The sequence below is a fragment of the Hydractinia symbiolongicarpus genome, chromosome 11 (assembly GCF_029227915.1).
Source record: "Hydractinia symbiolongicarpus strain clone_291-10 chromosome 11, HSymV2.1, whole genome shotgun sequence".
Taxonomy (NCBI): domain Eukaryota; kingdom Metazoa; phylum Cnidaria; class Hydrozoa; order Anthoathecata; family Hydractiniidae; genus Hydractinia; species Hydractinia symbiolongicarpus.
The window spans coordinates 25,163,833-25,235,921 of NC_079885.1; the positions used below are offsets into that span (position 1 = coordinate 25,163,833).

The following is a 72,089-nucleotide window of genomic DNA, read 5'->3' on the forward strand; positions in this document are numbered from 1 at the left end:
GAAGGTTAAGTTTTTTAAAAAGAACCACGTATCAAATTTGAACGATTAACGATGGAAGGTTAAGTCAGTAACAAGTCATCAAATCATGGTAATGTGAACTAAGGACAATTGAATAGTTCATTAGTACCTCCGTAGCGCTTTTTTAATACCAACAACATCATTCGTTCTGATACGCCGTGGTATAGTTGGCATATGGCTTCATTTTGTGAGAATTGCAAGGCGTTTTTATGTTCGAATCGATATTCAGGAGTGCTAACGGTCCAACGTGCAAGAATGTTATGCTTCTTTTCAAGACTTTTGAGAGTGATATCAATCCTAAAAATCGCAGATGTGGTTATCTTTTATTTCTTATATATATGTAATATTACTTCTTATATAATATAACTGCGCAAACTTTAAACCTTGCTGCTTTAGAAATATGGCAAGCTCGATCTGATAGCTTTTCACTCATCAGTGACAGGCGCTTTTCTTTCCAAAAATTCTTTGAGCTTTTGATAGTAGCACTGAGTCCATTCAATATCTAGATCAATTTGAAATCAATAGTGACTCTCGCTTATTCTCGCCTACGCGCGCCCGTTTAAATTACTAAAAATTACCTTTCGCATTTGAAGGCTGTTTTGTTACCGCTTCATCCTCCTCGCTTTTCCAAGCATTCAACACGTCTGATGTGATACTAACTAAGAATACCATTGACAAACAAATTATATATAGGCTTTAAAAAGTACTTTTTCTAATTAAAATTCTCTGCCCTCGATGTTTTAACAAAAAAAGGTTTTTTAATATCTTTCTGCGTTCGCAAGTTTGACGCAGAAGTATTCTTAAAGATAACGATTTAAAATATGCACATGCGTAAAAAAAAACTCTGAGAAAAGAATAGTTTTCTTAGCATTCCCTGTCTTAAGGTTGTAGAACATCTTCACTAAGTAACATACCTTGAAGTTTTGAGCATATTGCATCAAGTTCATCACAGCACGACTTCATCGTTTTATTGGCTTTTTCATAAAGATTTACCAATGTATTTCCTAAATTAATAAACCTTTTATAAATACTACATTACTTAATCATTATTACCTCTTATGCTTATTCTACCTATGTATACCTATATTGCCCATTTTGATTGATCCAAAATGCATTAAAGCGTCACCCAGTAAATCCATGCGATGAGCGGGGGTCATCTCTTTAGTAATTTTGGAAAACGAGCGCAAGTATGACCAAAGTCTTTCCATTAATTCTTCGTCCATGAGACAAAATGACTCTAGTCTTCGAATGGAGTTCTTTATCTAGGTATACATTACATTGAAGTAACAATATTATGATCTTAAGCACTTAAACAAGTGATAATAATTACCTACCTGGCAATTACCGTTGTGACCATACGAATGAAACAAAGGTATACCAAAATTGAAATGTTTGTACTTCGTCATGGTGTGTTTTTTCTGTATAGAAATTGTATTATAAAACATTGTTTTATCACTCTTCTGTTAAAGAACCGCTTTCTCATACACTTGATATTTGAACGTTTTTGTAACTAACCTCTAAGTGTCGCTTTAAAACACATGCTATATCGTATACTATATGCACATCTAATTCTTTTCCATTAGATTCTTGCAAAATCTTATCTAACAGCATAACAGCATAACCCAACTTAAAAAATGTCAGTTTTTTCCTTATATGAAAAAAACAAAATTTTCCATCATATAAAAATCATGAACATATCTACACAATTTAACCAAAAATAAGTATATGCTTAACCCACCTTTCCCCATGGGAATTTTGGATATTCATGTCGACACGATATGCCAAACACACCAGTAACACTGAGCTTATTTGTCTTCCGCTTAGAACGGATGTTGTTGCCAGCTTAAAAATTACTGCAATCCTAAAAAATATATCACATATATATACATATATATATGCACAGAATGTCACATGCATAAATAACATTTTTGTTGATTAAAGTTAAGTGTTTTTGTACAAATATTTTAAATATATATATTATATACTCACTTTCTTTGTTTCCCCTGATGAATCGTCGTATTTCTCCATAAAATTAACAACTTCAGTATCTGCAACAAACAACTGCTCTGACCGTATTAGCATCTTTTTTGATTTAGAAGAAGATTTTTTCAAGACCAACCCAAAATTGGCATCCATACAAAAAAACAAGCTTCCATTTTTCTAGATTTATTCACAATTAGATATATATAAACTATTCTAACAAGATCCTAAAGTTGGTAGTAAAGTTTATAATTGCTACATAAGCTTATTCCTACCTTTGGGCAAGCTGCACATTTCCTAAATCCAGAATAATTCGGACTTACTGTCTTTAAATTAAGTAAGCCGTAGCGAAATTGTCTAAATTGGTCAATTGCATCTGCTTTCAAAAAGCGATAAAGACATTTTTTCTAGAAAAATGATTAAAATTACACAAGCTCTGATTATTATAAATGTTCCTTTGACTCACATTTAACTCACACACAATATTGCAACCGACTAACCAACTGGTGATCAAGAATTCCACTTTTCCAAGAAAGTGCATCACAAAAAGATAATAGTGATATTTTCCCTTCTAATTGCAAAGCTATGAAGGTGAAAAGTAGTTCCATAGATACAGATGTTAGTGGTTTTGTAGGAGTTGCAGGCCACACATTGTACTGCACAAGAGAATTCAGTTCTTCATCGCATGAACAAAAATACACACAACATTCATGCAAATACCCTAAATGAGAAAATTTATGTTTTAATTTAATAACATATATATATACTACAAATACGGTTGCTTAATCCTGTATATATATACTAATTGTTGTAAATATATGTATATATATAATAACCACTTTTACCAATAATTGTCATATTACGAGTATATCTTGACGAACACATTTGTACATGTTTGCTGCACAACGTTCGGGAGTATTTGTACTCTTTTACTTCAAAATGATTCTAAAGCCCAATGAAAAGAATCAGTAGATATTTTTTGTTACACACAAAGCCACAAAGTTGCATCCATACCAAAAATATAAACCTATTATATCAGTCCTAAAATAAAGTTTTAGTTTTGCATGTAAAAGGCTGAGGGTAAACACTGTGTAATAAATCATAGAAATAACTCACAGTAATTTCTTTCATGCAATGAAATGGAATACTGCTATGAAATTCTTTGCAACAACTGCTGCAATAAGTAACATCTGGACCACATGATTGACACCGTACACAAGCTGTATTTGAAAAATCTACACCACAAATTACACAATTGGATGAAAGCATAAGATGATACTTATTTCCATATGCCAATATAGTATCTTCAGTTTTTAATTTCCATTCTTCAATTTCCTTTTCTTTGGTCTTTTCGTACAGTCCAGTTTTAACAACAGCTTCGCCACTTCTTAGAAACTCACAAGCATTGTGAAGTTCTGCATCAAAAATATTGTTGCTAGATGATGAAGGTTGACTTATTGTGGTATCATTGTTGGTAGATGGCTGATGTGGTGCACTCTTATAAACTTTTTTAACTCTGCCATTATGCAACCGACTGCTAACTATTCTAGCACCCTTACGTTTGGTTTTTGCAAATGGCATTGTTAATAATGTATATATATTATATTTAACATAGATCGCTAGGAAAAAAAAGGTATTTTTTATTCATAATGTCAGCCAACATCAATTTTTTATACTGCACACTATTAAAGAATATGTTTTTAGCCAAGTTCCCAATCATAATTATACTCTCCTCATGTATAACCTCCTTTGCTTTGAATAAACTTTCACTTTAGGAGTCGGTGACAAAAAACTTTCATAATGATTACGAGGGTGCTGATAAGCCCCAAATGCCCGCATAAGAGAGAGTTTGGGCAACTTTTTGACTAAAATTTATGATTTTCACCCAAAATTCTCCAAACATTTCCACACATTCCTAAATTATTCCCGAAATGCAAAATGGCGCTTTTAATCCTGTTGGGCTGGCCACAATAAAAGACAACCCTTGAAGTAAACAGAGTTCCTTTTTTATATAATTTTTGCTGATAAATCTAGCTAGCTAGCTAGCTAGCTGCTAGCTAAAATATGCCACTCATTTTCCGAAAGTTTCTTGTTTCCATTTTCAAAAATTTAATGCCAATCCGCTGCTGAGAATTGAGCATCACAGTACTAGACCTAAAGAAATGGTAATTTAGAACTTGCCTAAGCACATTAGTAAACATCCACTTCACATTAGATAAGAAGTAATTAGCACCTAATATGTTGTAGCAGAGAGGGAGGAGGGAGAATCCAAACCAAACCTACTAAACCAACTTTGCAAAACCTGTGAAAAACCTATGGAAAGAGGTTCTTAAAGAGTTATAGTCTAACTAGCTAGCTAGCATCGAACTATTCTATAGTTGTGAGGATAAAGCGAATCCCTAAAGTAAATTAAGGCAGATAAATGTAGAAAATAAAACTGAACACGCTCGTTGGGAGTGGGTTCGTTCGTAGCATCGCTGTCATCTTTTTTTACTTTAGTTTTCTTAGATGTATAATTTCCGGAATCAAGCTTGTTCGGTAAACTTGGTTCAACTGTAAAGCGATGGGGAGCGGTATTAGTTGTCTCCAGAGATACAGACATACAGCTGTAAGCGATGACAATCGTATCACAGTACGCAACTGTTACCGATGTCTATAGATCACAGTTAACAGAAACGGGTGACGAAACGTGACTCTGTTTAAATCGAAATAAAAGTAAAAAGAATCTTGTAAATTTTAAATTAAATAAATCTTCACCTTTCTCTATATTTGTAATTGCATCCATGTAGACAAGATAAGTTTTGAAAAATCTGTTTGGGAAAGACCATATAGTAAGCATAACCTTTCTCCTAAAATATCACTTTCATTCCTGTGGAAAGGATTTCTCTAGTTTGGAAAATTTCATTATAACAGATTTATCTTTTAAACAACCATGACCGTCTTCTTCTTTGATGAAAAATAGATTTTTGATCAATATAATGTTACCAATAAAAATTTCGGCCAAGATTCTTTGGCCCATGACATCGATTTTAACTACTTCATCACTAGTTAGGTCACGAAGCTTTATCATCCCCAAGCCCTGGCACTCTTCTTGAAAAGATTCTGTTTCTGAATGAATTTCTTTTGTAGTTATCTTGTCTACCACTACACCCAAAATGTTACATTTTGCATATTGTCCTTTTAAAAGCCTTCTCTAAAGGGACCATAATGGAACGTTTTCCTTTTTTAACATTGACACCCTGTAAGATATAATACATGTGAAAACACATAATATAATCTTTAACGTTTTTGACCATTCACATAAAGTAATAAAAAATAAATATTATGAAATAAATTTCTTTAATATATAGACCATCACTTACGTCAATTTCTTTTTCCTCGTTGGCAGAATCTTTCACGTTTTTTGCAGCTATTAAAACCAATTCTTTAAATGTAGTTGCACTATCGTCTTAAACATAAGAGACAAATTAGATCGTAATATGGCATCAAGCGTTTATGTCAGCAGTTTGAAAAGAGAGAAAATAACAATATATTATATATAGCATATTAGTACACACCAATTTCCTCTAAATCCTAAAGAATAAAAATAAAAATAGCAAAAAGGAAAACATACTTTTAAGCTTTTACAAAGCGGTCAATCCAACCTATGATTCTGATAAGTTTATCGAATGAAGAGTAATTTTCGTAACTGACTGTCATTTCTTTGCTGTCAGCCGCATTAATTAAAACTGTTTTCCCCTTGATTTCTTTATCATCAGGATCCAATGGTAGTGTTTCTATGGATGGCCAAAGGTTTTCGTTGCCCTGCAAAATTCGGGATGGACTTCCAAGATCTTTTGCCTTCTGCAAGTTCTAGCTCGTGCATATCGTAGACCCATCTTGTGATGACATCAGCTGGGTTTTTATCGCCAGGTACGTGATACCACTGTGAATCGGATTTCGGAGACTCGATTTGCAATAAAGGTTTTATATCGACTTCTCTCATTTTTGTGTGTCAATGTCGAATCACTCCAGAAATAAACTTCTTAAATTGGTATATCGTTTTCTTTTATAATAAATCCGTACAGCCTTACTGCACGTGTGGCGGCATTAAGTTCAAGTCTTGGAACGGTTTGTGGCTTCGTTGGTGCAACTCTTCCCTTTGACATTACGGGGTTTATTTTGGCAGGTTTAGCCCCAATTCTCAAATAGGCAACTGCGCCATAGGCCCTTTCTGATGCGTCTCCAAACAGGTGCAACTGCAATTTGGTTGTGAAAACGGTCTTGTAGCACCTTTCGATTTTGAATTTCTTCCAGGATTGCAGACCCTGTTGCCATTTTTCCATGCAATTTGTATAGTGTTGCTTATGTTCCTAATGTCCGCGTCAATTCCAAGTACTCAAAATTTATTAAACAGGTGTACAACGGCTCTTGATTGGGTAGGCATGTCGTTTAGGCCTTCTAAATCACGCAGCATTGTGATTGATAAGGGAAAAGTCGTCCAAAGTTCACCGTTTACAGTTGGCAACGAAAAAATTCCATCCATTCATTCTAATCCAATTAGGTTTTTAGGCAGAACAATAAACTCATCCTTGTCTGATTCTGCTGCAATACAAGAATTTCTAAATAATGCCGAAGACAAACTTATAGCTATAGACAGGTCCTTTCATAAAGGGGTCCATAAGGTTTGGTTTTTACACCATCTGTTAATTCCCAGAATCCGCTGGCCATTATTAATTTATGAAGTTTCTCTATCTACTATCACAAAACTAGAGCAAGGATTTTCTGTTTTCATTAGGAAATGGTTAAAACTACTTCATTCAATTTCCAACATTTCCTTATATTCCTCGACATCGCCTTGTCCTCTTCCCCTGAAAATTCTGTCGACCCTTGTGTGTCTAAGTGTTAAAATCTGGAAATTGGAAAGTTAGTGAGGAAGTTCTTTCGGCGGATAGTCAGCTTAATTTCAAAAGGATTTTAGGTTTGCATCAGACTGGTCGAGCTGGCTTACGGCTCTTAGACCACAAAAATATACCACCAAAAGGCACTTATCCTTACCGAAAGCTTGTTTCCAATATCATTGAAGAAAATGAAGAAGATATTTACCATGCCAGAGCTGTACAGTTGCATTTGCAAAGCAATTGGACGAAATGGTGCTCTTATGTGAAAAATGATTTATCTTGGAGAACAATTCTTTCACTGTCACAATGTGTAACTTCCTTTTGTATAGGGGCAACCTACGACACCCTTCCCTCTCCAACCAATCTTGTGAGATGGGGAATTGAGAAAGACAAAAGTTGCATTCTGTGCAAGAAACCATCCTCAAATGTCTCTCACATATTGGGTGCCGGTAGGACCTCCCTTACGCAGGGTAGATACACATACCGTCATGACTCGGTTTTAATAGTTTTGGTTAAGGCATTAAAAGAGTTTTTGGTATCATATGAACCTCTTCAGGTTTCCAAGTGCAACAAAATTAATTTCATTCCGGCCGGTCAATCACCATCTAAGAAGAGGCATACAAAGTGTCCAGGCCTTCTTCACCTTGCTTCCCATTGAAAAATACTGTCAGATGTAGATTCCGTTTTAGTTGTTCCACCATGCATTGCAATAACGCAACTACGCCCAGATGTGTTATTAATATACAGTTCTTCCAAAACTGTAATTATGTTAGAACTGACTTGTCCATGTGAAGAGAATACGGAATATTGGCACAAACGAAAGCTTAACAAATATTCTTCACTTTGTTATGCTATGAAAAACAATGGATGGATCGTGCATTTCTTTGCCATTGAGGTGGGTGCAAGGGGTTTCTGTTCAAAATCAGTAAGGACCTGTTTTCGTCGCCTTGGTTTCCCTAACAAGCCTCTACGTTCCCTATTAAAATTCCTAACTTTTACCTCCATGAGTGCTTCTTTTTACATCTGGATGTCTCGAAATTCTACCACTTGGGTTGAGCCTGAAAAGGCTCCAATCATTCCTGAAGTTTCTTCTGTTACAAATATGGAATGTAAGAAATCAAAAACCCTTGAGAAATCTTCCGCAAGTCACACAAAATCTTTTAAAATCAAAAAACCCGAAAAACTTGCTACAAGGTCTTCCAAAACAACAGTCGCATTGACATCTAACCCTGATTTTAGGAATAGCGGTCTAAAAAACTTGGGAAACACATGTTATGCAAACTCTATCTTACAATGTTTTTATAACCTTTCAAAAGTTAAAGAAGCCATTTCTGTCAGCAAAACAACCTCAAAGTTAGGCGAAGCATTTGTAGGTGTTCTTCAAAGTTTGGCTGTTTCTAGAAGTCCAGTTGATCCCTCCCATTTTTTGCGTCCTATGAAACATCATATCTCAGCTGCGAAGGGAAGTGCATTTAATATCTTTACTCAGCACGACGACCCCGAGGTTCTTAAATATCTCCTACCTGGTCTGTCATTAGACTCCATTTCTTGAAAGTCTTTTTAGTATTGGAATCAAGACATCAACCACTTGCAATTCATGTCATATTGCCAGCTCCTCAGAAGTTATAACACCATGCATCCAACATTCTCTCCACCCTACGTTACAATCTTCCTTAGATAATTTCTTCGAAAGCGAGGAGTTGTCAGACACCAATGCCTACTTCTGCCATGTTTGCAACGCTCATCAAACTGCTCTAGTTGAAAAGAGGTAGTGTCGTGCGCTTCCCATCTCATTTTACAGCTAAAACGTTTTGCCAGTGCCAACGGCCTTGTGTCAAAAATTGCCTCTCGTATTGCTGCTTACCCTGGTACCCTTTCCATACCTTTTTTTGTAGATGGAGAAGTGAAAGTTCGTAAAAATTTTCAATTAAGGGCTATTATCATCCATTGCGGCAACTTAAATAATGCTCACTACACAACCATAGCGTTTGACCAAATGGTTCACAGGTGGATACATTGCAACGATAGAGCAGTAATTTTCTGTGATGCCCGCCTTATTAACAGTCACGAGTCACGAGTCATATGTTTTCTTTTTAGAAGAGCTGAGGTAAGAATATTTTAACAAGAATGAGTCAGCAAGGGGGCTTGAATACACTCAGTCTTGTCTTTGGAGAGTAACGACTCCACTTATTACCTGAGTTAAAAACAAAGAATAGCACAGTTGAACAGAAAGTTGTCAAAGTTTATTTTAGGAAGATAGGGATGTCTAGTTTCTGCTGATGACCGTCCGCGGACCTCTTCGAGGTAACCCAGCTAGACATCCAGGGTACTTAGGTTCAGAAATATGGGTCGAAACCTACCTGCCTTTGGTTAAAGTTCTGTTCATCTTTTCAAATGTGTTGTGTCCTTTTTATTTTTTTATATATTGTTTTTAATTAATTCCTTGTAAAAAGGGAGAATTGTGCTTTTAGAGTCATGTTCTCTAGAGGAGTACAACCTCTAGCTTATTTCCAAAGTCCTAACAAGTTAAGTTCATCATTGCGGTGGCTTGTAGAATCATCTTCCCCTTGGAATTTTAAGGCGGTATGAACCGCAATAAATCCAATATTGAACTGACAACACTCAGGATTCCTCTCTTTGTTTTTAAGTCGTTATGAATACTTGATGTAAAGATAAAGGTATCCGATTTGATTTCCCTCTTTACTCCAAGTGCTCTTACAATCTCGTCTGTGGTAACTTTTACGTCTTTTACTGGTGATACTATTTCCTGTGTCAGTCAGGGAAAATATTAGAACAATAGTCCAAAAAAACCAACGAGTAAAAAATAAGACTATCGAAAAAAGGGGATGTTTCATTTCGAAACAGGTTTGAACTCTTTAAAGTATTCCGCCTGATGACAAGGTCTTTTTTACTACCCTTCCTATGAAAATATCAAGGCTTACTAAACACAATTTTATATTAAAAATGTTACACTGACTGGCTGTTTTTAATTTGCAGTTATTGTACCCTGTATGATCGTGCTCTATCTCACTTCTGCCTTCTGCTTAATCTATGTCACTTCTGCCTTCTGCGTGATGATCCGCTGTCAAAAAATATATGATTTGTTAGTAAAAGTAGATAGACAAACTAACAAAAAAGTATAACAACTAACAAATAAAATAAACCAAATAAATATGGTTCCCTTGAATATCTATTTTTATATTTTCGTGTGTATGTAGTAGTTTCTCCGTCGTAGCTACATTTAAACATAAAGTTACATTATATATAATAATTACAAGAAGTGGATACGCAATGAAAATATATAAACTCTAGTTTAGTCTCAAAGACCACACAGGTCGAGTTCAGACTAGGCGGTGGGGAATATAGTTTAATTTTTTTCCAAAACAATTTTAAGAGGGATATAGATCATCATCAGTGATAGCCAAGTTGATTTTGGTCACATCGCAACAACAAATCGGTTATTTTGTCGAATTTAGTTCCTCTAATGATTTCAAAGGTGATCAATAACATATTACATTTTTGCTGTTACTTGTTGTACTTTCTTATTTTTTTTCGACAAACCTTCTCTCTGTCGTTACGGAATTTTTGCAACTAGTCATCTGGAAACTTCACTGGAACCTTTTTAACTTTCCTAATTGCAGTCTTGAAGTACTCCTCATCACTTCCTGTAGTGTCTGTTAACAAAGCATCAGATTCTATTTTATATTCTTCAAAATAGGATACCTCTCTCAAAAGTCGCTTATTTATTTTTTGGTCGTCAACGTGATGGGTTTGGCGGAGATAGTTTTCGAGCCTCACCACAACCTTTGCACAACCAGTAACGGGGTATACTCTTTTGCGGTAGTGTCTTTTTTCCCTTTTTCTCTTGCATTCGGGTCTGAGTTCGGAGAGCTGTGGCATGTTCCTCTGTTAGGCTATGATCTATTATCGCTTGTGTTTTCAATTTACTTCTTCTCTCTCCATAAAAGGACATACTACTTTTTTAGTTATTGAAACTTTCCGACCATTGTTTTTTGATCCTATTGATCGAAGATTTATAATTAGAGAAACTTAAATAACGATGACAAAAAAACTTTTTTTTATATAGTTGCTCAGGAAGAATTAGATATGCGTTTCTTCGTCACATCTAACAGATAAAATTGGTAACATACTTTTTACAATCTCATTTCTATGCACAACGTTCTTAACAAACATTCAGCCTAGAAGAAACTGCATTATATAAACACATAATTTTACAAAAACAAGGTACTTGCTCCTTTAATAAATATAACTATAAACATAAAAAATGGTATGCAGGCAAACAATCAATAAAACATAATACGTCCGTTGAATAAGATGTTGGTAATCTTGACCGTGTTGGAAATGGCAAGTCGGGTAGAGGATTTGCCTAAAAATATATTTAAAGATATGTGTAGTACTGACCGATATTGTTAGAAAGTTATAAATATACTAAAACGCTTTTAGATATTAAATTTGCAAATTAGTTCTTTTAGCAAAAAATATTTACAAATGTTTTAAAATTTTCAAGTCATTAAAAAAAAGCAGATGATGTTTTGCATTTTTTAAACTAAAATTACGCAGATGTACCTTCAAATAGCGTATTTCCTGGTGCAGCTCATTACCACCAGCATCCTCTGCCTTTATAATACCAGAATCATAGGGTAACTGAATTTCTTAAGTTTCGTTTTTATTCTCTGAAACAAGATTATATTACCTCACTATTAGTTTTATATGTCCAATTAATCTGATATTCTACACTGGTCACATCAAGTTCTAAAAAATAGAATATAAGATGATTGTTTGATGTTGGTAAAACTTATCCTGGACTATGAGAAATTATTCGGTAAAGCAAATGGACGCGATAGATTTAAAAAAACTTTGATTAATGTTCATTACATGCTCTGCTTATAACGTCTTATTGTTGTTAAACAATAAGAACATTCCGCCAAACTTTTTTTATATAAATGAAACTCTTTGATTGCTATAGTATATTGCATTATTTTAAGTGTGTTACAATGCAACAACTACTAGGAAAAGATAACAGGAAAAGAAACCATCGATATCGGCGTCACATTATTTAGATAATAAATCCTTTTTTGTCACTAATATTAAGCAAAATATAAGTGTCAAGGTGAATGGTGCATTGTTTTTTGTCCTGATATGACGAATGTATTTAGCACAACATTTTATTTCCTGGCAAAACAAGTTTGAAATAATAAATGATAAGCGCGTTTCAAAAAAGCATTTAACATTTTACACACAGTGTTAAAGTTGCATAAAGGAGATGGTGGAAAAAAGAGTTATTTTTTACCTTTTTCTTTCTTTTTTACGAGTAGGTAAGTTTATATTTTTCATTCAGACCGAACATCACTTGTTCCTTTGTACAGATTTTTATATACAATATCAGGTTTATTTTATAGTAATGTCGTAAGCATGTCAGTATTAAATTTGTTATATTACATTCATTAGCACGATACATGATTCAATATGCCTTATATTTTTTAGTTCTGATATTTCTCTAGGCAGACATAAAAATTAAAAAATATAGGTTTACATATACGAAAGCTTTGTTTTTAAAATTTTTGTTTTGCTATCATTCAAAATTGTTATCTTATATCTCACATCTAAAATATGACATATTTGATATACGTCTGTCTCACCTTTTAGCCAATCAGGTTGGAGATGTTCGTGCTAATGATAGCAGTATAGGCATATGTAACACGCACAAAATTATATCACAGGTTTAAACTACGCTACTCTAATACAGGTTGTTGTTGGTAATTAATTTAAAAAAACAACACGAACACAGTTAAAATATAGCAATCTGGATCTAATTGAGTCAATACGTCCCTAAATGACTATAATCCCGCACAAAATGTTTTAGAAAATAGCCGTTTTGAATTCTGTAAATCGCAGTTTATACAGATATAATATTTCTAATTGTTTGTGGTTATGATTTCCAAAATTCTTAGTATCAAATGTTTTAAATGTAGTCATTATTATCCACCCTCACAAATTAAAAATGAAGTTGGTTTCTCAAGTATTTTCGTTGTAGGTGATGCATTGAAGTGCTATCAGAATGCAAATGGCAGCAAAATACTAGCACCTTGTGACGCGACAACCAACTATGATAGATGTGTCGCAGGAAAGTTCAGTGTAACCGTCTCAGTTGGTGAACGTGATGTACCGTTTTCAAGGGAAATTTTTACGTGTACTATGAGTGCATTTTGTAATCGATTTTGCGAATTAACCGTAAAAAATATACAGAAAAATGTACCTAAAATAAACTTTAAGAATTGCCAGGTAGAGCTTTATTTACAACTTGACGTGTAATCTTCGTTGTACAATAGAGATGTGTATAGAGATATCCGCTTTAAATTTACATCATTTAATTACCTTCTCAATGTTTTTATTCTAGAGTTATTGTTGTACCGGCGATGGATGCAACAAAGTTTTACAGCAGAAAGAAAGTCATGGTTACATCATTGCCGGTGATTTTTTAATTGTCGTATTTACCCTCATAGTTTCTTTTCTCTGGATATAAAAAGAACTCCTTAACGTTTTAAGCACTATATAATTTAATCTATTTTTTATGGTTTTCTTTAATTTTTAGTTTATTTATGGTACACTTATATTGTATTATATAGCCACTGTTCTACAATTTTTATTCACGTTGCATTTTTTTTACAACGTAAATAGATAACGTAATTCAATATTTATTACTAGCAACAAAAGTTTATGTGGAGTATTATTAATTTTTTTATTAAATGAATTGTAGAAACTACATCCTGAACCAGCTATTTCACAGATATTGTCATTTTCCTTGTGCATAAAATAAAGAAAGGAGGCACAAATAAAATCCTTTCCCTTTTTCTACAATATGTTTTTTTACATATGTTGAAATATGAGTTTATATATTTATCTATTAGATACTTTCCAGAGCTTTCGATATTGGTCATTACTCAAAACCTAAAATGGTGAAATAGTTAACAAGCGTGTTTTGCTATCGTGTATAAAAAAACTTTGAAAGTCGAAAATTGATAAGGCTAAAAAAGCAAAATTGGTTCGAGGGCATTTTTCAAACCTTAAAATAATATTTTTACAAAAGGCGGTTTTTTAGTTGTTTCACGAAATCACCAAACAGCATTACTTTGTGAGCACTCCGCAGCTATGTTGTGCAAAATATTTACTTTGGCTAGGGTGTAGGCCGAATAACCAACGTCAAAAATGCCGAAGCTACGTCCCGAAAATGTCTGAAAAAATATAAATTGTGTCAGAATAGCGCATGGTGTAAGTGTTTGATCTAGCCGAATAGCCTATGTCCGGAGCTTTTTTCATTGCTTTTGGTTACGGGGTTTGATATTTCGCCTTACTTTGAAATTAATTCTCTGTTTGCATCTTTTTATCGCCGTCCTGTTTTGTGGCGGGGTCTTGTGCCTCTTGAGCCGTTGTAAATTTATAAAAAGCCAAATTGTCCTGGAAACGAGGTTGCGCCGCGTTGTGTTAAGAAGAGTAGGGTACGAGGTTGATGAAAAAGCTATATGTTTAAAAATGATGTTTTCATAAGAAATGATTTACTCATTTTATGCTTTTTTTGTGTATTTATCAAACTATAACATATTTATATAATCACATTTAGTCTAATTAAATTGATAAATAAGCCGTTCTTTTCTTTCAAAATAAAAAAAGCCTAGTTCTTTTAAAAAAATAAAAAAGTGTGCGAAGCGTACACTGAGAATGATTAATAGCAGTAGTTGGTCTCTGGCCGTTACATTGCGAATTTAGCTAAGGCAAGCTGTAATAGCGGTCGTTGAAGCTCACTCTTGGGTAATTATGTATTTTTATTTTCAAATATCTGGAGAAATATTAAGAAGCAGGCGAGAGAAAAAAATTTGTCTTTCATCGTTTTATAATATGAACTTATTCACATTTATTTGTTTTTGCATGGAAGGATCCCTTTAAACAATCAAAACACTAAACAAACAAGTTTTCACTGCAAAAAAAATATTTTGTAATTTATGTTGAAATAGCAATGAGTAACAGTTACTTTTATAATTTACGCGCCAGATTTTAAAATTCTTTTTACAGGATTGAATTTAAAAACAATGCAGCAACCTGTCAATCACCAACGAATGGTTTCAACAGAAATAGAATATGAATTAATTTAAACAATCTTGGTGAAATATACGAACCACCACTTGCGCCGTAATAATTTCTATGTTCCTGATACGTGACACATCACAAGATCAATTTATAATTTCCAGGCAAAGTGTTTTAGGATAGCTGATATGTGTTATCTAAACCGGAAGTTCACATTTGAATTAAATTTATGGCGAGCATGACGATTTTTTACACGACAAGTAAAATGCAAATTCAATTTACCGTGATTTTTTGGCCGCTAAATATTTTTTACCGACGGAAATGTTTAGTGATTTTCTGACAATAATAATTTTATAAGGCTTGTATAAGTATGTTGGCTCAAGTTCAATTTGCACAATATATTTCTATTCATACCTACACGAAAATTATAATTACTGACTTTAATACCGAGCGTTGTCAGACTAAATAATTGAGATGTTACTTTCTACTCACTTTTCACTTTTCTTTTGTCTGCTCTAAATTTTGCACAACTTGTCGACCGCAGTGGGGGTGCAGTGTTGCTGCAGTGAACGCAAATTTGTATCTTAAAGTAGTTCAGTATCTAGAAGTCAGCAAGGTTTTCCACGTTTATATTTTTACCACAAAATCGTATAGCCAATTTAACTTAATTTCAGGGTCGTCTAATATTCTATGTCAATAATAGCTAATATTAACATAAACAACAAGAAATTTTTATTTCAAGATAAAAAAATAAACAGAAAGTGAATGACAACTCTCAGAGGAATTCGTGTCCTCACTTTAAAACCACTAATATCAACTACCGCAACAAGAGGTAAAATAAAAGAAGGGAACTTAGAAGTGCAGTGAAAGAAATATAGAGCAGACGTTAATTAAGTCAAGTCCAAAATGTTGCATTTCATGACTTGTTTATGGGAAGAAGTGCATAGGTCAGAAAAGTTACAACTTAATTCACTCATGACTAGTCGCAGCTACCATCTTTGGATCAAAGATAGACAACGATCATTAAATATAGGCTTACCGTTAGCCCGTGGGAAATCAATAGAAGACTCCTGCCGCAGCAAAGTCAATGAAAATTTATCGCATTTTGTTATATGTAGCTTGAAGATTTCGTACGTGATATGACATAACCCGCTTTTGGCCTCCCTTTCAATTTTTTTAACTATCTTAATGGTTTGTCTCGAGTATAACTCTTTCTTTTAGTCATTTTCTTCACTAACTACAGTGACTGTTTTGTCCAGTAATAAAGACAATACACTTTCTTTACACAAAATCTGTTTATTACATATTTAGTTGACAAATTGATCAGCATGAGTTGGTTTTCAGTATGCTGATACTGATAAGTTACCACAGTGGCGAACAAGAGAGTGTCTAAGAAAGGAAACGTAGCGTCCTTTTCGTATTCAATTGTAAATTGAATACGAGATTATTAGAGGTGGTCATCCAATAATACGAGTATTATTGGATGACCACCCATTCGTTTGCTTATCTGAAACATAGCTAAAAAATAATGCTAATTTATTGGAATACGTCCGTATACCTGGTTACTCAATGGAATATGTGAATAGAAACCAAATTCGAGGAGGGGATGTTAGAATTTATGTGAACAGTTTGATCAAATATCGCATTCGAAAGGATATTATTGGTATGTACGAAAATGTGGAGCATATATGGATCGAGGTAGATGGCCGAAACAAGCATAGTAAACTACTTCTTGGGGTCATATACCGCTCGTAAAGAATCATCTCCTTTTCTGACTGGTTAAGTCAATTTGAAGATTTAATAACTTATATCCAAACAACATGGGATGGCTTGCTTCTTATAACAGGGGGCATAAACAGAAATCTTCTCAAACAAGATTGTTGCCAAGTAAGACAGTACAACAATATTTTATCTGCATTCAGCCTTAAACAGATAGCATCAAAGCCAACCAGGACGAGGAGCGCAACATTGATCGTTCATATGATAATTAACAATAATACCAAAATCGCACATACTGATGTATTACCATGCAAAACTATTAGTGACCATGATGGACCTTACGCTATCATCAACATTAAATACGATAAGTTTAAACCCCGATTTAAAATGCTAAGAGATGAAAGGCAGTTTGATAGGGAATCTTTTGTGTCGGATTTCTCGAACCTACCGATATCAGTTATATACGCTATAGATGATCCAAAAGAAAAAGTGAAGATACTTCACAAGTTCATGCAAGATTGCATTGATAGACATGCTCCGTTAAGAAGAACAAAAATAACAAGACCACCATCTCCATGGATTCATACTTTAAACATAAAAAGTGACCAAACGAAGCGAAATAAGCTTCGAAAACTTGCTCATGAAACTAACGATCAAATGATATGGAACGAATTTCAACAACTTAAAAACTCAGTTAAGAAAAAGATCAAGAAAGCTAAAGTTTCCTTTTATAGAAAGGCACTTAGTTCTAAAAACTCAAAAGAAGTGTGGAACACTATCAATCGAATTTTACATCCTCCTTCGAGCCCCCTTCATTTTGACGCTGACAGTGTAAACACTTTCTTTGCCGGAACAGCTGAGCGAGTTACTGGATCAATTCCAAAATCTGAAATTGATTTAAAGGAAGTACTCCAAACATTACCACCATCGACTTCCAAAATGTTTCAACTCAGACGTGTTAAGTATGAGGAGGTACTTAAAGAACTTAAAGGACTACGTAACGATATATCAACTGGGTTTGATGATATACCAGTGAAATATGTTAAAATAGCAAATGAAATTTCTTCTGTTCTAACACATATTATAAATACGTGCATTGAGAAAAAATGCTTCCCGTGTTAATGGAAAGTGGCAAGAGTTGCACCTATTCCAAAAGTGAATGCTCCTACATCAATAAAAGAACTACGACCGATCTCCATCCTTCCTATTTTATCCAAAGTATTTGAAGGTCTTATCCTTACACAAATGATAATTATCGATGAGAAATCTTTATATTCCGAAGCGGTGGCCGGTTACCAAAAAGGACACTCCTCGACTACTTTGTTGATGAAACTTAGAACGGATATCAAAGGAGCAATAAGTAAAAATGAAATCAGTCTTGTAGCATTAGCTTACTTTTCGAAAGGCTTTGATACTGTTTAATATGAAACTAAAATGAAGAAACTCAACCAAATCGGTTTTTCCAAAGAATTTGTTGAACTAATTTTGAGTTACTTCTGTGGCAGAAAGCAAATTGTGTGAATTAATGATAAAACCTCTGAATTATGTAAGGTCACATCTGGTGTGCCGCAAGGGTCAATATTAGGCCCTGTTATTTTCAATTTATACCTCACTGACCTGGAAATGAATTTGACAATGAGTACGTTACAGTATGCTGACGACACCACTTTGTTTACGAAAACAAAATTAAATAATTTTGGGAAGGCAAAGGAACAAACAAAGATATAAGTCAACTTCAAAGATGGTCTACAAATAACAATCTTTTTCTGAACAAGGAAAAAACAAAGTTAATGGTGTTTTCAACATCTCAAATGTCAAAACGACACAATCTCAACGACCTCGATGTACTGATATCAAACTAGAATACTTCCAGATTGAAAGAGTTCCAACATGGTCTGTATTGAGTGTATTGGGTGTTAAATTAGATGATCACCTAAGTTGGAATGATCATGTACAGAGTGTAGTATCGTGTTGTCAAGGAATCTTATCTATATTACGTCAACTAAAACGCATGGCACCATTTAAGTTACGAAAACAATTAGCTGGAATGCTAGTCTTGTCAAAATTAGACTTTAACGACACTGTTTATATTCCATTAACAGCTATCTAAATTCGAAAGCTCTACAAAATGATGATATGTGCAGCGAGCTTTGTATGGAATAAGTACTGCCATACTGAACATATAACACGTTTAGGTTGGTTACCTATTAAACAAAGACGAGAATGGCATTTGATGATCACAGTTCGATTAAAGACATCACTTCGTAAAAACACTTTCAAAGATGTAACAACTACGTCTTTCAATCGACTTCCTAAAGAAATTCGCTCGATTAAAAAGCTGATAACATTTAAAAGAGAGACAAAATTATTTTTACTGAAAGAAATTTAAGTAAATATCCGTGGATCATTATATTGTTATGTGTCAATTGACTTTTCCTTACTCAAAATCGCGCACTTTCTCTTCTGTATTTTTGTTGTTGTTTTTGTTTTCTCGTCCGTCATTTTTATTTTTTTTAATATTTATATTAAAATTTCTTTTAGTGTAAACATAATGTATATATATATATACACACATTTTTAAAATTTTATTAATCTCCTTGTTTAAATATTTCTGGATGAAGAGCTATGTATATTTATATATGGATATGCTGGAATATAGTCTTTTAATAATACTAACATGTTCATCTATTATTATTTTTACCTTTTTTAATTTAAGTGCAAGTGTATGGTCGAAAAAACAAACATGTAGATCCAATAATTTGTTGAAATTTTGATCATCAAGGTATACTCGTACATTTTAAGTATGCTGAGAAAAGATGAGTTCATTAAAAGCTACAAAAAGGTAAATTTTTCAGAAAGAGTAAGTTTTCTTATAACAAATTTTTAATATCACTGAATGTGCCTCTACAAGTCCAAATCACTGTCAACAGAAATGTATAAATACACCTTGAACCTATAGTTGTTATAGTTATTTTTAATAGTAAACAAATGATCTTGCAAGGGTAAGAATAAGGTTTTGAACACAATATTTTATGCAAGATGGGCTCATATGGGCTCATGGGCTCATATACATAGATTTGATTGCACCAACCAAATTATTGAAGATGTTATTTCGGTTTGTCTGTTCAGTATTCATGTTACTGTGGAAAATTTATCATTTCTTGAACATGATAGTTTAGTAGGCGATGTTTCGGGAGATCCTTTTCCCATCATCAGGCAAAGTAAAATGGTGTTGAGCTTGTATTTATATAATTGCAGAGGATCGAAATTCATAAAAATTAACTAATCAGAAACGAGCTTATAATTACGGTTAATTACGGTAATTGACATTTTCGGACCTAGATGTAGGTAACTACTTCTTCTGTAGGGCTGTTTATGTGATTGCTACGTGCTACACTGTTGATGGTTTGTTTAATCTTCCTGGCCGTTGTTCTGGATTCTCTGTCAATGATTTTCTCTTCATCCCAATTGAACTAATGACTTCTGCTCCAGCTGTGGTCCGCAATTTCGTTTTTCTTCACATCTCCGTTTCTCACTGCGTGCATATGTTCTTGTACTCGTTGCTAAAACTTTCTTTTTGTTTCGCCTATGTACACTGCATTACAATCTTTTCACGGGATTTCGTAAACAACATTGCATTGTTCTTCCAGGTTTATTTTTTATTGAACACTTCCTTGTTAATTATATTGCAGAAAAACATTATTAAAGAATCACCGGGTTCAGAAAACAATCCTTGCTTCCAATGAGCGTTTTAAATTAATGCTTATAAATTTTTTCAAATGTTCATACACAGCTGTAAATTAGCAGTTTCTAGAAGTCACAATAATATTTTCTAACGTCTGATAATATACTTCTCGAACTACTGTTTAGGTCGAACGTCGAATGTTAATTTTAGATTGTGTAAAATACTAACATGCTTGTAGGCTGTACTCGGGTGTAAATACAAAAAAATAATAAATCTTTTGTTTTTTTGTAGTGCAGCTTTTTTTTTCTCGCTAGTAGTGTATTTTTTCTCCTCGTTTTATTAATAGGTTTCATTTTGGTGTTTCAATTTCGTGTGTCCGAATACTTCCTTGTTGAACCGTTTTTTCTTTCTATCAAGATATTTTATAAGGTGGGCTTGAACAGGAGGATTCGCAATATTTCAATGCTGACGCAATTCTGATAGCTAACTTTTTTTTTAACTTTTCATTATCTTCATACAATTGATTAGTTACCAAGACAACATTCTCCTTGCATGAGTAATTACATCACATCTTGCTAATTGGTTATTAGGACATGTGTTCAGCAAAGTAATTGTCTAGCAAATTGTTCTTTTATACACTGCTATCATTTCACAATGTATTGTACCCACCGATAGCTCAGTTGGTAGAGCGGAGGACTGTAGTAGAAACAATAGCAGATATCCTTAGGTCGCTGGTTCAAATCCGGCTCGGTGGAGACAAAACTTTTATCTATTAACACCTGTTTCAACTAAATCTTTATTTTAACTATTGTTTAGGTTTTGATGAATGGTTGTCAGTTGCCAAGTGTCATAAAAAGTGCAAAAGCTTTCCATCGATCATAAATAATTTCTTACCTGACTCCATCCATATCAACAAACTACGGAATAGAATTAACCACCAAAAAAATTGCCTGTAAAAATAAATTATAGAATAAGTTCCGTTCACGTTATCACTCAAAATTCTTCCAATTAACCTCGCTTTTAACATCTACTTTCTTCTCTCCCATCTTCAAGTGCGAAAATGTTTTTCAATTTTCAAAATAGCGACAAAAGAAAAAAGTGTCTGGGTGTAGCGAGACTCAACGAAAATCCCAGTTTCCATCGGTGTTCATTTAAAAGAAAATTACGATAAAACATTTAAAAAAAACTTTTTCCTTGCAGAATGAAAATTTACAGCAATAAAGTCTACACTAAAGTATATTCTTACAAAAAAAATGTTTGAAGAAATACTTTCCGGCTCAAGACACAAAAAAACCTAAATGTTTAATCGTGGTTTCCAATAAGTGACGGGCTGTTGTGTAACTGTTTCGATGTTGCACAACAAGTTTTTCCGAGACTGACAGATTTCAATTTTTTTCTGTGTTGCAGCTTGTTGCAGAACTGTTGCTAAGCATTATTTTTGTTCAATATTTATTTTGAAAATTTTGGTTTTGTAAAATAAACCTTGTACTGAACAACAATAACAAAGCAAAAATAAAAATGGCCGCTTCTACTCCGTTTTTAAAAGAAAGATTCATGCAAGAAGTCCAACAATACAAGATTTTATATGACAAATCTGACTCTGAATTTAAAAACCAGGATATAAAAACGAATGTCTGGGAGAAAATTGGTTCGATATTTAACATGAACGCTATGGAGGCGGAGAGCAAATACAAAACTATACGATCTGCCTATGGAAGATTTTTAAGAAAGAGAAAATCCACGCCTTCGGGATCTTCAAGGAATTCTATAAGTCACGAATATGACTATCTCGAATGGTTGAACACTTATATAGAGCACAGAGAAACTTCGACAAACTTTCCCACTGCAACACCTTCATTTTTTTTCCAAGTTTCAACTCCTTCATCGTGTGATGCAACAGAGAACAGTATTACTACAACAACAACAATGTGATGAAGTCGAATATATTAATTTGATCGAAGATTCCATTCTCGATCAATTTTTACATGAGAATTCGAACACTCGACAACAAAAAGAAACTTATGCTTTAATAAAATTGGCGAAAAAACGCAAAGCAGCAGCGACGAGTGTTTAAAGAATTAAATGATGACAGCAAAGTAGATTCTTCTCTTTTAAACACTATGTCTCAAATTAATGAAGTTATACAGAAGGTTACAACATGCGAAAAAGACGGCGATATCATGTCTTTTTGTAAATCTATGAAGCCCTTATGAGGCGACTTAGCCTTGAGAATCAAGCAGTTGCTGTTAAACTTGGAATTTCCGAATATTTCAGGAAATTGAACATTTTATTTTTTTTCAATTACAGTATACTAATTAATAAATATTAATATTTATTGAAACACATCTATAAGTTATTGAAAATGTTCATTCAAATTGTTCAGAAAATAATTAAAAAAATTCTTTTATTGACAGGGTTGTGTCCACATGACGTAACATAATCTTTCTGCTAGATAATTCTCCTTCAGTGTTGGTAAAATATTCAGCAAAAGAAAGACGAATCAAATTAGCATTATTTGTTAAGCGATTACTTCTAGATTTCTGTAAAGGTTGAAAAGGCTGTAAAGGTATCATTTCACCTAAATACGATTCACAATCAACAAAACCAGAAGGAGTATATTTTGGGCCATCTGTCGAACGTATAGCTTTAATTATTCCTTCAATTTTTGTGGGTTTAGCTTTTATTGGTCGTCAAAATATTCTCCATTTTGCTGCAAGAATCCCAAATGTATTTCCAATTGTTGTTCTTGCTCTTGATAGACGATAGTTATATATTCTTTCTTCAAATGATAGATTTTTACCAGGAAATGGTTTCATGAGCCAGGGTTTCAAAGCGAAAATGCCATCTCCAATTACCACTTGTGGAAGTTTCGATTTTAAAGATGTTTTATGTTCAGGAAGATTTAATAAATTATTTTGAAAAGCGTTGTATATTTCAATTTCATTTAATATAGACGCATCGTTATCTCTGCCATAACTTCCTATATCGACCATCGCGAAACAGTTCTTGGCATCGCATATTTCCATAAGAACCATACTAAAAAATTTGTAGGTATAATATGCTAAACCAGAGCTAGCTGGAGCTTTTATGCATACTTGGTTACCATCAATTGCCCCTACACACTTAGGATAGTCCCATTCCATAGTTCCATCTCAAATTCGAAAGCAATGGGTCCTCATTCTTCCATAGTGTCTGGCGACTTTAAGTATATCGGCATCAAGCTATCCCATATAGCTCGAGTAGTTTCACTTATGATATTACATACCGTCGCTCTGCCAATACGAAAGTAAAATGACTGCGTTTGTTGGGATTCGCCTGTGGGCAAATAACGAGGTGTTACTATTACTCGCTCAGTAGGTGTTATCGGTTCTCTACTTGGCCAAAATTGTTTCCGTATTTTTGATCCAATCATCGATGAAAGATGTTCAAATCTTTCAGGTGACATCCGAAGGTAACTATAAAAATATTCTCTATCGTGCAGTTGTAGCTCCAGTAACAGACTGTTAAACGCACCTTTCTTAAATCGATTTTTAAAAATATCTCTAACCCAAAATCTATGACTTCTCTTCTGTTGTTTTTGTTTTCGTCTTCTCGCGAGTATACTGATCAACAGTTTGAGCTGACAAAGAAGGATAAATCGCGCGTTCGCATGTGCCATTTTTACGATGTTTTGGTTTTTGTTTGCTTTTGAAAACATACTGTTGCGCAACGACTTGTTACAGCTGTGTTACGCAACAACTGTTGTGCAACAACCGCGGAACATTAGCGACTTATTGGAAACACGCTTTAAAGGAAAATTAAGCTCTGAAAGTTAAAACGGCTGAAATCTAAACAACACAACTGCTTTTCTTTCGCGTTCTCTGTAGTAAGCTTGCTAGCGTTTTCTGGATTATCGTCCAATCACTTTTTTACTCCGAATAATAAACTTCGCTTTCCTTTTTCAGTTGATAAACAACTTGTTTCTGTGAGATACTGCGCTCACATAATAAACCGGGACTAAAATCAAATTATTCTATCTATAGCGACCCCGTTAGGCTTTTAAAAGAAACAACAAATAAACCCCCGTGTTACAATTTTTTTAACTTAGTAAACTTTACCGTAATACCACGCTTTGGGGACACAATGCATGAGCCATAAGAAAGTGACCCATGATTTTAGTACCGTGAACTCACATAGTAACTCACACAAGCTGATTATAATATAGGATTATAACTTATAAAAGTAACTTTTATGAAAGAAACCATTTCTACATAGTGCCTCATTACCGACTTCGTAATCGGCAAGACAGTGACCACGCGTATTATGATCGACTTTTAAATCTGGATACCCGCAAATTTTAGGTTCTTCTGAGATTAGTAGTACGCCGGTGGATCATGTTTTGATAACTTAATAAATTGATCAACATTATTTTTGGTTATCTCCCTAAAGAGATTTGTGTACCTAAAGTATTTTGAGACTTCCGAGGGCTCCTTTAAAATTTACTCTATTGACATGTAATCTGATCTTATTAAAGGAACGATGGTTGCTTTGACAAATTCTTCAAGATTTCTTACCGAAACCTTTCATTATTTAAGAGTAGGAAAGACGAAATGCCACTCAAGAACAATTGCTTGATTGACAACAACCTAAACACAAATCTGCATCGAAGCCATTTCCTCACTCCAGACAGTGACTTTCTTTTCAGGTAAAACTATTCTTCCATAATTTTTATGATTTTAGTAACACAGGAGAACGCTGCAATTCTAGAGTGATCGCATTTGGGCGCTTAACCGCTTTAACAAATTGAATATATTCTCACTCTATCGGACAGAGAGCTCTTACAATTCAACTCTCTCCCTATTCGAGCCCGAACAAAACTATAATATCAGGACGTTGCTGAATTTTGATGACTACTAAGACTTTACTCAGATTCTCAGCTTTAAGAATCCGTTCTCAATCAAAACTTATACAATCTTAATATCTGCAACACAGTAAGTATTCAGAAATTACGAAAAAATTACAAAAATGTACTTCAACTTCAATTTTTTGCAAGAACTTTAAACCATGGCGTTGACTAAGTTACCAACCTTAACACTACTAAGTTGCTGGAAAATGAAACATTTTGTAACTAGAACTGTTAAAAACGGTAAGATGTTTTAAAATTTCGCTTACTGTTTTCTGTTCCTGGTCCTAAAATAAAAAATGTGCTGTACCTAGCTAGCTGCAGACAAGTAACTAGCTAGGTGCTGGGAGGGAAACATTTTTTAAAGAAATAAAAAGATTAGAAAAAGGAGTAATTGTTGGATTATCAAATATCATCAAAAAATCATCTTATCTATCAAGCTGTTTATACGTTGATCTTACCATTGCTGGATCACCAACATTGGGAAGATCCACGGATTTGGGTTTGTAATAACAATTTTGCAAAAACTAATTAAAATGGTAAGATTAATTAAAAAGCATGTCGGTAAGTATTGTGAAATCGACTAATATTTTCACTCAATTTTTTGCCTGTAAGGTATTTGCCTTTCACATTTTGACAGTTGACTAGATAGCTAGTTCCCTGAGGAAGTTATATACCATATCTTAGAAGAAGAAACAGGTTACCATTAAAATTTGTTGCTCCCAACCATAAATTTGAGTTTATAATTTCAGTAGAGGTTCTTTACATGTACCCAGTTTTTTTTAAAAAGACTTTAACAGCCAAGCTGGACATTAAGCAAATATGTAATAAATGCTTTATACACGCGTATAAGGTTACAGACGTTAAAAAAGTTATTTGACGTCACATTTGCGAAACAATTCAAGGTCGACGAAATGGTATTAAAAGTACAGGGGTTAGTAGTCAAACTAAAAAAGATGTTTGTGACTAGAATGCTATGTAAGTTCTAAAGTTTTTCTGTGTCAGTAGTGTTTTCGAAGACAACCAACCTATCGCTAATACCGATAAGGAAACCATTCGTGGGCTCTTAAATTGCCAAGCGATATGCTGCCGTCTGGTTAAGATGTTTACATCTGTCGTAAATAAACCGTTCACGATTTTTAGCAATATGTATAACAAAACAATACACCGATCGTCACCGTACTGGATCCGTGTATTGACTGAGAATGTTACCAAGCTCACAAACATTTTTTAAAGATTCTAAAAAACTAATTTGAGTGAGAAACCATCCAGCGATGAGCTTTTTTTTACACATATATGCTAAGAAAATATTGGATTCTGTTGTATTTATTCAACTTTCGTCCTGCAGACTTTAAAAGAAACGAGACTCCGACGGTCAGCTTTACGTGACACAGGGTATAGAAGAAAACAATATTCAGGGTGGCTAAATCAAAAGTGAGTATCATTCCTTCTGCCGTCGTATAAAAGGGACAATTCCGGCCTTGTTATTGAAAAACATCCAATAAGCAAAAAAGAAGAAGATTATTTGAAAACGACAAAACAAATAAATATTTTAAAAAAATAAATATTTTAAAAACACATTTATTCAGTAAAAGTTCTACAAAACTTTTCGTAACAACTGATACTTCTGAAGCTAAGTTCCATTATTGCAAACGTTGTTACGCAATTAACCTTCAAAAAGTGCAATATGGTTTGAGATAAACGTAACAGAAAGTGAAAAAAGAAACGTTTTAATCAAATCATTGATCTATCCAGGTTTGTAAGAAGTCAACTACTTTTTCGTTGTGATCTGATTGGTTGATATCGATCCGCTAGTTATCTCTTCAACTTTAAAAACGTAGCCTAGCCTAGCTTTAAGTAAACAGCAGGACCACATGTCAAACCTACTTAGTTCGAACAAACGCGGTAAAAAACATTGCAAAACATCACGAACACTACATCTACTTAATAATTTTAAACCCATGTTTGATGGTGCACACATAAATTACAACTTTTCTAACATGAATATTCATCATCATAAAGCAAAGCAGCATAGAATTTGTGTGATAGACTTTTCTTCTGTCTATATAAAGACTGTAGTTAAAAAAACGTTAAAAAAATTCTGTATATGGTTAATCGGATGTTTTGATCTCTAAAACAATGAAATCTAAATCCAACGTTTTCTTTTTAAAACAAAGTCTGTTTTTACCATTCCTAATTACAAATAAATTTTTAGAAAGCAATCCTGGTTTCTACGGACCCCAACAAAATAAGTATCAGTTAATAAATACAATAATAACTATTTTATCTATCTCTTCCGGGAAATAATACCCCAAGTCAGGACATCGACCTAGCAAGCTCGGTGTATACTTTTGACCTCGGGTATTTTTTTCTCAGCATAGATTGACAAAACTGTTTATAATATGTTATTGCATTATTATTATCAAGTTGGTCTATTTTACAAAAACTTCCAACTCACAAAAGTTTAGATGTTCCGTTCCTCTTAATATAATGAACAAGTAGCGCCCTTTCAAGTTTCCAATTTCACAGCTGTAATCTTTTATCGCCAACGTTGATTGATCTTGATTTAATAAACAAATCTGATTTGAGACGGGATCGTCGCCATTCTCACCAATATGAAAGTCAAGATTTTTCAATCTTATGTAGTACCCCATATCTACTCTGTTGTACAATCTGACAAAATCGAACAGTATTGCCTCTTGAAGATCCAGAAGAAACCAAGGATTGGAAGTGTAAGCCGTCGCAAAGCATGAAAATGGCTCTCCAGGCCAGCTGTAACTTCCATCGACTGCTTGAGAACCAACATGTAAAGCGTCGTAAACAGTTGATGCGGACGTAGATTTACTTCTGGCCACATTTCTAAGCACCACTTGAAAAGTAGTAGTCCTTGTTAGTATGTTAGCCCGAAAATACGATGTATATAGAACTTCAATGTTTTTATTGAGATATAACACTTAAAACACAGGAGGAAAATCTAGAAATATTTTCTAAGATTGCTCCACTTTATGGATAAACGAAGGTGTTTGACAAGACAAAAGAGAGACTTGGAGTATTTTATTAGTGCAAAAAATACAAAAGTATTGTAAGTTTTGATTTATTGAGTGGTAAATATCACCTTACCACATTCGTAGCCAAGAGGGTTGCAAGCATCAATACATTTTTCTGTTAGCTGACAGGGTTGCAAAGTTCGGCATACTGCACCTCTCTAAAATAGAAAATAGAAAATTTGACGCTAGCCATTTTAAATAGACTTGTTTGAATAATACGGAGTGTGTGTCTGTCTGTAAGTGGATGTGGTCATCTTCCTTTGATGTAGACAAAATCTTTAGATTCAAATATTGAAAGTTTTAAACGTAATCATTTCATAAAATGGGAATAACTGAGACTGATATTTTTGATTTTATTATTATTGTTGGTGTTGTAATTGTTGGTGTTGTTGGTGTTGTTGTAGCCAGACAGATAACGCTAAACTTTCTATCAAATAGATTTTACACCTTGCAAGCTGTTGCTTTTTGTATTTTGTTTCTTGGGAGTATTTCATGCGATTTGACATTTGAAAGGTTTAGCAAACAGCCTTTTTTGCATTTTCATTTTAATTTATGAGAAATGAGATCAGTATATGTTTCTATATACTGAAATATTTAATGATGTCATCAAAATATAAATGACAGATCTTTCCTGTTGTTTTTCTGCTTGAGTGTATCTTTCCACGGGCCTTATAGACTGGTATAAAATACGCCTATTTTTAGGTTAAAGTTCTACTAAACGATACATACAACATGAACTAATTTATCACTTACATTTGAAAGGTGATTATTGCAGGTTACAATTTGTAGAAATATACTGAGAGTTACTATCAATACTTTTCCTTTCAGATACTAACATAAAGTTACAAGGAAAATAATGCTGACTTACATATCGTCCAACTGTATAGTCTGTTGAACGAAAAGTCCACCCTGGTTTGATTTCAAAAGCACCAACATTTGATGAAAGTAGCTCACAAGTGGAGTTATTTGAATAATTAATAAACAAACATGAGTTGGTGGCCACGCAGCACCTTAGGCAATCATTCTCAGAAATGTCGACTATGGTTTGATCAACCTTGCCAGGGAAGTATGTGTCCATCTTCTTCACAGAGAAATTTCCATGGTATCGACAGGACAGCCTTGTGATGTAAGTAGCGGCAGATTGGATTAAAAGGAGAAGAAGGGAAATACCAATCCTTAAATAAAAATATAACATTTATAAGTAACACTATAGTCAGAAAAATAAAGTTCTTGAAGAAAAGATTTGAAAAAATAAAATACTTTATGAATTGAATTTTCATTCTTACTTGATCCAACTCATATTCTCAAAAATTTCATTGAAATGTTTAATCTCTCTACTCTTGGATTGAGATTGTTATAAGTTATTTATTACTTACTATAGCGTATTCATAAATTCACTGTTTTATATGTATTTTTCATCTTCACGCGATTGAATCTATCTAATTAGATTAAACTGAGTATATATTTATCTAAATATTAAACATATAAACGTTTTTGAATAATGCAAGAATATATACGACCCACAAGCTTACGTTAGAAATATCCAGCTGAAGTGACATGCCCACAGAGTTGGCTTATTGATATTCATAGTTTTGATCCTAAAGTAAGCTGCTTCGTAGCATCATTGTTTTCAAATAATTTCAAGTTAAATATTAAAAAGCAGGTAAGAGCAGACAGTGTATCCCGTGTTTCTATTTAAAATAAAGATCCAGCGAACTTACTTTTTGCCCGAGGAGTACGCCATTGAAAATCAATCGTGCTAAGCGGTTTTATAGACAATTTACTGCGTTAAAAGTTGTACTTTTTTTTGTTCGTGTACTACACCTCGCCTGTGGCTTGTGTCTATAGGTCTAAACTTTAACCAATGTTTAAATAACGCTGTTTTTCCCTGTGGGTGATTCTTTTTCTCTGAATTCTTTACGAATAAGAATCTATAGCTACCTAATCTCAGCATGTTGCAGACTCCCTATTGAATTTATATCAGTAAAATTAACTTAACATTATTTTTAAGTATTTTGTTTGGCAATGCTATCTTCTTATCTACGATAAATTACTTCTTACAGAACATACTGACATATATTTCAATAGTCCACCCGTCCCATATAATCAGGTTCTTAGACTCGTGTAACAGACTGAAGTACTTTTTTTTACTTTGAGAATTATTCATGAGTTTTGCTTTGGTATTTCTTTTCATACTTTTAGCTAGTGAAGCTTTTATATATGTCGGATTTTCTCAACTTAAGTCTATTTTTGATTTTTGATTCAGTGGTGCATATACATTATTAATGCAATTAAAGGACATCACAACTACATAACTTATTTGTTTCAATTTGAATAAATTAAAATTGCACAATAATGCATCCCACACTTTCGGCTACTAATAATTGTTTAACTTAGCATTACAGTTTTTATGTCAGTGGAGAAAAAAAGCGAAATATGAGTAGATGGTGGAATCTCTTTCCTCTAAGCATAGGTTCATAAAAGATGTCGTGTCTGCTTCCTGCACAATAAGCTTTTGATTATCCCCAAGGATCTTTAACTTTAAGATTACCGAGCATAATATAAATATTATCCCCGGACGTCTAAGCAGAGACGATACAAAGTTAAAACTGTAATGTAAAGGCAAAAAAATATTAGAGCAGGGTTCTAAGGTTCCAATTTTCCTTTTCTTTTGTAGCGAGGAAGAGGATAGTGCTATACAATTTTTAGCATAGAAATACTTTGTTTTTGATTTTACAATTATCTAAACCGAAATTCGTTTTTGAATTGCAAAATTTAACTTAAAATCCATAAAATTTCATTCATTGATGTTCATGCTTTAACACTGACAAAGTGTTCAAAATGCAAACATTAGAATGGTTTTCTTCCGATTGTTCTTCGATTAAAAGGTAAACAAACGTTCAAATTTTGGTTGATTTATCAAGCAACCGACATTTTTGGTTCTTCTAGTTTTCCTGTACACATTATTTACAGAATTTATTTATCTACAGAATGATATCTAACTGCAATATGTGAACACGGTCTATATTTAAAGCGTAACCAAAACTAGGCTGAACATGTGAACAAAATAAAAACCAGTTCAGCCAAATTTTCCGTTGGGCAGTGTTTCTATATCCAATGTCTTGCTAACTTATACCAACAGTGAGCTAACCCGATCGTTTTTTTAATTTTACATGGGCTGTACATCTGGAAAGCAAAACTTTGTTAGCTTGGCGGCTGCAAAGTATTTAAATGTGATTATGTTTAGCCGTTTCCAGGAGTAAACAAAAATCGACTTCTTTCATTAGCATTATGTTCCAGATTTCATACCAGTGTTTGAAAAGTTTAGTTGACTAACCCCACAAAAGCTGCACAAAATCCTAAAGTATGGTGCGTAATTAGTATATCGTGTAAATACTTAGATATGTAGTGGCCTCTACTAAAAAGTGCATGAAAACATTATTCTTATTCTCATCAATGGTTAGATAAATTCGATGTTCATTTTAAGACATATAATTCAAAGCAATTTTGTGGGTAACAAAAACTAGCCAAACAGTTTTTTCAAGCGACAATTCTTTCTGTATTACTTTATGAAAAGGAATACAATTTTAATTGATATTTACCCTTAGACCTTAGGGAAGGAATTTGTAGGCAACAATTTTTTTTTTTTTTTTTAAATTTTCCCGATAATATTTTTACACTGAACTCAATTTTGGAAACCTGTTGTTTCAACATTGGTAGGATTGAATACAGCCGGCTTATTTAATTCTCTTAAATTATCTTACCTGGCCGTGTATTTTATTATCTCATTGTTATGTAGGCATGACTGTTGGCCGATAAATGGAATTTCGGTAGGATCTAGCTAAACAACAACAAAAAATAGCTGTGATGAAGAATATTTATTTGTGCTTTTACATTGATGTCTCATCATATTTTTAGAGCGATACAGTAGCCTTTTTCCACATAGGACAAAAATCGTTATAAACAAAATATAAATAGGATGAAATATAAGAGTGTTATTCTGGTGAACCAATGTTTAGATTAGTACATAATCGTATAAGATTCAATTCTGCCAAAACTGTTGCCTCATGACAGATGCTTGTGAAATGTCAGGTTTTGTCACGCATTTACGTACCTTCTGGAAAATTTAACTGCTTTCCAAAACATAGTAACGTCAGACCTTAGTAAGTGTAGCTACTCAAACCATTCGAAATTTTACACGCTGTAAACCTTGTATCTCTTTGTAACATATTTATGAATTGTGTCCTTCTTTAACACGCTGATTTCAAAATCTACAAAATACATTATTTCTTGCGTCAGCAAAAATCTATTTTCCTGATAAGTGTTGCCTTTAATAGAAAGTAAGGTAAAAGCATTTGAATCACAACAGTTCCCACATTGTACTTTTGTTTTAACTATAGAATTTTTGGTATGATTTGATTTTGCTTGAACAGTTTTTAGTCTTCTAATGAAGTTTTTCCAATGGTGATGATTTTTCTATAACACAATTAAAACAGGAGTTGCAATCAGTTAGTGTACAATGCCAACTAGCAACAAAAGTTCAAATTAGTTCAGTTCAGTTCTACTTTGTTTGTTAATGATTTTTCTCTAACAAACTACCGTAATTTCTCAATTAATTGCCCCGGACGTATATAAAAAATTATAATTTTCAGGGTGGGCATAATTAAAAAAATGTGAACGACAGTAAATCGAGAGGGGTGCTTATAGAAAAACCTATTTTTCTGTTATTTTCAGAAAAGTGTCATGATTATAAAATATAAAAACAGCAGATATATATGTTTTACTCCAAGGTAATGGGTATAAATAACATATCCTTGAGCGTAAATGTTTATAGTTAAATTTTCTATATCTAAAGGAATAAAAATATCGGACTGCTTAAACCAAAACATAGAGAAGAACATTCCGACATGAAATATCATACTGTAGATGATTATAAGACGAAAACTGTTTTAGGGTTTAAAAGTTCTAAAATATTCAAATAATTGTTTTCATTTGCTCTAGTGGTATAGTCATATAACAGCCCCTGGTCCTTATTTTAGGGCGGACGCTTAATTGAGCAACGGTAAAGTACAACCTTGTATAAATTTTACTTAAAAGGTATTTACAGTAGAAAAGAAGATTGTTATTATAGCTTTCCACATTATTAATAAAAGTAATTTAGAAATTTGGTAAAACCAACTAAAAACTTACAAGTTTACTTGAACAGACAACTGCTGCATCTTCTTTAAATTGCGCCTCAAATTTTATATTTCCATTCTTGTCACTATCAATTCTAATTTGAAACAGCGTCTTTTCTTCAAGCATAGGCAACTCAACGGAACCTCTCATTGGTCTTTGTGTTCTACCATGAAATTTAACATACATCCCACGATGCACTTTACCAGTTTGAAATTCCTCATACAGCGAATAGTGTTGTTTCAGGTATTCTGTTATTGGGATATCGACACCGTCAGTAGAGAATATGTACTCCACCTTACAAAAAAATTTAAAGTCGCAAAAAGGATACTAGAGTTACTATTTTTAATATAGAAATTATTTGCAGAGTTAAGTTACAATCAAGGAACTTTAGTGGAGGAAGGTCTTGTTTCGCCATTTCTCCAAATAGCCAAACAGCATCTCTTGCCAGTACTCTGCAGTCTGTAGATTACAAAGGTTTTATTTTGGCAGGAGTCCTGGTGAAGTAAGCTAGCTGCACTTTTCACATTGTCTGAATCCCTTAAAAAATAGAGGATTAGGGCTTGCTGCGTGAGGAAGAAAATTAGTACCCCTTATTTTGTAACTTAAAAAGCTTGGCAAGTAAACGGTGACAAGTTTGGAGTGAAAGTTGAAATTCCGCCTTCCTTTACACTAATTTATAGGCCGGGTTTTAGATCTCGAAGGGAGCGTAACGTTACTCGCTGGAAAGCAACGATGTTTTATAGCGGAATAAAAAAACAAAAGTTTGCGTTGTTCGGTCCGCGTTATTCGGTTTTAAAAAAATGGAATATAAGTCTTGGATTAAAGAGAATGAAAATCCAGGTTTCCAGCTACAACTTTTGTCATTTAAACACGCCTTTTTATTAACAGTTTCTCTACAGATGCTGTAGCTACTTCAGTGAGACATAATAAATACATTCTTCAAAGCGATGCATCAATCAAACATCCTACCTGGTCAATAGCAAGCTCAATGTACCATCCTTTATTGACAAAAGGAAGCATTTCTATGGAAATCGGAAGCACTGAACGCAGTATTTGATCAAGTGTCAGCTTCATTGTCAACTTTATAATCCAAAAGCTTAAGTCCGCACCAATTATCAACTCAGTTTTTACATTTCCAATATTTTCTTCCTCCAATTTTATCCTTTAAACGCTGATAATCTGCTTCCTTTGTGCCAAACAATACTCCAGATTGGATTGCTGATATTCAATGTTTTAACAACTTTAAGTTTGTATGTTAAAATTGATTCAATCTCTCGCGGAAATGGTTTTAATCGGTGAGAAAGCTCAATAACCAACATATTTATTGATTGATTAGATGTTGAATGCATACTTGTAAATTCATTGCCTGTTGGCCATAACTTATAACGAAACAACTTGCCACAAAGATTATACACCCCTTTACCTGTTACAAACACACCATTGATATTCTTTTCAATGTACACATCAACATTCCGCAAGCTTAAGTATTTATCAATAATATAATCCTTAATGTTCCCGATTCGTGTTTTCAAAAACTGTATAAACCCTATATTTGTGGAACAGTTTCTGTAGCAGTAACCATTTGTGACTCTAGTCTCTGGTTGCTCAATGATAAGATTTCGTAGGTTTTTTATGCTTGTTTCATTTATATCCTTGACATAGTGCGATAACATGGTTTTCACATGAACACATTTAGTCTTTTAACAGTTGAAACCACCAGCTATGAAGGTATCCTTTAATGCAACTGTGCGAGCTGATACTGGAATTAAATTGCGAAGTATGTTCACCTTCTCAAATTGAGATCCTTTAAAAAAGCAACCATAAATAAATTACATTTTTTTTGAATACATACCTTGTGTTATATAAGTTTGAATTGATTTTCATCCTTTTATTATCATGTATTTTAAAGTGTATCGAAAGATAGATTAGCAAACATTTGTTTTATTGCACTCAAAAAATGTAACTTTTCCTTCTGTTCAAAAGCTTGACTTCAAATACCCATGATATTAATACGTGCATATGAATTTTAAAACTTATGCCACCTCTTCTCATAACACGGTGAAATAGAGTCACTGCCGGAGTTAATATTTTTTTAAAAACCCCAATAGTGAACATGAAACTTACCTAACTTGTAGTGTCCTAATTGACATGACTGCTCTTTTGTAACTTGATCACCTAAAACACAATGCTACAGTTTGACTTTACGAATGACATACATGGTCTGCTTCAAGCGTTGGATCCTTTAGAAATTGATTGCTTACTTGGAATGTTCAAAGTTTGACAATGTACAAACGGCAAGGTCATGCAACTAACGTCTAAAAGTCTTTCTGATAATTCGGGAATATCTTTCACTGCAGAATAGCAAACTGAGGTCTTTGCTCTTTCACAATCTGATCTGCACGTCTGCTGGACACTGTATGCTTTTCCACCCTTTCGGCGGCAGACGGGAAAAAACGACGACAAAGAACCTGCTTGATGAAACTGACGCACGACAGGTAAGGATGTTCGTCAAGTTTTACTATTAATGTTTTTAGATACATTTCCATTTCGTTTTGACTGTATTGTTTGTCAACATAAATAAGAATAGTTTTGTTCTTTTCGTCGTAATCAAGTTGATCGCATATCCTTCCTTTGTATTTCTCACATTGTTTCACATCCAAATGACTAAAAGCTGATATAAATAATACAAAATTAAAACTTAAGTCGGAGTTCAGTAGAAAACTGATGTTGCGTAATGAAATTTAAAAAAGTCATACCGATGACGTACATTCCATATAAAAGGAAAATCTTCATCCAACAATCATTAACCATTTTTTGACGCCTAAATAAAATTTTGCAGGTTTGTTATAAAAACACTCTAATACAGTGGTTTTTTTTGCGGAATACGTGCTTTTTAGAAGAACATCAAAATTTAACCAAGCTTGTCATTGTTCATATTCTTTATTGTTCCAAACGTAGACCTATCGGTAAATCATCAATTAATTAATTTTAAATCCCAGATTTTCTAATAAAGGTAATCCTTATCAATAAATAATCGTTTAGCCTGGGCTTATGTCGCGTATAAGAAAGAACATATACAACACATGTCAACATTAGGTCCGATGAAAAGTATTTAGCAGTTTAAATTTAACGTCAATTTAAACTGACCTTAACTGTGTTGTATTCATGACTGCTGATTCGAATTATTTAAGGCCAATGTTTGTTTGGAAAGTGGCGGACGTTCAAGCATTCTTACGATAATCTTTTATGATAATCTGTTTGCTTTTGCAAAAAAACGCGAAGTTGCACCAAGTGACCTCTCGTGAATATTATTATCATATCCTACTTTCTCACATGGTAACTAAGATTTCTGTGGTTTCCATTTCGAAATTTTTAGGTATTTTAAGAATTAATAACTGTTTTACGAGCGTAAATCTTCGCACTAATACGCAGAAAGTGAAGTGATCTTTTAATAATCTCTTCTCTTACGTGTAAATAATAGATTACGCTAAAAAAATGAATATTTGTGTATTTAATCACTGCACTTACATTCATTGAAAAAGAAATTTTCGCTATGTGCTTGAACGAGCAAATTACAAGTACAATGTAAACCTCTTTATAAGAACAACTTTTTAAGAACATGGAGGATGACAAGAACTGGATATAGGAATAATGACAAGGAATTTTAATGACATGCTATTTTTTTCTAGAAAAGAATAAATAAAGTGAGAAAATAAGTGTTTTAACGCATATACTTTTCTACATAATTATTTGTCGTGATTTTGCAAAGTACTTTAAAAATAGTCAAATATCTATGGGAGCAAAACGTTGACAATTTAAGGCAGCACATGTCAAATAATGAAAAAATTAACAATTTAAGGACACCCTAGGCCGAACACAAATTTCCAGCTTCTCCTGAATAAAAAAGTATTTATAGCGAAAGCCTTACCTGACTATTCGTTGCCACCGAACTTTTGCTATTAAGTTGAAAGTTTATGGCAAAAATTTACTTATATAGACAGCATGAGGAAAAACGTGGGCAGTCAAAAAATAATAAAAATAATGATAATCTAGCATCAAGACAAATTAATTTACAAACCCTGATTGCAATCAAGTTTTAATTTTATTGCTATGGCAATTTAAAAAAATTCTTAGCATGTAATGGGAAAAGCCACGATGGGAATTTTTAATACAAAAAGAATCTGGGGCCTTTACACAAAGTATTATATTTTGTATTTTACCTAAGAACGACTTTGGAATATTACTATATCGTCCATCGCAAAAAAACCCGGTATTTTTATTCCTAATCAAAACAAGTTGATTTTTTCTAATTGATATTCTAAATTCCGGGATGTTTTTTAGATGGAATAAAACTTGTTACAGTTGTACTATGCCTTCATAGAAACAAAATAACGATGAGTTTCGTAAAGCCTATCGATTTTACCTGCGTCAGCTGCCTCATTCCACCGTACTCTGCTTCTCGACCCTTTCCCTCCTTTTTTAAATTTTGACTGGCTTTTGGCAACCTGTGTCTGAAGAAATTCTAATTGTTAGCCGGTGAAAAATCCAAAGGAATCAGGCAGTTGCAAACTACTGTTGCTAAGACGATTTGCAGACATTGTTGTTGCTAAGCTTCTTGTTTTAGCAGGACATTGCTAAGTCCTTAATATACATAAGCTGATAATTATATAGTATAAAGCCTCCCACTTAAAAATGTATGATTAATATAATACGTGACATACCTTTCCATGAAAAAGTTTATTAGTCACAGCCATGACACTTTTAAATGTTCCATAAACCTGCGAGGTTTAAAAATTTTTAGCTTCATAAAGTCGAGAAACCATTTGTCCGATATCCCCTTTTATTTTTCACTGATTTACCTGATTAAAAGTACAAGTGCAAGTCAAAAAGTAAGTCAAAACAGACCTTTTCCATATCAGTTTGAAATGCACTGTATTAGTAATATCTTTCTTCCAATGTTTTAAAAAGTCGAGGATTCAGGGACATTTACAATATTCCATAGAGAAGAAAGCAGTATTGTACAGGATTGGGCAGGTTGATTTTCGGATATAGTAACACATCGCTATCTAGCTGTAGCTAGCGTATACTTATGTATTAAGCATTTATGTCTTATAACTTGTGCCAGGAGAATTTTTAAAATAAATTTTTTTATCGTATTGTTTTTATCCTTTATTTTGACTACCTAATTCTTCTAGCTAGACAATATTGGGTTGAATATCTTTAATTTCTTTGATGCTGAGTTTTGGTTAAATATCCCCCATGAGAATAAAAGTTTCAATTCAATGTTAACTCAGAATTACAATCTCAATTTCCCTGGATCTTTTTGTCTTCCGCAAGTGTTCTAAGATGAGCAATCCCCCAGTTGTCACAGATTGGCCAGGCTAGTCTTAAAACGCGAAGCGTTCCAAGACTGGGCAGTGCAACTACCTGAGGTCTCCTGGAACTAACATTAGTGGACTACATTATACATTCACATCCTATCTAATCTTAATATTCGCTGTTTGTTTTTGAAACATTTCATCTTTTCTGTCGCTTCCCTCCAGTACTTTTTATGAGCAATTTTTCTTTCTTAAGGAACTGAAATCATAAGAGAACGCCACTTAATAACAACAAAGCGTTCTGGTTGGTTGGAAGTGCCTTAAGCATAAAGAATTTCAACACAAAATAATATGTGTCCTTCAGCTGTAAATTACATGTGCGATAACTTTCCCAAGCTAAGGAGCAACGAATGAGCTGCGGTGGTAATTAATATCTTAGTAACTAAACCACATGTGAAAGATGAATTATCCCAGACTTTACAGCGCCCACCCAATTTTAATCACTATTTTTATACATTCTTGACACGCCTTAGCGGTAGATTAAAATTTAAATCGAATATATTATCTCACGATTGTGTCTTAGTAACTATAAATATCTTTACTACACGGGGGAGCAAACTAATAGAGAGCTGTTTAAAGATAAGGAACGATTGAATTGAAATCAATTTAATTGACATTAATCTTGATCGATTTTCTCTTAGATAACAAACTAAAGACTAATTTTAACTTCCAAGCACGACATTTTTTCTCTTTATCTAAAGTGGCTACAGGAGGTCGTAGCTTTCAGTTACATGAAAATATTCTTAATACCGAAGAACAAGGTCACGAATCGATATGGTGACCTAATTACAGATGTCGGCACTAAATATTCTGTTATTATAAATATGCTTCTTAGACCAACTAAATAAATGTTACTAAGGCGTCACAAAGAAATCGATTTTGGAACGGAAAACGTCATGGCAGCGTTTTTTGGCGTCACTTATTTAAGTATATTTTTCCTAAATCGATTCTCAGGGATTTAAGATACAAAAAACATGATAAAATACAATTTTTTGACTGTGCTTACAAATAAAGACAATTGTCCCAGCAATTTTCGCTTTTCTAACTTCAGGTAAATATTACCAACACAAATCCACACAAATATTAAAAATGGTAACTCTAGTACAGTTGTCGTGGGAGCCATAGCAGAGCGCGCATTGTTACAAAAATTCAATAAATGGTTTAAAGCTTAAATTGAAATTCTGACTGGTTGGGTCATTAGACATTTTCTGTTAATACTGTACATGTGTACAAGTAAATTATATTTAGGAGGCTTGAAAAAGAGAAGGAGGCACTTCTCTTTAAGATAACTAAAAGACCTTCCTCCTCACACGCAGCCAGCGCTGTTCACGTAGAAAACTACTTGATAGTTTACCACGATAGAATTATTTAATGCGTCAAAGCCTTGCTGTTCTTACCAAATAGCGGTGCGAAATACAATTGTTTTGAATCTGCTAAACGCGCAGAGTGTGTTAACAATGGCCATTTTGTCGAAGTTCAACATTGGTCTATCGTGACCAACTCAGCGGAGACAGAGTTTTTAGACTTCCACATTGCATGATAGATGTGGAAAAAATTAATATTTTCTGCAATTTTTATCCTGGAGATTTAGGATTTCGAAAAATATCATCAATTCTGGTAGCAACGTCAAAATACGGCATTCTTAAAGAAAAATAGTCATGTTTGAAGAACTATTTAAAAAAAAATTGAAGGGACTACAATAGTTATACTCTGAAAGATATCTATAATTGTATGTGTTTATTGGAAAAAATAATACTGCTATGATTGTGATGAAAGTTTAGTTGTATAATTCTAAGTCATGGAAAAGTGAATGTTAAAACATTAGCTTAAATTTATTGAGTAAAGAAGACTTTTCATAAGTAATGGTCATGACTTGTCAAGTTCCAGAAATCGTACTAACTTTAGCTTAAAATTATGTTGCTATATTTCAATATTTTGTATATAAACAAAATACATAGCTGCCACTAGCATTTTTTCCACGTGATAAAACTTAGGTAAAAGTTATTTATTCTCATTTGATAGTTTGATTACCGTAAATTCCCTAGTAAATGCCCCCTTCTTTTTAACATCCGTTCTCTAAGACGCTCCCCTCAGCACTATTAAGATTGATGGCTGTGAAGATTCATTGCTTTAAGTTGAAATAACGATATGCAGCAGGAAATGTTAATTGATTAAACAACATTGCTTCACGTCAACGAAATCCTTCCGTTGAAGACCTAACAGAATCAGATGTTTAAAAAGGCAAACGATCCCTTTAACTTTTTTGCTAAGATGCCAAAGAATTTATTGACGCAAGGCACAAGAGTCTGAGGTGCAAAATCTTTTTTGAAATATAAAACTGTAAAACTTTGCAAATAAGCGCCTCCCTTTTTTAAACGTCCCCTTAATAAAGACCTGCTCAAAAGCTGAAACATTAAATAGACGCCCTGGGCGTTTATTTGACGATTAGCAATACCCAGCTAACACAGCGATCTTCATAACTTACCTTGGTATGCCTGATCTTTCATTTTTTGTTCTACCAGCAAAATTATTTAAACCATACGATAATGTGCAGTATGTTGAGCGCTTTACCATATTAAAGTTTCGTAAGTTATACTTATTTTCTCTAATGAGAAAACATACTAGGCGACACTGTAGCCATATGTACTAGCTACGACAAGCATATGAAACAGCTCAAATACCTACATCGTGTTTGATACACATTTTTTGTAAGGAACCCTGAAGAAATCTTGAGCTTAGACCAACCACATTTTAAGAAACTTTACTAAGCCTAAAAATATCTACACATTAAGATACACATAAATGTAAAACACCAAACTTATTTATACGGAAAATATTTGAGCCTAAGTTATCAAAATTGTAAAAAACGCCCGGTTTTACGAAATGTTTAGGCTTCTTTCTTTATCAAAATGATATATACCAGAAGACAGCATTTGTGTAAATGATATTCGCCTAAAAAAGCTTATTTTAATGATTCAAAGATATACAACTACAACTATGTTCTTATAGTATGATTTTATCCAAAATCTATTTATTGTGCTGAGCTATATTACAAATTTTTTTATTTAGGAGAACATGATAAATCGTATCATTATCAACTTATTGTGACTTCCCAATGCATAAAAAATTACAGCTAGTTTTTAATTAATTCTTTTTGCTGTAGCTGGCGATTTGCTGGCTACCACTTTTATGTTTTTGGTTAAAAGATTTTTACCTTATCGTTTTGTTTTGAGGAGAATATAAATTAAAATATTAAAAGAGTGAGAGGAAATACAAAACAAAAGTTATTATAATGTATTATTGATTTTTAGTTGGTCTCGATCGTGCGCTATCTCACACTTTCCGCTATCTCCAACAATAACCTTGCTTTTGTCAGCATTTACAGTACAGCTAACTAATGTTTGTCCCGATATCTCGAACTCGCTCATAAAAGCCATTATGAACCAAGACAATCGTGAAAATGTTTGTTTGTTTCTTCGAATTCTATTTCAATTTTAGAATTTTCGTATATTTTTTTTTAATGTTCTTAATCTTTCGAATGTAGGTTTGTATTCTTGTGACATCCTATACATATCCTATACCTATATTACACCGCTAATCGTAAAAATAAAAATAAAGCCGTCATAACTCAAAGTCCCTTTATCTCGAACTTTTTCCGAGTTCGGGATAACTGTATTCGACTGTACTTTATGGATTATCGCATATTTAGTGTTTTAAGCGCGCCTTTAGGCTACAAAAATTCGGAAAGTTACAAGCCAATGAATAGTGACCACCTATGCGAGGTATTGCGTACCAAAAATCAAATCAACTGCAATATATATTGCGTCTTTACTTATTATTGTCTAATGAAAACGTTTTCTCAAAAAGTTTTCTTAAATGAAAACAGGTATAATGTGTTTTAAAATATTGACACTATTTCTTGCACGCTCTCACAAGGTAAAAACTGTTTTTGATTAAAAAAATTATTGCAAAGGCCCCTCGACTGAAAATGCTCTTAATAAATACTTATTTAATTTAAAATTTAAAATGGTCATTAACTTTTTCTTGTAAATGTCCGTTAAATGTTGTACCACTCTCATTATAACGTCACAAAAGTCTCAACGCTGGCTTTTCAATGAATTTATTAAAGGCATATAACTGGGAATGTCAAGATACAGTTAAAGTATACTTTGCTTTGTCACGTGGCCAAGAAAATAGGAGGGAGGAATAAGCGGGAAAATATTACACATCATTAGTTAATCTGTTTACTACACTTGTATCGCATATACAAAGGTTATATGGAGTTAATAAATCAAATTATTCTCGATTGAATGTGATAAATTAGAAAATAATTAGCTTAAGTATGGAAATATAATCTTGCTTAAATTACTTAAGAAAAACCTTACCATAAGGTTACATAACGATAAAAAGCACTACCTCAGATTAAGCCCTTGCTGATATAATACGAACGCACATTAAATACAGATCATATTTTCTCTCTTGGTCTAAGTTCTTACGACTAATACTTTGTACAATTGACTAAGGTCAACTAAGATACTAAGGTGACTAAGGTAAACATTCCAAAATGAAAATAAATGATCTGCACAAACACAATTTGTTAATCTGAAGATTAAAGATTAAGCTTTGATAATGCTTGGTGTGAAGTAACTTAAGCTTAATTACCCGCAGAAGGCGATAACTTTTTATCCTGTCTTTACCATCATTTGTTGCACGAATTAAGATCGCATGATTGAGAAAATTATTTCCAGTTCAGAGCCGCCATAACTTCAAACTCCATTAATCACTCGCTGTAGAAACTATTTTTGTTGCTAGGGTGATGCCCCCCATATGCCACCCCGCTGACGCTTTTTTTAAGCCATGTTGCATGGATATGATACCTACTGAGTTTCAATGTTCATTTATTAGACAACTGCTCGAAAAAATTTTTCGGTCTCATGACTTATAAAGGCTATGCTATTGGCTATTACTCAAAACTACCCCTAAAAATCTATATGAAATCCTTATAATTGGAAAGACATGGTAACCATTAGGAGGATTATCATTAGAACTTAAAATTTACAACACAACTTTGTTTTATCAAGAGAATCCTTTTGCATGTTGTGGACACTTGATTATTCCGAAATTTACCCGAAAATCGGACAAAAAACGCATTTTCGGAACTTTTTTGCATCTTCTTCTGCGAAATATGTAAAAACCGGAACATTTGTTAATTAATTTTTTATCTGGCTTTCAGAAACTTGAAACAGAATGTGAAAATTCGCTCTAGAACTAAAGTAATTGCATTTTAAGCAAATAGTGGTATTTTGAACTCATCTCAAGCTTTTGATAACGTTACAGCAAAAGTGCTTACATAAGCAAAAATTTACTGCTGCCATTCAAGTTATTAGTGAAGGTAGTAACTTAAGAAGAAAAACATGTGAGGCAGAAAAAAACTTTTTTAACTATAACTAAAAAATCTATTTACGTGAATAATAAAAATAGTGTGAACAGTAACAAGAATAAAAATGACAAAACTAACACACATGATATTACCCCCCGTTTATTTGTAAAGAATCGTATTAAACAGAAATCAAAATTAAAGATCTTGTAACCAAGTTTTAGTCGTTTGAAATAAGAAGGTCCTGATTATCTAAAATCAAACATTGTCTACAAGTGTACTTGTGAAGGATATCTCTTATATTCGTGAGACTACCATACATTTTGGATAACGTATTAAGAAACATTTTAAAAGAATTATAAAATTATCAATCTATTAACATATACGTGTTAAATCTAGCTCGAAATCCTTGTCTATGTTAGACAACGCAAAGATTAAATGGCAACTCAAACTCAAGGTTATACATCAGTTGGATTAACCCTGACTTAAATAAACAGATAGAGTATGTAAACAAAAGTCTACCAGTATGATCGTTATTGTTTATTTTTATTTAATATTTTTTTCTTTTTTTTTTATTTCTTCTCTTACTTACAACTTTTGATGAGCAAATTATGAGAATTTTTATCATTTATTATTTATTATAAAACAATGTAAATATTGCAAGGATGATGATTAAAAAAATGCACCGGAAACAATAGCAATGAAAATGAAAGTTTGCGGTTTTTCTTCCGAATCATTTTTGGTGAATCTGCCTCGGTAGTGGATAATTTAGTTTTAGCTAATACTATTGGGTTTTCCTTGCTTTTGGTACTTTTGTTTTTGTAGTGGGTTGAATTCTATTGTCTAATAAAACAAAAGAAATTGGCACTGATCCTGAATGACATAATATATTTCATAGTGTTAACTTTTTAGTTTTATTAATTTTACTGTCTGTCTTACCTTCTCAAGGTTTCCTGACAAAGGTCAAGAGGAACCACGAATCAAGTAAAGATGTTCTGAATGTTCTTAAAAATATTATAAATGTGTTTACTATTTTTTACGATTTTTTTTAAAACGTACACGCTTTTTTATAAGACTAGTGTTTTTTCGTTTCAATATGAATATTCTTAAGTCATCCTATTATATTCTTAGCACATTCTTAGCATAGTTGAGATTAAAACATCTCACACCGCACACTAGTGAAGAAATCACCCCTAAAATGCAGAAACCTGAGAAAAAATATTTAACCACAATTATAGGATGAAGAAAAATTTCAAACATATTCGTAGGGTATTCTAACCTTTTCTTGTTTAATTTCATCTTAAATATTCCTATACAGTGTATTCTTATAAAAACAGCGTGTTACACGGAATATTCTTAATGGAGAACAAAAATTAAACATTAGACAACAGTTTTTTGGCTTCCTTAGATAAGGCCGGATTGATAGAATTTGACAATATTAGCTGCAGTTAGAAAAATAAATATACATGGTTAATTTTTTATTGACGTCACAATTTTTGTGAAAAAATTACAAAAAACACACATATTCTTAAGATGTATTTTGAGAGTTTTGTTAGCAAATATGCATCTGCTTGATAAACGGTAATAAAAAAAATGCTTCCAAAGTTTGTAAGGAAAAGATACTTATATGAACAAAAAATCGTCAAGGAAGTTTTCAGCATTTTTAGTATGGCGTCATCCAGACCATTACAACTAGCAAAAGTGACATAGGACACTTAACTTTTATTACAGTTTCTAATGTTTTTTTGGATACATATTTTGCATAATTAAACTTCTATAAATAAAATGGACATTTCACAAGATTGATCTGAATCACTCTGATGACTATAATTTTTACAAAGGACAACAACGGTAAGAAGGACTGCGGACGACATTAAAGTTCAATTACATGTCATGATGCAAAACCTTGGTAGTCACCAATGCTAACATTCTGCTGAATAACGGTCGTTTCAGTGACCACATTAAATTAAATACCAGCCGCTAATTATTAACAAATTAAAGGGGAAGGAACCGTTACGGTTTTTCCAAAGTTAGGGTAACTTACTTGCCGTATTTCTTGGAGATTTTGTTAAGAAACTATGCTTCTTTACTCCACAGAACGCAGTAATAAAAAATAGATTTCCACTGTAGCTTGATATAACACTGAATTCGTCGACTTTTCACTAAAAGTAAAAAAAAAGTCATGGGTCAGTCACACTTTCAAAATACAAAAAGGATGATACGAAAATAACTACCACCCTTTTATAATACTTTTATTTCTCAACTATAAATTCCCTAAATGAAAAGTACAATCGCAGAAAAAATTATTGGATAACATGTCAACATTCCCCTTCCTCCACATTTGGATGCCAGAAATAGGTTGGCTTGGTTAGAATAAATGGCTATGCAAGAAAGGAGATAACGGTTGGGGTGGCAGTATCAGAGATTTTGACATAATACTAATGTTTTCAGATTTTTTGTTGCATTTAACCCATGATAGTTGTCATTATCCGTAAAAAAATCAACCGCAACGAAGTGAATAAATGTGTGTCACATTTGCTGCTTTGTTTTATAACTATAAAATTCGCAGAGAGAGGCAACAGGTACTGAAAAGAAATTTGTATAAAAAAATAAATTATTTCTCCAATGCAACTAAATTTTGAAATCGTCATAGACACAGAGAAAGAACTGCTTACACGGAATCTCAATACTCCTTTTCTCTCTTCCACTGAATATGTTAGCGACATATCATTTGGTCGTGAAAAGTCTTTCCACCCATCCATTGCCCATTTTTTAATTGTGTATTTAGACTGTGTGCGGTTATACGAAACTACCGGAGACGGAAAGATTCTATTCATTAACAACTCTGGTGTAATTAAACCCATGCATTTTCCAGGACAACGACAACCTAAAAAAAAGAATACAAATTTTATTTAGCACTTTCGTTATATTGTCCAGAGTTGCAAACACACATTTCTATCTAACTGTCTTTTTTAGCCTTAAAAATCTTTATTTTGTATTCTTTATATTTACGGTGTGATTTTGTTATTACCAAGGAAAGAACGCATTAATACGCATTAATTTCTCGTATTCCCTGCCTCGTTTTTAAGTCGCCTTAGAACCGAGGCTTCGAATGGTAGAATGTTGTCAAAATGGCTACGGAAAGTGGAAGAAGCAGTGCTGTGAGTAAAGAAGAATTGTTGAAACTGTTATTAAGAGATATTGATTTTCCAATTGCAATTATTAACGAGTCAAAATAACAAGTTGTTGAAATAGATACTTGGGGAAAGTCTTTGTCTCCTCTTCCTGCGTTCACAATAAAAAGAAATTGAAGAACATCGTTTAAGAAGTGGGAAAACGCCAGAGAGTTCTATAATAAAAACTCTTGATCGTGGGAGAAAGTTTAAAAATGAAAGATATTTAACTTCAGATTCAGTGAGTACAAAAAGGGATGAACAATTCTTTTATTTAAAAAGCCAGTGTAGGTCAAGTGGAAAAGTTAGCAATGTAAAATGTTCTTGTCCTGCAGGCTTAAGTGGCTACTGCAACCACATAATTGCATTCCTACTTGAGATTGCAGACTATTTCTTAAATCAGCTCTCAAATGTGCCAGAAGAAATTTCATTGAAACCTTTGTGATGTGTCATAGAACTTCATATGGATACAATTTCCTCCTGGATCTAAAAACTCGAACAGGATAAAGTTTTCTACTTCCAAACCAATAGCAGTGCGAAAATAGTTTATTATGTTTATGTAAATTTTCATATCTGTATTTATAGGAAAAAAGCTGTTCATTTTCTTCTGAAAGAAAATCGTTGCGTTGTTCAAATTCTTGTATTTTTTCTCTCAGTTCTTTTAATTCCCTTTTCAGTATATCAATCTCCGTAACCTCTTGTGAAATTTCCCCATCAAATTGGTCAGCAGACACTACAACAGACTCTTCGGACTCTGAAATGACTTCTTCACTTTTACTGCTGCTACTACTAGGGATATGCCTATCTTTAGGTGGGGGTCTTCTACGTACTTTGTGTGTCCCTATTTTAAGTATAGCAGGTACAGCATCAGCGACTGGTTTTTTTACCAACTCCAAATGTAATTCTGATATCTTCAGTTTTGGAAATGAAACTCGCACACTCTATAATTTTTTTTGGATCCTCAATGTTAAAATTAGCAGCGCCACCTTTTCTTCTAACATATCTAATAACATTGGCCCACTGTCGTCTTAGGGTTTCTTGTTTAGGAATTCTAAAAAGTCCAATGTTTGTTTTCTTTTTGTCTGAGTCGTAAAGAGCACTTTTACAGCCAGGAATACAACAATAATTCCCAAATCCACCAGATAAATTTTTTTGAGGACGAGTTTTACTACTACCTGCGTATACTTCTTGTGAATTCATTTTTTATTTTTGTTTGCTAACTCAACCACAAGATAGTTGAGCTTTAGCTTCATAAAACTTATTTAGAACGCATTTTAGTCATTGACTACAGGATATTTCAAAAGATTCGGCGGGTAAGCACGTTTTTATTGTGCTCAAAACTTTTCGAGGATCAGGTGTGAAAAAACGATTTGATTTCGCCTGCTTTGTTTACAATTTTACCACTCCAAGCCTCGTTTCCATGTATAGCGAAGTATTGCGCAATCGAATACGAGAAACCGGTATTTGTACATAAATTTGTTATTTAGCAACAAAAAACAATGCCTCCCCTTCATGTCTCCCCTAACTTTAGTTTAACGAAAACGCAATATAAACGGGATGTGTATATTGATATAATTTTACCTCCCAAATTTTTCGCACTGGATGAGTGACAAGAAGGTAACTCAGTATGCACGCTATAAAATGTCCTCCCACCGTATTTCGCACAGACACCAGTCTGATTTGTTTTAAAAGTTATATTATCAGATCCAGATTTATATCTTCTTACTTCGTATTTTAAACCAGCTGATAATTTATATATATAAAATCTAATTTTATGTCCGTGTCAAAACTTTTCAGAGAAGTCCTGACCACTAGACTTCCTTCCTTGAATCATAGCAACGGGAATTTTTTTAAAAAAAAACGATATTAAAGAACCACAGTAACTAATTTAGTATTTACGATGTAATTAAAACTAATCTACCATCTTTTTTTGACGAAATATTTGTGGACGATGGAGAAAATGTCAAAGTTCGCTTCCGTAAGGAATTATCTCTAATTCGTAAACTCTATTTATTGTTTAACTTTCTCTTCTTCATCATTTTTAAGTCGTTTGGAAAGAATTGTAAATCAATCATAACAGAGGCTTGTAAAAACTTATAGGCCCAGCCCTAGAAAAAATAAATTCTTTAAATCATCTTCCTTCGATGTAAAATTTCAGTGTTTTTACTGGACAAAATTCAGGGTCAATTCTTGCGATGAAAACTCATCTAAAAGCTTTTAAATAGGTATCTTTAAACACTTGATCACTACGCTTTAGATTGGCAACTTCGTCATATCTGAGAAAACCAGCAAAACATAAAATCATCATTGTAAAGTTACGTTTGTGTAACAGAGAATATCCTTCTTTTTCATTCAACTCGTATATATGGATAATCTGATTAGGGGTGATTGGTTGCTTTTTCTTTGTTAGTCGGTGACAGAGTCGTGGAACTTGTTGCATCTGGCTGAGATGCTATGTTGTAGAAATGTTTGACAAAATAAAACACGCTTCCAATAACGCTAAAAGATTCCCCCAAGTTATACCGTACTAACCAAATATAACACAAAATTCCGACTTTCAGCAGGAAATGCAGATATTTCGTAAAATTGTGAGCACCAGCTCAACCATTTGTTGAAATATGTCTTATATTATTGAGAGTATTATCATCTAGCGCTCTTTTCAGTGTTGAATCTAAGTCAACTGCTAATTGTTTAAATCGATATGAGTGACTGAATCACCAATTCTTGAGGTGTCTGTCCTAAAAATTATATTAATAAAGAGAGGGAAAATTCTGTGACGTCATCAGAAGCTTGAAATTACTTTTGTTCCGGAGCGAATTTTTGCATTCTGTTTGAATTTTCTGAACGCTAAATAAAAGATATTTAACATATTTTCCGGTTTTTACGTGGATCGCATAAAAATTACCAAAAATTGCCCGAAAATCCTGTTTTTTCCGACTTTTTGGTTAAAATCCGACAAAATCGAGAAATCGGATTAACCACGTGTCTAAATTATTCAAAATGATTGTTCTTAATAAAACAAAGTTGTCTTACAAGTTTCAAGTTCTAAGGATAATTTTAACAGGAGTTATTAAATTTTTCCCATTATAAGGATTTTTTAGAGATTTTTAGAGGTAGTTTTGAGTAATGGCCAATATCCAGGCATCTGAAAGGTATGAGACCTAAAAATTTGGCATGCAAGTGTCTAATAGATAAATATTGAAACTCAGTAAGTTTCATAGCCATATACCTTAGCAATAAGGAGTTATTAATAAAAACCGTCAGGTGGGGAGGAATCCGCCCCGGACCAAATAGGGTTAACACTGTTTGTGGCCCCTGTTGTCACCGCTAAACAGGCTGTCTAATATCTATTTTTATCAAGAATGTACTAAATTAGTAGAATATTAGAATACCCTCTGTATTTTAAAAAACATGTAGTCTTGAATAGTATATTCGAATTTATATCACTTGGCAAAGGGGGCCAAAAAGCTGATGAGGGCCAGTATGGTACTAAAAAGACGTCTTAAATTTCTGATATAAATCAGTACACGAGTTAGACAATTGGTTGGAATAACAATCAAATTATTTAAAAGCCGCCAGTCTTGCGTGAAAGCATCGACTGCCTCTGTTCCATGTATAGAAAATTTCGATCTGAATTCCTTACATTCTGTGTTATCGAAATTTGCAAATCTATCGATTGAAAACAAGCCCCATTCAAAGAAGCCTAGAATGATTTTCCAATCATGTGGGTCGAATCTCTAGGATTTCAATTCACTTCTAATTCAATATTATAAAGTCCAGTCAAATTGTAAACTTTAATGGATTGATCCTGCAAATCTGGTTTTCTTCTCCGGTCAGAACTTATGTACATAGCTCCTGTCTTGTCTGTCATCTATAAAATCATCACCTACTTTATTGTGAAAGATTCCGAACCAAACCTTATAGCTTCGAGCACTCCCCATGTTTAAATTTTTGTGGTTTCAGTAGCTTCAAACATTTTACGGCGCACACTCTGTATATTAATTGTTATACGGCTTTAACCGGTAGAACTTTAAAATGGGCTTCTTTTTTTGTCGCCGTTTTTACTATCGAGACTAGTGAAGCACAGAAGGGTACCAGTCTAGTGTAGCAGTACGTAAATTATTAGTTTTTTAAATGTTGATGTCACCCTAACTACCCTATTAACAGTGCAAAAGGTACAAGAACCTATTATTTTTAAAAATAAATCATTTTAAATTATTATTTTAGGTTCAGTTGATTTTGCCATTTTCATCAAGCTGCAAGGGTGGTTTGTTATTTTTTTTGTGAACTTAAATTTTATAAAGCTATATTTGTATTTGCTTACAAGGAGTTTCAACATGGTATAATTCTTAAAATTCAAAATAATTCAAAAATAGTTGTTTTGGTTGATTTTTACGTTTCATCTAGTTTTTATAAAACTTTACAATTTTGATTTCATTTTTCTACTACTTTCATATTTTTCATTCTCTTTTGCTGGGCCAGTTGAATAATTAACAAGCTTGCGGCTAAATTGTTCCACCATAAGTGCTAAAATTTGAAGTGGACTGAGTTATAAGGGCATAGTTATAAGAAAAAAATAAAATTTCTTATGAATATAGGGGAACAAAGTTATTGAATATTCCAAAAATTAAAAATTCAATTCTTGATTATTATTGTACCTATAAATCATAGCTAACTTAAATTACAAAAACATTCTTTCTCTATAAGAACGATTTTAATAGAAAAGTAATAAACCTGAAAATTGTACACAATACGAACAACAGCGAGGCTGAAAATTAATCGATTTTCTCTCTGAAAAGCAACTTGGAAAATATCTTTTAAGTTGGCTGTAACCCTTTTAAAAATCAAAATTTTTTACATAATAAGTTACGAAAGGTTATTTTCAGACTATATTCATATTTTTTTCTTTTATAACACACTTGTCACGTAATAAAAATGAAATGACGTAATTATTAAAGAGAAACGTTAATAACAACAAAGATGGCGCATTATGTAGAAATTTAAGACGATCTTCATTATGCTACACTGCATGAGCTTTAACTTTCGATAGCATATAAACTTTCAAAATAAAGTATTGTTCTTTGAATAATAAAAAACAATTTGTTGCACTGTAAGTCTGATTTACACAGCAAATTTTAATGTTTCATTTGAAAATATATTGTGTACTAAAATTATACATTTTCATGATATACTTTTTTTACATCAAAGAGCTAGATAAAATGTTAATCTTTATCAATTATCAAATTCATTTATCCTATTTGCTTTCAGACGTCACAAGGAATTTCCGATCAACTCCCGTGTAAATCAGCCTTTGTTGCGCTAGTCTGGATGCACCATTCTTTAGCGCATCGAGGCTGGATTGTTATCTCTACCTTATCACGCCATTTTTAAGATTTCGCCCTTGTCGGCAGAAATCAATTATTATTAACGTGAGCACTTTTTCTGCACAATTTGAGATCTAATACTCCCCCGTGCGGTTTTTGGAAAAAATCAATAATACGCCGTAGAAGTTCCTGCCGAAACAGCTGGTTTATTTTATTCAGCTCTGTTCCACTGTGCCACTGGTAATTGAATCTAAATGTACAACAGTTTTTAATACACATCTTTTAAATACAATTCTGTTGTTTAGACAAATGCTATTATCTCTCCAAAACTTTAAAAACTTATATCACTTGAAATGTCACTTAAAAGCCTCAAATTTTTAAATATTATATTTTTGCGGAGAGAAGCGGAGGGCGCGTCAGCGCCCGGAGCGTAGCGGAGCCTATTTCCTCATTAAATAAGCCAAATATAAAAGAAAAAGTAAGCACGGTGGAGAGTATATAGGATTTCTATACGATTTCCGCGCCCCGTCCCCCTATACATCAAAAATATCAAAAATCGGTCGTTTTGGGGCCTAGTCTCCCAGCGATTTCATATGGTCATTCTTAAGTACGTTTTTCTAGTGAGCGAGACAACATGTTTTTAGCACGGCGATGGAGTTTTTGTTGTTTTTTAAATATGGTACCAAGCGTAAATGGTGCCGTTTCCAGTTTAGGTTAAATCTGCCTACACTTTTTAGCCACGTGATACATAAATCACTTTTACTAACATCACATGACATTTTCTCGGACACATAGCGCCTTAAACTCAATCTAAGCCATATCGCAACCAACGGAAGGGCTTGTTATGTTCAAGAAAGCGAAGAAAGAAAGGGTATGTAATGAACTCTTTCTTATTCTCACTCACACCTAAGGCTAGCTAGCATAAAACTACTCACTGAGCTGGAATAATAATAGAACTTAAATAGCTAGCTAGAGCTACTTGAATTGAAGAGCTAGCTAGCTAATAGCATAAAAAAGATAAAACAATATCATAATGGCTAGTATAAAACTAGCTAGCTACAAAGAAATAGATTTTCTGGCTATAGCTCTACACAGTGAGTGAGATAATACACTCAATCATAGTGCCGTGTTTAATTTTTAATCTTTAAGAGAAACTTTTTGCATTAAATATTGCGGGGGTTTTTTGCTTAGAGAAGCTAAAAACACGTTATAAACTGTATTTTTATTTTTAAATGTTACAAAATTTTCCACAAAGTATATAAAATTGTTTTAGCTGCGTAGGATAAGAACAGGTTGTTAACTGTCTGTTTGTTTGAACTGAAGTTAGGATAGGTTTTTAGAAATGGGTATTGTGCCGAAACGTATGTGCGAAACAGTATACCTGTACAAATCACTCAGCCCTGTGTTAACAACAAGCTGTTACCTGTGTTTCTATTTAACAGAAGTTTAAGCTAATCTTTTGTTTGAAATGGTATTAAATCTATATGGATGTGCAACATACCTGTACTAAGCACTCACCCTGGATTGAAATTCACTTTTTAAGTTTTGCCAGAAACATTTTGAAAAAATTCGCTAAGATGGGCACAACATATAAACTGTATTTTTGCAAAAAAGTTATTATTTAAAAAATATATTACACCTGAGACATCTTACTGTTATGTGTGCTTCACATAATTTATCATATATATACTGCATGTACTAAAGCGCTCCACGTGAATGTGTGGCACAGTTTACAAAACGTATAAATCGCGCCAGGTGTTATAGTTACTTGTGACTAAACCAGACATAATCAACGCCAGGTCCCCCTGCCTAGTTAGTAAAAAGGCTATGTGAGCATATATAAGATACACATGTAAAGTTTTTCATATATATATATATATATATATTCATGCCCTGTTGGTCTAATGGCTATGACACTCATGCAAATGAGAGATCCAGGTTCAAATCCTGGACAGGGCTAGGAAAAACATAATTATCTTGCACCTACAACAATCAGGTATTCATATATGATATTAGCTATATATTGAGTATAATAGGTAATCTTTGAGTTGTAGAGGGGGGAGTTACATACATTCATCACTTTAATTTATAGAGCCCACAAATGCTTTGTTTTTGTAATAGATCTGTCACTTTTTGTTAAAAAGTTTTGTGTTGATGAACCTGGTAGGCACAAGAATTTTCTATACTCCTGGATTAATATGATACATATCTTAGATATATCGAGTATACGAATCTTTGAGTTGTAGGGGGATTCTCTATTAAGGTGCCTGCCCCTGCCTTGCCTAACCCTGCCTTGCTGATTCCTCTTCCTGTTTCCTTGCCTGCCTTTGCCTACCCTTCCTATGCCTTTTCTGGTGCCTGGCTTCTATGCCCTTGCCTGTGCCTCTATGCCTTGCCTACCCCTGCCTTGCTGATTCCTTTTCCTGTTTCCTTGCCTGCCTTTGCCGTGCCCTTTCCTTGCCGTGCTTTGCCTTGGCAACCTCTCCGCAACACTTTCTATATTGATACCGCGTTTTTTATAAAAAAGCTAGCACATTTGTTTACATTTTTTGCATAATTATTGCGTCCTTTGCGTAAATAATGTTTTTGTCCAAAATTTCAAATGCTACATGAAACTGCTAGGTAGCTAACAAACAAATTTTGTGGTTAAACGGAAAATTTTGGTTTGTTGAACTCACTTTAAAGGAGAGGCGAACTGCGTACAGCATGGCTGCTGAATAAAAGTTCATTGTGACATTGATTTGAAGACCAGACCGCCTGGCTTTGTCTGCTCCACAATAATTCAACTTACAAATTATTTAGAAATCATTTTACAGCCATCATAACAAATAATCTAAAAACAAAGACTAAGAATGTTTTTATATTGAAAATATTCATAGAGTTATAAAAATTTAATGTTTTTTATAACAACGGTAAATTTTCACCTAAAACTTTGCGGAACGACAATACACTGGACCCAAAATTTAAAACAGTGTGCTAAAAATTCCAGCTTTGCTACATCTTTGTGAGTGCTGAATTATTTAAAATTAAGTATTTCTACACATTTGCCAAACGGGTAATTAAATTCAAAAACAATGGAATATATTTCTTCTTATTGTGATGGTCATAGGTCAATACGCACAAAATAAAAAATTAAGAAAACGGTAAACATCAAAATAGCAAAAAATGTTAAACAACATGTGACGAACATATTTTTATTATTTTATACTACTGAACGTACTGAATGAGCAAATTTATATTTACTTTGTGAGTTAGATAAAGAAATTAAAACTTTGTGAATCAGATTGAGCAAGCACACTGCGCGTTCGGTTTGTTGTTGAATGTTTCCGGTATTCATATTTATTCACATTTGGCGCCACCCTATCATTAGAAACTTCATCGTTCGAAGGTCGTAGTTTGTTGTGGAAAAGAGACTCAAAACATGAAAAAGAATTTTGTTTTCGGTCATTACAGATATATTTCTTAAGTTCTTAGAAGTTTAAGCGAAAGTTATAAAATGCTGTTACTACTATAGTACGTATTCTCAGTTATTTCAAGGCAAAGATCTTATTTTTGATGTTTAGTAGTAAGTACATCTAAAATTTACTTTTTTTTCATCCCATTCAGCTAAAAAAATTCTATAAAAATGTTGTCAGTAAGATATATAGATACTTAGTTGTGAAATATAGTTATTTATTTGGTATCAAAGTAGGCTTCTTAGTAGATTTTATGATTAAGAAATCTATCTTTTTTGTTCCTGCCGAAAATTTCTTTTTTGGCTGCCACAAAATAATATTTTGTTCGCCTCTTCTTTAATGTTATCATTTTTGCATTACCATTGTTTCCCTTTATGTGGTATTTTACTAAGCATAAATGGCTAGCTATAGGCCTAGCCAAGTCTCCCCAGCTTAATTATATTTAACTGTGTGTCTTAGTTACGGTTATGTAGGTAATGTTAGCTTCAAGGCTCCATCTCATAGCTAGCTCTAACTAATGAGTTATATTAGTATTCCTCATTTTATCTTTCAGCTAGCTACCTTAGTAGTCAAACTTCTCTCTTTTTTTTGAGCTCGAATCTATGATGTAACAAGCTAGGTACAAAATCTTCTAAAGACTTCTTGGACTTTATGGACATAGAGTATAATTTTTCAATATTTCCTGTAAACTTTATTAGGAAATAATATGAAAAGTGGAACAAATTTTGTAGAATTTGAAGTGTGCGTGGTAGGTTATTTTTTATTGTTTTGTTTCCGACATCCTGTTAAATCTTTGTCAACCAACAGCTTTTGCGTAACAGGGAAGGAGTTGGTGGATAAAAATATCGGTTCGACGTTTAGTCTACAATTCTCCATTTGCAGAACATACCTAATACATAATTATTTAAAATATCATAGGTGGTTTTCAAAATATCAAAAAATCTGTACCGCGGTCGTTTTACATCACTTTTTATTAAATTTCAGGTGATAAAGAGAAACAATATCGTTGGCATAGCACCTAAAGTTTAAAAATTCCAAAAATAGGAACTTATTGAATCCGTCTAACAGGTCAATATTTTTAAACAAAAACAAGAAGAAAAAAAGGCACAAAATCCATTTGATCCATATTTAATATGATTTAAAAAAGAAACTCTTTCCTTATGGTTTAGTATAAGGGAGATCGTTTAACTAAAACTGCACGATTAAGCAAATTTGTCAAAGAAGCACAAAATTCACGCAAACTTTAAAAATCGTAACCTCAGTTGCCGTAAGGAACCATAGCAAGGCGTACATTGTTACACAAATAAATTCAGTTATGGATTTAAACCTTTAATTGAAATTCTGACTGGTTGGGTTGGTCTAGGATTAATGTCACCAAACGTCACCATGACGTTTTCCGTTGACAAATATACTTGTGAGGTCCACTAAAAGACTTGTTTATCGCTAGTTGTAATACTGTGCATGTGCACTGGGAAGTAAATTATATCAGAGAGGATGAAAAAAGAAGGAAGCACATCTCTGTTAAAAGCGACATAAATCTATTTATTTTTAACTGCTTTCAATTTTAAAAGAATTAGAAGCTCACTCAATCTCTCAAATATTTTTCAATGAAAACATGATCAAAGATAACTTTCTCCTAACACAAGGCCGGCAACTGTTAGGTAATGGTTGAAAATTGTTGCGTACCATAAGTCGTAGTAACTGTACACTATAAATACGTTGAGAGGTCTGAATATTTTGTATATAAACAAAATACATAGCTGCCACTATCACCTTTTTCATACGATAAAACTTAAGTAAATGTTATTTTTTGTCAATTGATGGTATGGCATACCGTAAATCCGTTTTAAAACGCCTCCTTTTTTAAGAAATTTTGACTTAAAAGTAACATTAAAAAAGATATAAATTTAAGACACAAAACTTATATATACAGACAAAATATGAGGGTCAAGTTATCAAAATTTTAAAAAACTCCAGGCTTAATGAAATGATTAGATTTCTTTACTTATAAATAAAACATATCTTATATATACTAGAAAACAGCATTCAGACAAATGATATTCACCTAATAAAGATTGTTTTAATAAACACCAGCCACCAGCCTATATCTTCTTATGGCATGATTTATGGTTATTTATTTATTTTTTTCTATGCATAAACATTTTCCTAACATGTTGTTTTGGTTATATTTTGTTTTTATTTTGCATGCTTGAGCTGTGTCTTTATCATATATGTATTATCAATCATGCATTACAAGTTCATAGCCAACTTCTTCTCTTTTGTTAAATATAACACGTTTTTATATGCTTTCTTGTGGTGTTATGAACTATTTCGAGCATCTCTCTTAGTAGTCGCTTGAGTAGTTAGCTTTCTGGTCATGTCTTTTTGCTGAAATATAACTATTCATAGGCTTTTTATGGTGTTATGAGCTATATCTATAAGTAACCGGGGGATAAGCATATTAGTCAATCAATATCCTGTCTTTTGTTAACATTGAACATATTCTTTATTTACTTTGTTACTCGGTTATAAACCGCTCGGACCATGAGCTACTCTGAACATGAAAACATATTAGTAAATCTTTCGGTGAGATTTATAGCTTTGCTTTATAGATAAAAAGTATTTGCATGCTATTTTATGCTGTATTTTTTGTGAGAAAAAACATTAAACCATCGCAATTGTATCTCTTGCGAAGCTAAACACGCGCGTACTGCTGGGGATGTAGGGGGTGCAAATGCCAATTTACCTATTTTTGCAGTGAAGATTTCTTTGCAGGGAGCTTTATAGATCTTTTTTAAGTTTTTCAGTTACTACCATTCTGTAAAAAACTAGGTGTTTTTGTCAAATTAGATCGAAACCTATAAAATACAGAATTAAAAGCAAGGTACTGCTTTTTTAATCGAGCCTTACATTAATAAACAAGCAACTTTTCTTCTGCTTATATTACTTTAAAACTTTGAGACGATTACATTAAGAAAAAGGAATTTTAGATGTAGCATGGACAAACTAAAGATCACAGTCAAATTGATCAAATTGCCAATGCTTACCAATTATAACAACAATTGAAAAAAATCGAAACAGACAGCTACATAAAATAAATTTCAGTACACTATTTATGGTAGACCTTGAACCCAAGGAATATGGGGAATTCTCATTAAAACACTTAAAACTAGATTAATAATTAGTACTGTAAATATCATGTATTTTAGAAATCATAGCTAAATTACATACAATGTAAATAATAAATAAAAATTACATTTGCATTTATATCTTTATAGCATTCTAAAAAGCATAAAACAGTTTAAAAAACAATCTGGAAGATTTTGTAAGTTCCTCAATGTAATACCTTTCATGCAAATTTAATGAAAATCAATTGCACAAAAATAATTTTAATAAGAAGTGAGCATATATTAATGTTTAAATGCAATCAAAAATAATTAAGTAGTTTAACATGTCAATAGTCTCTATAATAATAGCCGTCGTCTGTCTGTCTGTTCAAAAGGGTTACCGATATTCCTTTGATCTTTCCGCGAATTTTTAGAAAACAGGGGGTTGTTCAATCGCAAATCTTATTATTGATTAAAATAAATTCTAAAAATTAATTTATTTCTTTAATTAATTGAATTACTTTAATTAATTGCCATAAGTAAGAGAAATAAATTTAGTGATAAAAATGAATGCATTATTTTAATACGCCATTTTTAATAATAATTACCCCCGTGAACTCAATCGCCGTTTTCGCTCAGAAGCTACAGAAAACAAATGGGACAGTTTACTGATAGTTTTACTGACTTTGTTTTGACCGCTCGCACATAATACACCAATCACAACGCTTAATTGTTTAAAAAACCAATCCAAAACTTTCGCGGCCTGGGCATGCCAACGAAGAAACATGAGGACCGAAACATGATGGCCATTTTAGTTATTAAAGTAATGGTGGTCAGTGCTGTTTGTAAGTCTGTTTCGTCTTCTATAAGCTTTTTATTTTCGTAATATTGTTTTTATGTATGTTCTAAAAAATGTTAAGATAAATATATTGTCACGTTTTTAGTCACGTACACATCTTAAACGCAACAGTTTTAGGATTTTTGGCTAGGAACGAAGATTTTGAAGGCTAGCTAGCTAGCTAGAACCTTACTTATTACTATTCTGTATGGTATAACATCTTTTTATCTTACCCACCATTTATTTTTGTGTTGTGACTGTAGCCATTTAGTTAGCTCCTATCTTTGGCAAAAATTGAGAGTATAAAAATGCAGTTTGGCTACAACAATTCTTAAACAAAAAGTGTTATGCTAAATGCAGTTAGCTAGGTAGCTACATCTTTTATTATTTTTTCCTGAAAGCTTTTTGTGCAAATAAAATGACTGACAGATTATTTTAGCTGAACCGGTAATGACAGGCTGTTCCTTGTGTTTTCATTAAAACCGAAGTTGCAATGAATTTTTTTTGGAAAAGGGGTATTACGCCTATACGCCTGTTCAACTCAGTTTAACTATACTAAGCGGTTAGCCCAGTGTTAACAACAGACTTTTGTTTTTGGTAAAGGCTGTTACGCCTATGCACCATGTACAACGTGGTTTACCTGACTTAAGGGGTCAACCCAATGTGACAATTCATTTTTAAACTTTCTCTGTCTGTACGGATGTGCAACAATGTTTACCTGGACTAACTGATCAGCCCTGTTGTGTTTTTTTTTAAACAGAGTCTGTGAGAAAGTTTTTTCCAAAGGTGTATTATTCCTATACGCATGTGCGACATGGTTTAACTGTAGTAAGCGCTTAGCTCAGTGTCACGATAATTTTTTTAACTTCACAAAAACTTATTCTGCAAAATAAAATAATATTGACTGATTGTTTTTGCTATGATGGGGTACCGACTGTTGTTTGTAAACTGTGTTTTTATTTCAGCTATCGTTGCGGAAATATTTTTTGAAAAATATGTTACAGTCGCAAGACTATAATGGTGTATGCGCTTCACTTAATTTACGACATACTGTATACCTGTACTAAAGCGCTCCACCTGATCGTGTGGCACAGTTTACGGCTCTTATTAAGCGTTCCACAGAGTGTTCAATGTCAGGTCACACCTTGACTTTGGCTTACCCCGACGTTTCGACACTGGGGTAAGCCAAACGCGAGACACGCTTAAGTGGTATAAAAAGGATGGGCAGACCCGTGGATTTTTCTCCGGGCCATCGATTATCTACATTATAATGCCTGTATACGTCTGTCCGTCCGTCTGTCCGTCTGTGTGTCATGCAAGATGGTAGGTTAGCTGCGACGGGCGAACCCGTGGATTTTTCCACGGGCTAACAACTAGTCTATATAATAATACGCTAAGTGTGTCTGTCTGTGTGTCTGTGAAAGGCAAAGTGGATGTCTTCAATTTCCTTTGATGTTGCCGAAAAATGCATTTCTAATATGTCAAATTTTCTGACGTTACGGCGCGACGAAAATAACACTACTTTAACGTCAATATCCTATATTAAATTAATGAAACCATTACAGTGCACCTAAAACTTTGAGGCCAAATAACTTGGAAACGAGGTGGTGACGTCAATGATTTTTCACGGCGTGGGTAACTAGGGACCACCTAGGATCAATTTGGGTAATTTTCCCAAACCCGGATCCCGGAAACCGTTTCGGAATGGACGGGTTGATGACGTCATCAAAGAACCTTTAAACCCTAATATTTCTGCAACCGTTTCTCAAAGGTACATCATCTTATACATTTTCTTGATCAGCGTTTCAAGATCTATGCGATAGAGGCAACAGGTATACTAATTTCTAAAAAAATATTCAGGGTTTTGACGGTTCTTTGCTGACGTCAGCAAAATTTTTAATCCCTGATATCTCATTAGGCGTTCGTCGAGAACATATGATTCTGTACGTTATTTTGACCAGTGTTTCAACCTCTACACATTACAGACAAAGAATAAACAAATTTCGCAATGTTTTTTTTATCTGCACTGCACTGTTGACGTCAGCAAAACATCTAAAACAACTTTCTTTTTATTGACCTTTTGCCTAAGTGGATTTATCCACGGGGTTTATACACTAGTTCCTAAATAATAAATGATGAGATTTGAATGTTGCAGAATATACGGCTTCCAACTAACTCTCTTGCACATGTTTGAAAAATGCTGATGGTGGCTACGCTGATTATAGCTGATCTGGAAAGAAAGAATTCCTATAAAAGGAACAAGAATACCACTTCAGCACAAGCTTTAAACTGGTGCTTATAATAATTGAATTAAGGGTCAATTTGAAAGTGCTATGAAACAGACAAATCAAAATGACATTTAATGCACAAGTTATATAAAACTAAATACCCTTCCATGTTTTTCATCAGCTGATAAATACATGTATATTTTATCACTCCGAGCAAAAGAAAGCAAGTTAGTTAGGGCTTAAGCCTTTTCGTACTGAAACTTTGTTAAGTTTGCTTAAGATTTCGTACTGGAACTTTGTTAAGTTTGCATGAATTTTCGTACTCGAACTTTGTTAAGTTTGCTTAAATTTTCGTACTGGAACTTTGTTTAAGTTTGCATGAATTTTCGTACTGAAACTTTGTTGAGTTTGCTTGAATTTTCAGGAGGATTGCTGTTGCTACCTTAAATTTATTGTTTTGTGTTTGAAGACTTTTAATTTCTCATTTAACAGTTAACAATTTAAAAAATGAAATAAGCAAGAATTTAGCCATAAATGCACTTTTTTGGGTCAATTTCCTAGAATTTAAAAGTGAAATAACAAAGGTAAATGGAAAAGTTTTGATTTATATAGGGCATTTTTGGACCTGTCTGAAAATATTAGCACAACAAGCAATATTTTATTAAGTACACTTTTTACCTGTTGGAATTTAGGCATTTTAAAAGAGGAAGATAAAATATTTTCGAAGAAAATTAAAAATTCTAAAACAGTAATAGGTAAACAGTTCTTTTACAACTTTTAAGAAAAAGAATTTAAAAATGCAAGTACGTAGCTATCTAGGTAGTTCTTAAGGCTAAAAATATATATATTTCCTAAAAACTTCAGAGGTTATAAAATGCCTTTTGCTTAAAATGTCATGCAGCTATTCAAAACCCTTGGAAAACTTTTAACCCTACTGAACATTATACTCCTACACTCCGAAGAGCTGGCTAAGTTAGCGAAGCATTAACTTTATGCCTTTTTTTGCCAAAATTTTATGCCTTTTTGTTTTTAGCAAGTATTTGGAAAGCCATCTGTAGAGCTACCTTACGTTGCACACGTTTTTATTTTCGAGCTGGCAAAAAAAGTTCTTACCTTGTATATCTTGTTGGTCAAACTGCAAGATAAACAAACACGTAGCTATCCTTCTGCTCTTGTTTATAGCTAAAGCCCTAATGAACGGAAAGAAACTAAAGACCCAGCTAAGGTATTTAAAAATAACAATGACGCAGTTATCTTAAGATACCTGTAGTTATCTTAAGAAAAATATGACTTTGGGTTGATGCTACGGTCAGCGGCAGTAAAAAACCATCGTGTTAAATGTGACTAACATTTGGTTATAAAAAACTGCCGTAAATTCAGCAAAAAAGGGTGAAAAACACTACTCTGTTGTCAAGAAGTGCTTCTCGCAAAGTTTACCAGATTAAACAGAACCGGACAAAAACCTATAGGTATATGACTGTATATTAAACAGGACGAAATGTTAAATAGGTACCGTTACACTCGGCAAAATCGCCCAGAATCGCCAAAGCACTGAGGAGAAGAGATAACAAGAAAACTTAGGAGCCCATTTGTAAAGATTCTGCAAGCGCGTTGTGCGTCAAAATTTCTCCTTAGGTGAGCACCGAGTTCCACAATGTGTAAATCCTCCATTGAATAGATACAATGTGTTTTTAAACCAATCATATTGACATTACTTTGCACACTCTGATAAAGTAAAAAGCTTTATTCGATTACAACAATTATGAAAAGGTCCCACAAATGAAAATGCTTTTGATAAATACTTATTCAATTTTAAGTCTAAAATGTTTGTTGTTCTTTTAAATGTCCGTTAAACGCTGTACTACTGCTGCTATTATAACGTCACAGAAATCTCAAGTTCTAACGCTGACGTTTTATTAGCTCAAAAATGGAAATATAAATTGTTCACTTGAGGTTACATAGCGTATAAAATACACGGCTAAAGCACATTAAATACAGATCATATTTTCTCTGTTGGTCTAAGTTCTTTTTCTTATAAATGACTAATACTTTGTACAATTGATTACTTGTGTATAGACCTAAGGTAAACATTCTAAAATGAAAATAAATAGCCTATGCAAACAGAATTTAATCTGAAGACCAGATAAAACTTTCGCAGTGCTTGGTGGGAAATAACGGAGGTCTAATTCCCACAGAGGGCGATCATAATTTGTTGCACGAATTTATATGATTGAGAAAATCATTTCTTGTACAGTGAAAGCCGCCAAAACTTCAAACTTCAGTTTACTTGATATGGTTCTTCATGACCAGAATTTCGTTCATAAACAGTTACTCTTCTTGTCACGTAGCTGCTTTTTATGATTCCATTTAAATCGCTCGCTGTTGAAACCACGTATGTTGTCAATTTGCTGCAAAATGTTTTGCATCGGGTTTGAATTTCTTGCTTTGAGATTAAAGTAAGCGCTAAATTCAACATAAAAGCTCTATTACTATATCTGCCGAATGCCATGCCGTTGTCAAGAAGGAGAACAACTTCAACCTAAAGCACAAAAAGGAAAAACTCTAGAGCAATTCTGAAGCTTAAATTTGAACAAGCAAAATCAGCAAACTTTAAATCTTCTCAAATAACTTGAGGTTGGTTCTGGGATATGTTTTATGACGCTGAGATCAATTTTAGTGAGATAAATATAGCCACGGTGAATATTATTTCTTGTGACAGACTACTATAGAAACATTGATAATATAATAAATGAAGCACATATTTTTTTAATGGAAACAGGAATTTCAGAGGACTTCATTTTCCCCCTGTTTCGGAACTCAAATTCTCCTCCTTTGTCCATAGAAGCATCACACTGTATAATAGAGATCGTGTAATATAATGCTTTATTAAAACAAAATGAAATAAAATATACAGGATTCGTTCACCTTAAGAAAATATTTTACTGCTCTATATTTTAGATATATAGCGATACAGAATTGAAGCTTTTTATGCTACGTTTATCAAGAATCTGTTTCTCACAAAATATACTTCTTGATTGTTTCTACAGCTTCTTTATTCAGCATTAACATTATACAATTGCGCATGAAAAACAGGCTAAAAATATAGAAATTGTGTTAACAACTTCTGTCACTGCACATGGAGCAAATTATTTCAACAATGCGAATTTTGGCGTGGCAGTGAAGTTAATCGTGATGGCAGTATCTTAAGAAGAAAAGCATATGAGGTAGAGAAGTATTAAAATTAAAAACAAACATTCCAAAGTCGCAGACCATTTTGACTTAAGCAAACGAAGTATAAACATCATTTACAAACTACAACCTGCAGTATTCATATTTAGAAATTGATTTCGATATGGTAGCAAAGATGAAAGTTGAAGAATCGAAAGAAAATAAAGTTCAACTTGCGAAAGAAGCTGTTTAAATTCAGCTTGAACTAAAAAGGACTATGAAAGCAAATAAAATTTGACAACAGAACTATACCAGATTCATATAACCCTATTCATGCCAAGGATAGGGGACTGATTCAGCACACACACACTTTTTTAATACGTTTTTATGTGTTCATAGTTACACCTTCAAATTTCTGACTTTTCCTAACTTTTGTTTTGTTTTTGGAATTATGCCGAAATTTTGCTATAAATGTTCCTTCATGTTTTTAAAAGCTTTTATGTGATTTCTTAGGTTATATTTTTATATTAATTTGTGTTCCTATTATTATTGTTAATAAACCGCATTCAAAATCGTTAACAGAATTCAAATTTAGTGCTTTCTTCTATATGTCACCGAATTAGATGACATCATCACCAAAAATGCTGAAGTCATCAAACTTTTTTCCACCAAGTTTTTTATTAATGGAAGTAACCCGGGGGGAGGGTTCAATTCAGTCCCGACATGTTGACACTAGAGCACGCTTTTTTCGTTCCTTGGTCAACGAGGAAAAAAAGCGTGCTCTAGTGTGAACACCAAAAAAGAATTTCAATCCAATTGTTGAATGTAACACAAAATTGCTGCAGATCACTTATATTGCCAATGCTGTTCAAGAAATTGCCCCAGAGAGTATTTTGTTTACGGCTGTGCCGAAACCAGAAGTGCACTTTTCTGTTAAAACTTTAAGCAAGCCAGCTGAAGAACCCAAACTCCTTCCTACTGCAAAAGAATTTTTTAGACATTTCGAATAACGCAAGTGAATTCTAGGAAAAGTTCTAGGTGAACTTGACAAACGAAAACATTAAGAAAATTGAAGTACTAACACAGGGCCAAAATACTAACGAATTATAGTTTAGCTACAGAAAAGGTGTATTTGCTGCCTCAATGTGCCACGAAGTATCCACAAAAATAAGTAGAGGTGGTGGTGTCTGCTTGATTATGTGTGCATTGAACCAACAAGTATCTGGTTTAACTTTTGTGAATGCAAACATTCCAGCCTTAAAGTATGGTAGGGATATGGAGATTGAGGTTGTAATCTCATTTTACGAACTAATGAAAAAAAAACATCATAATTTAAAGTTTAGTGAGTGTGGTTTATTTTTAGAAAAATTGGTACCAGCAATCGGTGGAAGCCCGGACTGAATAATTACATGTGATTGTTGTTTGCCAGCATGTCACCAACCGATCCGAATGTTAGTCTATCCTATTTAGTAGTTGATAAGGACGCGGTGGTTTTATATAAAAATCACAAATGTTACACACAGTGCTATGTGGAAATAGCAGTAACTGGTTACAAACTTTGTTATTTTGTTGTTTGGCACTCTTCATAGTACACTAGTCGATAGTTTATGACGAACCATTGTGGAACAACTTGAAATCGAAATTTGTTACGTATTATAATGATTTTTACTTGAAGTCGATATATTGTAAATGATGTTTGTAATAAACAATTTATTTTACACATTTATTTCTGTATCTGCGTTTTTGACTCTATTTATTATCAAATTTAATTTTCCTCAGGTAGCAAATAGAAAAAAATTAGGATGAAAATAAATAAAATCACTCCTGAGAAACAACGCGGAAAATTCAAACGCTTTTTAATAATGAAAATGTTATGCAGACCCAATCAAATCGCTAAGACAAATAAACCCAGCAATAAAACTTCATGAAAATGTAAACATTAGAATTCATTTTCTTGTTGCGAAAGTTTGTAAATAAAAACTTTTTAGGGCAACTGCTTTGTCGAAGAAGAAACAACAACAAATTTTTGTCTAGTTAAATTTTTGCAATTCAAGATATTTGAATCTTTATACAAAGCTTCGAGAGAAGTTTTTTGAAAAGTAAACCAAAAACCGAAAGGGTAAAAAAATTATGCTGGAAATAAATCCTAGAAAGTCCTGGAATTTGCATTTTAATTTTGCGTGATCATCACGTAGTAAAGTAAAAGAATAATACAACCATGGAAATCTAAGTTTGTCTGTTAAAGTAATGCCAATGAACTTGTGCAAAGGGAAAACAACAACAAAAAATGAATTACTTGCAGCTACAGCAAAATGTATTAGATAAAAGAATAAATAACTTTTAAAGTCATGTTTATTAACATATAAGTCTGGGCTTAAGATTACATAAAGCAGCGGATGCATTGACAATGTCATCAGCATGCTGCATCATAGTAATAGGTAAAACAGTTTTCAAGATGCGGTAGAACTTCACACCATTAATAGCACGTTCCACATGTATTCGTAGATTGGCAATTTCTTCAGTCTTTTTGCACTCAGTTGATGTCATCTCGCTTTTAATTCTAGCAGCAGGTGGAACACTCAAGCTACGAAATTTTACCAGTAGTTCTTCTCTTATTTGAAACCCTCTATCAACTATTACTTTGTCGTCCCGTTCTAACAATTTATAAAACCCACGATTCTTTGTTATATATCGATCACTGGCCCGACTGCCATAACAGTGAAATGAAATCTACAGGTGATATACCAATTAAAATTTTTATTGTGTTGCAGTGCTCGTAATAGGACCATCTAGCTGCTTGGTTTAGGAAAGATTTTGGTCTTGCAATAAACACCTGAGTACAGTAAATAATTACTCTGCATTTCGAGTGTCCAGTTTTAATAAAGGCATCAGGTAAACTGTCTCTAATCGCTTCTCTTAGCATACAACAAGAGCGTTGCCTAAAATTTTGCTTAAAATCTGTATCCATGTCATAAAAGTGTTGGAACAAATAGTGGGTGAAATTCCGAGGCGGTCGGCAAGGTCTTCATTTAGTAAACCTAAATGCAATCTCATCAAAGTTAACAAAAATCATCACGATGTATAAGAATTTTGAACAAAACTGTAGCAATATGATTTTTATTAATCTCTTATTTTGTCTTTTTATTTCTTATCTTACTTTTATCCTTTGATAAGCAAATTGTGATAATTTTCATCATTTTACCCGTGGCATTTATTAACAAACAATGCAATTGTTGTGATAATGTTACTTGTAAGTATAGCTTTTAATTATTAATCTTGGTATTATTTGTGTTCTACCACTATCCGTTGCGTAGTATAATTTGATATGATGATGATATAAGATATGTTGAGACAAGTTTCACTTAAAAAACTGCGTATTTTCTTTTAAATAATATCAAACGTCAGCAAATATATTGCACGTCTTATTTTTACACAAAAGTTTTCATTCTTCATAGTCCTTCAACTGAGAAACTTTTTTTTTGTTATAATTGGTTTGTTATAGTTTCTTAAGTTTACGAATATGTATTTTTCAATGAATGCTTTTTTAATTTTGCTTCGTTAAAAACAACTGACATGTGTTAACATGCTGTACCAAGGGAATTAAATATATTTTGTCTGATATCTAGTTGTACAGAATGTAGCTATAACCCGCAGGCAATATCGAATGGCTCCTTTTTCCTTCTCTGGTGTTGGTGAACCACAAAACGTCCCTATTTAATATGATTACAAGTTAGCATTAAAATAAACCACATAAAGTTCTTCCTAGCTCTCAATAACTTCGTACACAGCCGTTTCACCATCACCCATTTGTACCTGTGAAGTGCTTCTTCTCACTGGGGCATGAATTCCTGGTGAAGGCACTGGTCTAGTTGATCTTCCTTTAGTCTTCCTCTGTAATCGTTGATAGTATTTGGTTGGATGAAGGTTTTCGTGTAGTTCTGCTCCTTAAGCTTTTTCTAAAAAGGCAAGTTATCCCTTAATATAGCTACTTTCAAAAATCGTTACTTTATCTGTCTTTTCTTGTGTATAGACAGTATGTTTTTATATGTACTTTTTATTATCATTTATTTACATTACTCACGTCCTACAATTGATCCTATCCGGTCTGGTTTCACATTTTGTTTGGCAAGTTTTGTGTTATACAGGTTGAATTTTTTATCATATCCTACTTTCGTGTGTTAAAGGTAGCGAAATACATTCATGACATGGCTATCAGATCTTACCTTGATACAATAGGGAAAGCTGCTCAATAAGAGTGTCATTATATTTATTTAACAATACAGCTTTTTTGAATTCGTCTTTTTTTATGTACTGCTGCTATTTCTCAAATGTTTTAACAAAATGAATGTAATTTTTGAAATCGTCACCTGAAACTTGAAAAAAATATGAAATCTTTAGATTTATACAGCAAACAAAAAACATGCTAAAACAGTTTTTCAATTTTGTGCTAATTGAATCCGGGTTAATTCCGATGGGAAAAAAGTACGTAAGAAGACTGAGACTGTGACACCAAAACAGCATTTACATATGTCGGTGCAAAAAAATTATATAATACCATGATATGGAATGTGTTCTTGAAGTCATTGTAAAAAGGATATAATTCCGGAAACATTTATTGGACATGTTATAATCGTTATAATATATAAAGACAACAAATTTGGTTGTAAAAACTGTGTTAAAGGAGAAAAGTTGTCTGAAGAAACGTTAGTACTGGACATGTCGTTGTCGTAGAATGTTACCATAAATTATTTTCGAATGAGAAACTCGTTCTTTAGGTCTTAGTTTTAAAGAAATCCTTTATATTTTCAAAATTGAAACTGCCCGAATCGGTACTCAAATGTGGCAAAATATAAGAAATATTTAAAGGCTATTTTAGGATAAGTCGTCAATATTCTTTAAGGCGGCATCTTTAAGATTTATTTAATCTAGCTTCCCGTGAAATTAATGAAACTGTAACAACGCACACAAGTGCGATAACTTACCAGATAAAAGTTCTAAAACAATTCACAAAAAAAACACAAAGTTGACAACAAATATGACAGGAAAGAGAAGAGAAAATAATAAAGATTCAAGAGAGATACTAAATATTGCTTCAATAAAAAAAATCTTACCTGTAAATTATCACCACAAATATTGCGAGGATGATGATTAAAAAAAATGCACCGGAAACAATAAAAATTAGAATGAAAGTTTGCGATTTTTCTTTCGAATCTTTTTTTAGTGATTCTCGTTGCACAGTTGCTAATTTACCCTTGGTAGTAGATGATTTCTTTGACGCTAAAACTGATGAAGTTTTTCTAGCCTTCGGATTTACTTTTGTTGTTGTAGTAGGTTGAATTAAATTGTCTAATAAAACAAAAGGAATTAACAATGATCCCCAAGTTTATAAAAGACATCTATTTACCGCTACAGTGCTAAACCTTTTAGTTTTCATAATTTTACTCCCTGTCTTGCCTTCTCAGGGTTTGCTGACAAAGGTCTATAGGAACCACAAATCAAGTAAAGATGTTCTGTATAGTCTTACAGATAGTATGATTGCATTTACCACTTTTATGACTTGTTTTCACCAAGTACACGCTTTTTCATAAAGATAGTGTTTCTTTTGTTTCAACATGAATATTCTTAAGCAATCCTTATATATTGTTACCACAATTAAGATAAAAGGATCTCAGAATGCAAACTAGTGTAAAATTTACCCCTGAAATGCTGTTGTTTAAGCAGCTTATTTCTACTAACAGACAGACAATGATGTTTTGTCAGCAGAATAGTTGAAATAAAACCTGCTAAAAAGCATATATTCTTAGGTTATTCTGGCCTTTTTGTCTAATTTCATATTTAATATTTCTATAGAGTATATTCTTATAGAAACTGTTTTACACGGAATGGCCTTAATGGGAAACAAGAATTTTCAACACTAGACATAACTCTTACTGTTTTTTGGCTTCTTAAGATAAGGTTAGATTTTTGTAATTAGGCAATATAAGGGGCAGTTAGAAGAATAATTTTACATATGCAATTTTTTGTTAATGTTAGAATTTCTATGATAAAATTACGAAACACGAAATTCATGAGTATTCTGAGTTCTGTTAGCATATATGCATATGCTTGATAAAAACATAGTTATATCAACAAAAATATCGTTAAGAAATCAACGCTAAATTAATTAAATTAATCCTTAAAAATTTTAGGCATTTTGGAATGGCGTTATTCAGATCATTACAACTGTCAAAAATGTCATAGGTCATAAGAACAAAGATCGTTTCAGTAACCACATTAAATGCATTGCAACCACTAATTGTCAACAAATTAAGTTAAAGTAGCTTACATGTCCTTTTTCCTGGTGAATTTGCCAAAAAACAATGCCACTTCACTCCACAGAACGTAGTGATAAAAAATAGATTTCCACTGTAGCTAGATATAACACTAAATCCATCAACTTTCCACTAGAATTAAAGGTAAAAATTGTTTGAAAATTGACTCTCTTAAGAAGTTTTTTTAAACTGTTTTCAAAACAGGCAAAATAATATTTTCAAAATGAAAATAAAAATTAGT

At 33.1% G+C, this 72,089-nt stretch overlaps 4 protein-coding genes and 1 non-coding gene across 7 annotated transcripts; 2 read left to right on the plus strand and 3 right to left on the minus strand.

The window, feature by feature from the left end:
- Nucleotides 1-6,023: 6,023 nt before the first annotated feature.
- LOC130613594 (uncharacterized) lies at nt 6,024-6,708 on the minus strand. The gene is made up of 2 exons (XM_057434916.1): nt 6,676-6,708; nt 6,024-6,350 (listed from the first exon to the last, which is right to left on the minus strand). The coding sequence occupies exons 1-2, from the start codon at nt 6,706-6,708 to the stop codon at nt 6,024-6,026; spliced, it is 360 nt and encodes a 119-aa protein (XP_057290899.1).
- A 5,307-nt stretch (nt 6,709-12,015) lies between these two features.
- LOC130614555 (uncharacterized) lies at nt 12,016-13,788 on the plus strand. 2 transcript variants are annotated; one of them, XM_057435979.1, is made up of 3 exons: nt 12,016-12,214; nt 12,934-13,181; nt 13,297-13,788. In XM_057435979.1, the coding sequence occupies exons 1-3, from the start codon at nt 12,163-12,165 to the stop codon at nt 13,420-13,422; spliced, it is 426 nt and encodes a 141-aa protein (XP_057291962.1). In that variant the 5' UTR covers nt 12,016-12,162; the 3' UTR covers nt 13,423-13,788. The 2 variants fall into 2 exon arrangements, with proteins under 2 accessions (XP_057291962.1, XP_057291961.1); XM_057435978.1 differs by lacking the exon at nt 12,016-12,214 and having other exon boundaries at nt 12,221-13,181.
- A 7,259-nt stretch (nt 13,789-21,047) lies between these two features.
- Nucleotides 21,048-21,137, plus strand: Trnay-gua (transfer RNA tyrosine (anticodon GUA)). The gene is given in 2 exon segments: nt 21,048-21,084; nt 21,102-21,137. It is a non-coding gene; the product is annotated as a tRNA-Tyr (tRNA).
- Nucleotides 21,138-23,072: 1,935 nt separating this feature from the next.
- Nucleotides 23,073-23,525, minus strand: LOC130613595 (uncharacterized). Its single transcript, XM_057434917.1, has one exon. It carries the CDS (start codon nt 23,523-23,525, stop codon nt 23,073-23,075), a length of 453 nt encoding a protein of 150 aa, XP_057290900.1.
- Nucleotides 23,526-26,829: 3,304 nt separating this feature from the next.
- Nucleotides 26,830-29,699, minus strand: LOC130614674 (uncharacterized). 2 transcript variants are annotated; one of them, XM_057436111.1, is made up of 4 exons: nt 29,598-29,699; nt 29,180-29,486; nt 28,385-28,469; nt 26,830-28,133 (listed from the first exon to the last, which is right to left on the minus strand). In XM_057436111.1, the coding sequence occupies exons 1-4, from the start codon at nt 29,609-29,611 to the stop codon at nt 27,697-27,699; spliced, it is 843 nt and encodes a 280-aa protein (XP_057292094.1). In that variant the 5' UTR covers nt 29,612-29,699; the 3' UTR covers nt 26,830-27,696. The 2 variants fall into 2 exon arrangements, with proteins under 2 accessions (XP_057292094.1, XP_057292093.1); XM_057436110.1 differs by having other exon boundaries at nt 29,572-29,651.
- Between the last annotated feature and the right edge of the window lie 42,390 nt (nt 29,700-72,089).

Coding starts and splice junctions, on each gene's coding strand:
- LOC130613594 (XM_057434916.1), bottom strand. CDS start 6,708: ATGGCCAGCGGATTCTGGGAATTAACAGATGGT. Junction 6,351..6,675: donor TCTGGGAATTAACAGATGGT/GTAAAAACCAAA, acceptor CGCGGACATTAG/GAACATAAGCAACACTATAC.
- LOC130614555 (XM_057435978.1), top strand. CDS start 12,831: ATGATTTCCAAAATTCTTAGTATCAAATGTTTTAAATGTAGTCATTAT. Junction 13,182..13,296: donor TAAACTTTAAGAATTGCCAG/GTAGAGCTTTAT, acceptor TTTTTATTCTAG/AGTTATTGTTGTACCGGCGA.
- LOC130613595 (XM_057434917.1), bottom strand. CDS start 23,525: ATGGAATGGGACTATCCTAAGTGTGTAGGGGCAATTGATGGTAACCAA.
- LOC130614674 (XM_057436110.1), bottom strand. CDS start 29,591: ATGAAAATTCAATTCATAAA. Junction 29,487..29,571: donor ATGAAAATTCAATTCATAAA/GTATTTTATTTT, acceptor TTTTTATTTAAG/GATTGGTATTTCCCTTCTTC. Junction 28,134..28,384: donor CCCTCTTGGCTACGAATGTG/GTAAGGTGATAT, acceptor CTACTTTTCAAG/TGGTGCTTAGAAATGTGGCC.